Source organism: Coregonus clupeaformis, chromosome 19, assembly GCF_020615455.1.
Source record: "Coregonus clupeaformis isolate EN_2021a chromosome 19, ASM2061545v1, whole genome shotgun sequence".
Lineage (NCBI taxonomy): Eukaryota > Metazoa > Chordata > Actinopteri > Salmoniformes > Salmonidae > Coregonus > Coregonus clupeaformis.
Genome location: NC_059210.1, coordinates 46,940,268 through 47,012,356, shown reverse-complemented (window position 1 = coordinate 47,012,356; position 72,089 = coordinate 46,940,268). Strand labels below are relative to the sequence as shown.

At 42.7% G+C, this 72,089-nt stretch overlaps 1 protein-coding gene across 2 annotated transcripts; it reads left to right on the top strand.

The window, feature by feature from the left end:
• Positions 1-39,180: 39,180 nt before the first annotated feature.
• Positions 39,181-69,957, top strand: LOC121532178 (ubiquitin-conjugating enzyme E2 H). 2 transcript variants are annotated; one of them, XM_041837946.2, is made up of 7 exons: positions 39,183-39,456; positions 54,557-54,633; positions 55,027-55,101; positions 55,250-55,289; positions 55,473-55,525; positions 66,562-66,690; positions 66,764-69,957. In XM_041837946.2, the coding sequence occupies exons 1-7, from the start codon at positions 39,404-39,406 to the stop codon at positions 66,883-66,885; spliced, it is 549 nt and encodes a 182-aa protein (XP_041693880.1). In that variant the 5' UTR covers positions 39,183-39,403; the 3' UTR covers positions 66,886-69,957. The 2 variants fall into 2 exon arrangements, with proteins under 2 accessions (XP_041693879.1, XP_041693880.1); XM_041837945.2 differs by having other exon boundaries at positions 39,181-39,456; positions 66,562-69,957.
• Positions 69,958-72,089: the final 2,132 nt, after the last annotated feature.

Genomic DNA, 72,089 nt, shown 5'->3' with positions numbered 1-72,089 from the left:
AACAAATCTCTTCGCTAGCAAACGCGATGTCTTCTCCAAAACGGCAATGTGTCTCCAGCAATGTTTACTTTTTTGACGTTCTATGGCATCTCCACTTTCCAAGCATATATGACCACATGTAATATTTTGGTAAGTGATGCAAATAGTGAACTATGTAGGGCCAGGATGTAAAATATATGTAGCTGCAGCAATTTCTCTTATCTGATATGGTAAGTAATGGGGCTTAATTTATAGCTCCCTAAGAGTTTGACGAACGGGTCCGTGCACGCGATTCCAGATATCTTTACCTCTGAATAAACTGCCTTTATTATACCATATCCACCCTGTCCAAAGTCTCTACTTGGTCTCAGTTCTCCAGTAAACTTGTGATTATCAACACTAACCTCATCGTTGTGGCGGCGGACAGCTAGCCTGTATCCCTCATCAAGTTGAGTGGCAATGTTATTTTTCCGTTTCAGTACCAATTTTTGGAAAATCCTCGGGTGTAGGACTTTCCGCCTTTAGTAGAAACCTGTTGAATTATTAAATTTGGTCTGGGAGGTCCTAATTGTTTCATTGCCAATTTATCTTCATTTGTTCGCCGACAAAAAGGAACTTCTTTCAAAGACACAATCCGCTCTTTTCTCAGTTACGTTCATGGTTACGTTACGTTACGTATGACGACAGCGCGTAAGTGCAAGCCCTCAGACACCCATAGAGATTGTATTGAAGGCTCTGAAATTTGAAAAAATAGATTTTACATTAGAGGCTATGAGAGACTTCTGGGCGATTTTCAACCTGACTGAAATCGCCCCAAAAGGGGGGAGCCATTTGAAGCACGACTTTAGCCTGATTCGACATTTAGTGGCAGTGTGGCACTGTGGCAGATCAGACGTATAGATTACAACACTGATAACTACTGTTGCCGTGATATAATTGATTAGAAAAAAAATCCCTTCCTTTTCCCGTTTGGCAGTGCGTCGCCCATATCGCCCTATTGAACAGGTCGCCCCTGCTCAAGTCGCTCTGGATAAGAGCGTCTGCTAAATGACTAAAATGTCAAACGTAATGTTTCATCCAATCTGTTCAACAAAAAAAAAAGAAACAAAAAAAAGAAAGATGGACAGAAAAGTCCAATGGTAGAGTCGCATCACCAAGGATAAATGGCTCTCCTGATTTCAATCAAACCTTTAAACTTCTCCAACATTAGCCCAGCTGTTGGTAATACACACAAACATACATCAAATCAAATTGTATTTGTCACATACACGTGTTTAGCAGATGTTATTGTGTGTGTAGCGAAATGCTTGTGCTTCTAGCTCCAACAGTGCAGTAATATCTAACAAGTAATATCTAACAATTTCAAAACATATACCCAATACACACAAATCTAGTAAGGAATACAACAGGTGTAGACCTTACAGTAAAATGTTTATTTACAAGCCCTTAACCAACAATGCAGTTTTAAGAAAGAATACCCCCAAAAATCACACTAAAAATACAATATAAAATTATACGAAATAAAAGTAACAAATAATTAAAGAGCAGCAGTAAAATAACAATAGCGAGGCTATATACAGTGGTACCGGTACCGAGTCAATGTGCGGGGGCACCGGTTAGTCGAGGTAATTGAGGTAATATGTACATGTAGGTAGAGTTATTAAAGTGACTATGCATGGTTAATAAACAGAGAGTATCAGCAGCGGGGGGGGCAATGCAAATAGTCTGGATAGCCATTTGATTAGATGTTCAGGAGTCTTATGGCTTGGGGGTAGAAGCTGTTTAGAAGCCTCTTGGACCTAGACTTGGCGCTCCGGTACTGCTTGCCGTGCGGTAGCTGAGAGAACAGTCTATGACTAGGGTGGCTGGAGTCCTTGACAGTGTTTAGGGCCTTCCTCTGACACCGCCTGGTATAGAGGTCCTGGATGGCAGGAAGCTTGGCCCCAGTGATGTACTGGGCCGTACGCACTACCCTCTGTAGTGCCTTGCGGTCAGAGGCCGAGCAGTTGTCATACCAGGCAGTGATGCAACCAGTCAGGATGCTCTCGATGGTGCAGCTGTAGAACCTTTTGAGGATCTGAGGACCCATGCCAAGTCTCCTTAGGGGGAATAGGTTTTGTCGTGCCCTCTTCATGACTGTCTTGGTGTCCTTGGACCATGATAGTTTGTTGGTGATGTGGACACCAAGGAACTTGAAGCGCTCAACCTGCTCCACTACAGCCCCGTCGATGAGAATGGGGGCATGCTCAGTCCTCTTCTTTTTCCTGTAGTCCACAATCATCTCCTTTGTCTTGATCATGTTGAGGGAGAGGTTGTTGTCCTGGCACCACACGGCCAGGTCTCTGACCTCCTCCCTATAGGCTGTCTCGTCGTTGTCGGTGATCAGGCCTACCACTGTTGTGTCGTTGGCAAACTTAATGATGGTGTTGGAGTCATGCCTGGCTATGCAGTCATGAGTGTACAGGGAGTACAGGAGGGGAGTGAGCACGCACCCCTGAAGGGCCTCCGTGTTGATGATCAGCGTGGCGGATGTGTTATTACCTACCCTTACCACCTGGGGGCGGCCTATCAGGAAGTCCAGGATCCAGTTGCAGAGGGAGGTGTTTAGGCCCAGGGTCCTTAGCATAGTGATGAGATTTGAGGGCACTATGGTGTTGAACGCTGAGCTGTAGTCAATGAATAGCATTCTCACATAGGTGTTCCTTTTGTCCAGGTGTGAGCAGTGTGGAGCGCAATAGAGATTTCATCATCTGTGGATCTGTTGGGGCGGTATGCAAATTGGAGTGGGTCTAGGGTTTCGGGGATAATGGTGTTGATGTGAGCCATGACCAGCCTTTCAAAGCACTTCATGGCTACAGACGTGAGTGCTACGGGTCAGTAGTCATTTAGGCAGGTTCCCTTAGTGTTCTTGGGCACAGGGACTATGGTGGTCTGCTTGAAACATGTTGGTATTACAGACTCAGACAGGGAGAGGTTGAAAATGTCAGTGAAGACACTTGCCAGTTGGTCAGCGCATGCTCGGAGTACACGTCCGGGTAATCCGTCTGGCCCTGCGGCCTTGTGAATGTTGACCTGTTTATAGGTCTTGCTCACATCGGCTACGGAGAGCGTGATCACACAGTCGTCCGAAACAGCTGATGCTCTCATGCATGTTTCAGTGTTACTTGCCTCGAAGTGAGCATAGAAGTAATTTAGCTCATCTGGTAGGCTCGCTTCCCTTGGCAGCTCGCAGCTGTGCTTCCCTTTGTAGTCTGTAATAGCTTGCAAGCCCTGCCACATCCGACGAGCGTCGGAGCCGGTGTACTACGATTTGATCTTAGTCCTGTATTGACGCTTTGTCTGTTTGATGGTTCGTCGTAGGGCATAGCAGGATTTCTTATAAGCTTCCGGGTTAGTGTCCCGCTCCTTGAAAGCGGCAGCTCTACCCTTTAGCTCAGTGCGGATGTTGCCTGTAATCCATGGTTTCTGGTTGGGGTATGTACGTACAGTCATTATGGGGACGACGTCATCGATGCACTTATTGATGAAGCCAGTGACTGATGTGGTGTACTCCTCAATGCCATCTGAAGAATCCCGGAACATATTCCAGTCTGTGCTAGCAAAACAGTCCCGTAGCTTAGCATCTGCTTCCTCTGACCACTTTTTATTGACTGAGTCACTGGTGCTTCCTGCTTTAGTTTTTGCTTGTAAGCAGGAATCAGGAGGATATAATTATGGTCAGATTTGCCAAATGGTGGGCGAGGGAGAGCTTTGTACGCGTCTCTGTCTGTGGAGTAAAGGTGGTCTAGAGTTTCTTTCCCTACCACAGTTAACATGCTGGTAGAAATTAGGTAAAACGGATTTAAGTTTCCCTGCATTAAAGTCCCGGGCCACTAGGAGCGCCGCCTCTGGATGAGCGTTTGCTTATGGCCGTATACAGTTCATTGAGTGCGGTCTTAGTGCCAGGATCAGTTTGTGGTGGTAAATAGACAGCTTGTCAGAAGACAGTTGTACTGGCCGTGACAGTCATGGTCATCTTGTCTCCTCCACTCCTATCGTAGGCTCACCGGGACACATTGGATGAACTGCCCTGACTCAGACATACAGACAGACACAAAGTTGTTGTAGGAGAGACTACAGTAGCTGCAGATTTGAAACTACACTATCAGGGGGATATTTCATTGCACAAGTTGTTAGAAAACTCCAAATCAATTTTGTGCTTGGCATGAATGATTTTGCCACATTTACCTTACTGCTGCAGGGAACTGTAACTTTTAGAGAAACTGAACTGTATGTACATGATCAACATTTTTGACTGGGAAGCATTTATTTTTTTGCCAGATGTTGACAGGTGTGTTGACATAACATAAAATACATTACCTTCCATAACTCCAACTGGTGGACAATGTTGGGAGTGCTGTGTGTTCTCACAGCACAGATGGCACAGAAATATTTATCTGAGCCACTATCTCCACAGCGCCATAGCTCAGCCTCCTCCAAAACTCTACACACACTGCAGATGGCGTTGGGTGGAGGACATTCCAACTCCACTGCAGGCATGTGGAGTAGCTCCCTCAACCCCTTCCATCCACTGCCTTCCTTTTTTTTTATGCTGGTGGAGGAGGTGCATCACTGCAGCTGGGCACAACTTCTGCTGCACAGGGAACCGGCTCTGTTCTCCCAGTCCTCTCTACAGAGTAGTGACAATTGTTACTGAGTGGACTATCCTGGTTAAATTAAGTTAAACAGAACTGAACAGAGCAACTTTCTCACCAATCCAGGTTGATGGCAGGGGTGTACGTGCTATCACGCCTCTCGTCAGGTCTCTGTAAACCAGCGTGGCTCTTTTTCTTCTAAAAGATGGCATCTGTAAAGAAAAACAAGACAATGACATCTAAGTTTGATTTATTATAAATTAAGATATAATATTAATTACATTTAAATGATCTGATACAGAGGACACATAATTATCTACTGTATCATAATGTATGACTAGTGGAGTTACTTTGCTTTGACTAAATTATTTTCTTATAGGGAACCTACCAGTTATGGGTAGGATGTTGTGCTTCGCATGGACATTAAGTAGTCTGAAATGCCTCTAGGTGATGACACATCTTTGGGCTTCAACAAGCATGGGACAGGAATATTTTGGGCATCTTGGCTAATGGATGATTATTGTTGGAATTGTTATAATGTACCAACTAATACTTGCCTGGTCCAGTGGTTCTCAACCTTTTTTGGTCATTGTAGGTCCAATCACATCTTTCTCTACCCATAGTGCCCCCAAAGTACCCCCTCATATGCATTTTAAATGTGGGCATATCATATGAAAGGAGTCTTTCTAAGTACCCACTTTAGATATTGGTTCCTGGTTATATGAATGGTGTAAGCATTGGCTAGAGAGAGTTTACATCCATGCGAGAAAGTGTACTATTCCATACTTCAGGAAAAATATGGATATTTAAGACAGAGACAGGACACGCAGCCTAGCACCGAAAACAGGAAATGACAGCATGCCATGGTTCCCAGGACATTTAAGCCGAAAAGACTGCTAATGCAAAATTGCAAATCCTTTTAAATGGATTATATTCTAATCGAATTGCACTCAAGACATGCTCTTCCCTACTATGGGTGATATTAGCGGGCTATCCCTGGGTAAAAACACTTTTTAAAATCCATTACATTAGCTTTTTAAATCACAGTTTAAAAAATAATACGATGATGTACCTTTGACGAAAGTCAATTTGAAGGCATTACATTCCAGGCCAGAGAGATCAAGATATCCCAACTGGCGGATGACACCTCACTTCTTTTGAAAAATGTGTCACAAACTAGATTAGCATTGGATATTGTGAAGCAGTTCTCCAAAATCCCAGGTTTGGTATTAAATCTTTCCAAATGTGAGATGTTTGTTCTGAAAGGAGCTGTCAATCCATCAGATTGTAACATCTCTGAAAAAGATACTGTAACATACCTCGGTGTAAAGATCACCAAGAATCTTAAGGCTGTGAATGATCTTAATTTGAATCCTGTAACTGAATCTATCAAAAATAAATTATCATCATGGTTAGGGCGGGATTTAAGTCTTCAAGGGAGGGTGCTTTCATCCAAAGTTGAGGGGCTATCTCGTGCATCCTATCTTTTTTCATCTATTGACATACCCAAATCCACTTGCTGTACCTTAGATAGGCTATTGTACAACTTCATATGTACAACTTTCATTCCCACAGGGGGTATGAAAAAAATAAAAATAATGTGAAGAAAAATCCCCTTTTTTATTTTTTAAAATCAGATTTGGAAAACTATTTTGCATCATTAAAATGTATACAAAACAAAATGTCAAAAAAGCGAACAAGAGTTATCATTAGCAGTCACTTCTTCTAAACCTGAAAAGGGACAACTTCTACATGTTATGCAGCGAAAATAGCCAAATATATCCAAATCTGACTTTAAATCAATAAGGAATTTGACGAATATCCACTTTGTCAGATCAGATTTGTTGAATGTGCGCCAATCTGGTCAATGAAACGTCTGCGTTTAATTGACTCCTTTACAGCATCTATTGCGATAGTACCCATGCGTTTACCAGTGAAATTGCCAGGGTTTGAGGTTCCAAGCACATTCTATTCATTCTATTTCTGTGGGCTGCGCCCCCCTCCTGAAGTTGGAGAATTTTGCCTTTTTCAAACACCTGAAACAGCCCTTTCCTGCAATTTAGAGCCATAATCATGTGTCTAATTTTATGTAAAAAATATTTATTTTTTTACCTGCATAGGTTATCTAAGCATTCAGTGCCTTCAGAAAGTATTTACGCCCCTTGACTTTTCCCACAGTTGTTGTGTTACAGCCTGAATTTAAAATGGATTACATTTAGATTTTGTGTCACTAGCCTACAACACCCCATAATTTCAAAGTGCAATTATGTTTAAAAATTAATTAAAAATTAAAAGCTGAAATGTTTTGAGTCAATAAGTATTCAACGTCTTTGTAATGCCAAGCCTTAATAAGTTCAGGAGTAAAAATGTGTTTAACAAGTCACATAATAAGTTGCATGGACTCACTTTGTGTGCAATAATAGTGTTTAACATGATTTTTGAATGACTACCTCATCTCTATACCCCACCACACATACAAATACAGTGGGGAAAAAAAGTATTTAGTCAGCCACCAATTGTGCAAGTTCTCCCACTTAAAAAGATGAGAGAGGCCTGTAATTTTCATCATAGGTACATGTCAACTATGACAGACAAAATGAGAAAAAAAATCCAGAAAATCACATTGTAGGATTCTTTATGAATTTATTTGCAAATTGTGGTGGAAAATAAGTATTTGGTCAATAACAAAAGTTTCTCAATACTTTGTTATATACCCTTTGTTGGCAATGACACAGGTCAAACGTTTTCTGTAAGTCTTCACAAGGTTTTCACACACTGTTGCTGGTATTTTGGCCCATTCCTCCATGCAGATCTCCTCTAGAGCAGTGATGTTTTGGGGCTGTCGCTGGGCAACACGGCCTTTCAACTCCCTCCAGAGATTTTCTATGGGGTTGAGATCTGGAGACTGGCTAGGCCACTCCAGGACCTTGAAATGCTTCTTACGAAGCCACTCCTTCGTTGCCCAGGCGGTGTGTTTGGGATCATTGTCATGCTGAAAGACCCAGCCACGTTTCATCTTCAATGCCCTTGCTGATGGAAGGAGGTTTTCACTCAAAATCTCAAGATACATGGCCCCATTCATTCTTTCCTTTACACGGATCAGTCGTCCTGGTCCCTTTGCAGAAAAACAGCCCCAAAGCATGATGTTTCCACCCCCATGCTTCACAGTAGGTATGGTGTTCTTTGGATGCAACTCAGCATTCTTTGTCCTCCAAACACGACGAGTTGAGTTTTTACCAAAAAGTTCTATTTTGGTTTCATCTGACCATATGACATTCTCCCAATCCTCTTCTGGATCATCCAAATGCACTCTAGCAAACTTCAGACGGGCCTGGACATGTACTGGCTTAAGCAGGGGGACACGTCTGGCACTGCAGGATTTGAGTCCCTGGCAGCGTAGTGTGTTACTGATGGTAGGCTTTGTTACTTTGGTCCCAGCTCTCTGCAGGTCATTCACTAGGTCCCCCTGTGTGGTTCTGGGATTTTTGCTCACCGTTCTTGTGATCATTTTGACCCCACGGGGTGAGATCTTGCATGGAGCCCCAGATCGAGGGAGATTATCAGTGGTCTTGTATGTCTTCCATTTCCTAATAATTGCTCCCACAGTTGATTTCTTCAAACCAAGCTGCTTACCTATTGCAGATTCAGTCTTCCCAGCCTGGTGCAGGTCTACAATTTTGTTTCTGGTGTCCTTTGACAGCTCTTTGGTCTTGGCCATAGTGGAGTTTGGAGTGTGACTGTTTGAGGTTGTGGACAGGTGTCTTTTATACTGATAACAAGTTCAAACAGGTGCCATTAATACAGGTAACGAGTGGAGGACAGAGGAGCCTCTTAAAGAAGAAGTTACAGGTCTGTGAGAGCCAGAAATCTTGCTTGTTTGTAGGTGACCAAATACTTATTTTCCACCATAATTTGCAAATAAATTCATTAAAAATCCTACAATGTGATTTTCTGGAGAAAAAAATTCTCAATTTGTCTGTCATAGTTGACGTGTACCTATGATGAAAATTACAGGCCTCTCTCATCTTTTTAAGTGGGAGAACTTGCACAATTGGTGGCTGACTAAATACTTTTTTCCCCCACTGTATATGTAAGGTCCCTCAATCGAGCAGTGAATTTCAAACACAGATTCAACCACAAAGACCAGAGAAGTTTTCCAATGCCTCTCAAAAAAAGGGCACCTATTGGTAGATGGGTAAAAAAAGCAGACATTTAATATCCCTTTGAGCATGGTGAAGTTATTAATTACACTTTGGATGGTGTACACCCAATCACCACAAAGATACAGGCATCCTTCCTAACTCCGTTGCCAGAGAGGAAGGAAACCGCTCAGGGATTTCATCATGAGGCCAATGGCGACTTACAGTTACAGAGTTTAATGACTGTGATAGGAGAAAACTTAGGATGGATCAACAACATTGTAGTCACTCCACAATACTAACCTAAATGACAGAGTGAAAATAAGGAATTTGAACAGGATAAAAATATTCCAAAACAGGCACTAAAGTAAAACTGCAAAAAATGTGGCAAATAAATGAACTTTATGTCCTGAATACAAAGTGTTATGTTTGGAGCAAATCCAACACAACATATCACTGAGTACCACTCTTTATATGTTCAAGCATGGTGGTGGCTGCATCATGTTATGTAGTTGGAGGAGGTGTAGGACCACCACCTCTCTCCCATTGTTCCATGGTGTTCAACACGCGCTCCATAGCGGTACCGAGAGTCTGGATCATGGTCGCCTGCTGTTGGACACATTCCTCCATTGATCCGGACGAAATGAATGTACCTGCTGACTCCATATTTAGGTGCATGTTTCTGTCAGGATGTCAGTGTGATGCGGTAGGACAAAGTCAGGCGCAGTACACAGAGCTAATCGAAAACGTACTTTACTCGTAGGTAACGTAAAATAACATAACCTCCACGCAGGAAGGAAACAAACCCGCTCACCAGACGGCAACCAAACATGAACAAACATGCACAACATACAGTGGGAGCCAGAGGGTCAAATAGGGAAGTGATCAATACTAATGGGAACCAGGTGTGAACAATCAAGACAAGACAAGTAGAACACAGAACCATAGATCGGTAGTAGCTAGTACTCCGGTGACGACGAACACCGAAGCCTGCCCGAAACAAGGAGGAGGAGCAGCCTCGGCTGAATCCGTGACAGTACCCCCCCCCCCCCTTGATGCGCGGCTCCAGCCGTGCGCCGACACCGGCCTCGGGGACGTCCAGGAGGACGCGGCGCAGGGCGAGTCGGATGACGACGGTGGAAATCCCTCAACATGGAGGGATTGAGGATGTCCCTCCTAGGGACCCAGCACCGTTCCTCCGGACCGTACCCCTCCCACTCCACGAGATACTGCAGGCCCCCCACCCGACGCCTCGAATCCAGGATGGAACGGACCGAGTACGCCGGTGCCCCCTCGATGTCCAGTGGGGGCGGAGGAACCTCCCGTACCTCAGACTCCTGGAGTGGACAAGCTACCACCGGCCTGAGGAGAGACACATGGAACGAGGGGTTAATACGGTAATTCAGAGGAAGCTGTAACCTATAACAAACCTTGTTCAATCTCCTCAGGACTTTAAATGGCCCCACAAACCACCGACCCAGCTTCCGGCAGGGTAGGCGAAGGGGCAGGTTACGGGTCGAGAGCCAGACCCGGTCCATACACCGGAGCCTCACTGCGGTGGCAGTCGGCACTCGCCTTTTGTCGCCTGGTGGCCCGCTGCAGGCGTACATGGGCAGCGTTCCAGGTCTCTTCCGAGCGCCGAAACCACTCATCCACCGCAGGAGCCTCGATCTGGCTCTGATGCCAAGGTGCCAGGACCGGCTGATAACCTAACACACACTGAAAGGGAGAAAGGTTAGTGGAAGAGTGGCGGAGTGAGTTTTGGGCCATTTCTGCCCAGGGGATAAAACCTGACCACTCCCCCGACTGGTCCTGGCAATAGGACCGCAGAAACCTACCCACATCCTGGTTAACTCTCCAACTGCCCATTACTCCCGGGGTGAAAACCTGAGGTCAGGCTGATTGAGACCCCCAGACGTTCCTTGAACGCCCTCCAGACCCTTGAGGTGAACTGGGGACCTCGATCCGATACAATATCCTCAGGCACCCCGTAGTGCCGGAAGACGTGTGTAAATAGGGCCTCAGCAGTTTGTAGGGCCGTAGGGAGACCTGGCATAGAAATGAGACGGCAGGACTTAGAAAACCGATCCACAACGACCAGGATCGTGGTGTTCCCTTGTGAGGGGGGAAGGTCTGTAACAAAATCAACCGAAAGATGGGACCACGGCCGTTGTGGAACGGGTAGGGGTTGTAATTTCCCTCTGGGCAGGTGTCTAGGTGCCTTACACTGGGCGCACACCGAGCAGGAGGAAACGTAAACCCTCACGTCCTTGGCTAAAGTGGGCCACCAGTACTTCCCACTAAGACAGTGCACTGTCCGACCGATGCCAGGATGACCAGAGGAGAGTGACGTGTGAGCCCAATAGATTAATTGATTGCGAACCTCGAGCGGCACGTACACACGACCCTCTGGACACTGGGGGGGAGTGGGCTCGGTACGTAACGCCCGCTCGATGTCCGCGTCAACCTCCCATACCACCGGTGCCACCAGACACGACGCCAGAAGTATGGGAGTGGGCTCAATGGACCTCTCCTCTGTGTCATACAGTCGGGACAGGGCGTCTGCCTTAGCATTCTGGGAACCTGGTAAGCGTAAACACAAAACGAGTAAAGAACATGGCCCACCTTGCCTGGCGAGGGTTCAATCTCCTCGCCGCCCGGATGTACTCCAGATTGCGATGGTCAGTCAAAATGAGAAAAGGGTGTTTAGCACCCTCAAGCCAATGCCTCCACACTTTCAGGGCCTTAACCACAGCTAACAGCTCCCGGTCCCCCACATCATAGTTGCGCTCCGCAAATACGGCCCTACAAACTGCTGAGGCCCTATTTACACACGTCATCAACAAAGGATTGGAAGACTGATGGAGCATCCATCAACCCGTATGGCATGACGAGGTACTCATAGTGCCCAGAGGTGGTACTGAATGCTGTCTTCCACTCATCTCCCTCCCGGATACGCACCAGGTTGTACGCGCTCCTGAGATCCAATTTTATGAAGAAACTGTTAAGAGAATTGATTAACTAACTATTTCAGTGTCTCTGTGCGTCTCCCAAAAGGTTGTAATGCTTTTGGATCAAGAAACGGACAGAGCTCCCAGTTGCAATAGTCAGAGATCTTTATTCATTGAGAATTCTGCCACAAAATGGTCGTACAATATTTTTATACGCACACGTCAGAGGAAAAATCCCACCCCTCTGTAGGCGGGCTGTATATTTCCACTATACATGGGTTTCGCTCATGTTTTCCTTTGCACTCCTAACCATCAGGTCACACACACACACACTCACACACACACACACTGTTCTTATCATAGGCTGCATTCCTTAGTTATCGCCTCCTCACAATATCCTGCAAGCCTTTCACTCCCCTTTCCCTGTGTGTTTTGGGAACCAGTCTATACTCTGTTGCTGGGATATAAACATATTTGATTAATTCTCTAAGCTCTAGTCTACTAATTATTCATACATTATTAGTTTAACTGAGGGTGTGACATTTTAGTCATATTTCTTTATCAGAAGCGCGCCCCGTGCAATGACTCTGTCATACTAGCAATGAGCGGTAGTGGATAACTGTACTTGATAGTAATCTGATTGAGACCCCGGTAGTCAATGCACGGGCGTAAACCTCCATCCTTCTTCTTCACAAAAAAGAAACTCAAGGAGACAGGTGAAGTGGATGGCCGAATGTATCCCTGCCCCAGAGATTCGGAGACATATGTCTCCATAGCCGCCGTCTCTTCCTGTGACGGGTATACATGTGACTCCTGGGAAGTGCAGCGCCTACCTGGAGATTTATCGCACAATCCCCCTGTCGATGGGGTGGTAATTGAGTCGCCTTCTTTTTACAGAAGGCGAGAGACAGATCGGCATATTCGGGGGAATGTGCATGGTGGAGACCTGGTTTGGACTTTCCACCGTAGTTGTCCCTATGGAAACACCTACACATCTCCCCGAGCACTGACTTGACCATCCCTCTGTTGCCATGAAATAGTGGGGTCATGAGAAGCCCCAACACCACTGGAAACGCAGGAGAGTCAATCAGATAGAGACTAATTTTCTCCTCATGACCCCCCTGCGTCTTTTTTTATTTATTTAGCAGACGCTCTTATCCAGAGCGACATACAGTTAGTGAGTGCATACAGTACATCCAGCCTGATCGACCTGAAACAGAAAACCCTGGCACCCAGGCAGCTGTACCATCGTACGCCCTCGGGAGCGAAAGCCGAATCCCACTGGACCCAGGTGACGAAGGGGTGGACAGCGGTGTGGGTGGTTGTGTAGTTGGAGGAGGTGTAGGACCACCACCTCTCTCCCATCGTTCCATAGTGTTCAACACGCGCTCCATAGCGGTACCGAGAGTCTGGATCATGGTCGCCTGCTGTTGGACACGTTCCTCCATTGATCCGGACGAAATTAATGTACCTGCTGACTCCATATTTAGGTGCGTGTTTCTGTCAGGATGTCAGTGTGATGCGGTAGGACGAAGTCAGGCGCAGGGTTAAATAGGGAAGTGATCAATACTAATGGGAACCAGGTGTGAACAATCAAGACAAGACAAGTAGAACACAGAAACATAGATCGGTAGCAGCTAGTACTCTTGTGACGACGAACGCCGAAGCCTGCCCGAACAAGGAGGAGCAGCCTCGGCTGAATCCGTGACAGGCAAGGACTAGGGAGCTTTTTTGGGGATAAAAATAAACTGAATAGAGCTAAGCACAGGCAGAATCCTAGAGGAAAACCTGGTTAAGTTAGCTTTCTAACAGATACTGGGAGACAAATTCACCTTTCAGCAGGACAATAACCTAAAACACAAGGCCAAATATACATTGGAGTTGCTTACCAAGATGACATTGAATGTTCCTGAGTGGCCTAGTTACAGTTTTGACTGAAATCAGCTTGAAGATCTATGGCAAGACTTGAAAATGGCTGTTTAGCAATGATCAACAACCAACTTGACAGAGCATGAATAATTTAAAAAAGAATAATGTGCAAATACTGTACAATCCAGGTGTGCAAAGCTGTTAGAGATGTACCCTGAAAGACTCACAGCTGTAATCGCTCACAAAGGTGATTCTAACATGTATTGACTCAGGGGTGTGAATACTGATGTCAATGAGATATTTCAGTATTTCATTTTAAAACAAAATCTAAAATGTCTAAAAACATGTTTTCACTTTGTCATTATTGGGTAGGTATTGTGTGTAGATGGTTGAGAAAAAAATCAATTTCATCCATTTTGAATTCCGGCAACAAAATGTGGAATAAGTCTTTGGTATTAATACTTTCTGAAGGCACTGTACATCTTTACCTGTTCAATTGTCATTTTAATTCATGATGCACATTGATTATTTAAAGGCTAAGTGCAGTCATAAATGTGATGTCCCTGTGTTTTATATGTATTTCCACACTATGAGGTTGGAATAATATAGTGAAATTATGAAAATTATGATAATGACCTTTTAGTATAAGAGCTGTTTGAAAAGATCGCCTGAAATTGAAGCCTGTTTTGGTGGGATGGAGTTTTGGTCTGCCTGGTGATATCACCAGGCGATATATTTGTTAATAGACCAATAAGAAAGAGAGTTCCAAACCTCTCTGCTAATAATAATAATAAATAATATGCCATTTAGCAGACGCTTTTATCCAAAGCATGCATGCATGCATAATTTTTTTTTTTTTTGTGTATGGGTGATCCCGGGGATTGAACCCACTACCTTAAAGTGGTTATCCCACTGGCTATAGGGTGAATGCACCAATTTGTGAGTCGCTCTGGATAAGAGCGTCTGCTAAATGACGTAAATGTGCCCTTGAGCAAGGCACTTAACCCTAATTGCTCCTGTAAGTCGCTCTGGATAAGAGCGTCTGCTAAATGACTAAAATGTAAATGTAAATGTACCTTGGCGTTACAAGCACCATGCTCTACCAGCTGAGCTACAGCTAATTTTCAGTTGTTCATTCCCCACTCAGACCACTACCAGACAGTCCTAGCAAAATTCTTGCTTGAGAAATTGCTCTTTGCTAAGAAGCTATTTTTGCTTATTTTTGATAATTTCAATTAAAAACAATCACTCTATGGTACTTAATTGTTACCCAGAGATGATTTGATATTGAGACAAAAACAGATGCATTGGACCTTTAAGAACTTTTATGACTTAGGAGAGTTAAGCACAACTGCCACACTGGTATATATACTAAGCAAAAATGTAAATGCACATGTAAAGTGTTGGTCCCATTTTTCATGAGCTGAAATAAAAGATCGCAGAAATTTCCCATACGCACAAATCTGTTTACATCCCTGTTAGTGAGCATTTCTCATTTGCCAAGATAATCCATCCACCTGAAAAGTGTGGCATATCAAAAAGCTGATTAAACAGCAAGATCATTACATAGGTGCACCTTGTGCTGGGGACAATACAAGATCACTCTAAAATGTGCAGGTTTGTCACACAACACAATGGCACAGATATCTCAAGTTTTGAGGCCGCGTGCAATTGGCATGCTGGCTGCAGGAATGTCCACCAGAGCTGTTGCCAGATAATTTAATGTTCATTTCTCTACCATAAGCTGCCTCCAACGTCATTTTAGAGAATTTGGCATTACATCCAACAGGCCTCACAACCGCAGAACACGTGTATGGCTAGGTGTGGGCGAGCGGTTTGCTGATTTCAACGTTGTGAACAGAGTGCCCCATGGTGGCGGTGGGGTTATGGTATTGGCAGGCTTAAGCTACGGACAACGAACACAATTGCATTTTATCTATGGCAATTTGAATGCACAGAGATACCGTGACGAGATCCTGAGGCCCATTATCGTGCCATTCATCCGCCGCCATCACCTCATGTTTCAGTATGATAATGCACGGCCCCATGTCGCAAGGATTTGTACACAATTACTGGAAGCTGAAAATGTTCCAGTTCTTCCATGGCCTGAATACTCACCAGACATGTCACCCATTGAGCATGTTTGGGATGCTCTGAATCAATGTGTACGACAGTGTGTTCCAGTTCCTGCCAATATCCAGCAACTTCACACAGCCATTGAAGAGGAGTGGGACAACATTCCACAATCAACAGCCTGATCAACTCTAAGCAAATAAGATGTGTCACCCTGCATGAGGCAAATTGTGGTCACACCAGATATTGACTGGTTTTCTGATCCACACCCCTACCTTTTTTTGAAAGGAATCTGTATTCCCAGTCATGTGAAATCCATAGATTAGGGCCTAATTCATTTATTTAAATTGACTGATTTCCTTACATGAACTGTAGCTCCATAAAATCTTTGAAATTGTTGCAGGTTGTGTTAATATTTTTGTTCAGTGTAGTATCATAACCCAAGAATTAAAACAATTTTAGTACAAATGTGCTGTTAACATCTATTGTTATTGTCTGAAATCTTTTTTTTTTTTACATGGTAAAATAACAACTCAAGCATATATTGGTAACTTTTTTTCTAATTTGGCACACAGAAACTGGAGGCCATGAGTAACTTGGTCAAAAAGAATCGCAGTGATTGGCCTATAGGGGGTGCTGTTATAAATCTAACTTAAACCCACATATCTGTCGCCTCGTTTGACCTAGAGACTTGAAGTGTTGTTTGCAGGTGTCTTTCCTCATGTTGAACACATTTGCCTCAAGAACCCATAAGGTCTGTCAGGATAGATTTAAATAAGATAGGTATGTCAGGATAGATCCAAATAATACCAATTTGGTATGTAGGCCAATGGTAAATCTCTTAACTTAGTTTGAGAAAATCTAATGGATTGATTAAGAGACGACTGAGTTATTGATGAATCAGGATATCAGATTTTACGTGACCATTTAAATCCTTTGTAACTTCACTCCACAACAGCTTATCAACTTGAACGTTTTTAGGGTCATCGAACACACTACCATGATGAACCATGTTAAGTATGGCATTGATACAGTGCATTCGGAAAGTATTCAGACCCCTTGACTTTTTTCCACATTTTGTTACGTTACAGCCTTACTCTAAAATGTATTTAATTATTTTCCCCCCTCATCAATCTACACACAATACCCGATAATGACAAAGGGAAAACAGGTTTTTAGGATTTTTTGCACATTTATTAAAAATAAAAAACAGAAATACCTTATTTACATACGTTTTCAGACCCTTTGCTATGAGACTCGAAATTGAGCTCAGGTGCTTCCTGTTTCCATTGATCATCCTTGACATGTTTGATTGGAGTCCACCTGTGGTAAATTCAATTTATTGGACATGATTTGGAAAGGCACACACCTGTCTATATAAGGTCCCACAATTGATAGTGCATGTCAGAGCAAAAACCAAGACATGAGTTCGAAGGAATTGTCCGTAGAGCTCAGAGACAGGATTGTGTCAAGGCACAGATCTGGGGAAGGGTACCAAACATTTCTGCAGCATTGAAGGTCCCCAAGAACACAGTGGCCTCCATCATTCTTAAATGGAAGAAGTTTGGATCCACCAAGACTCTTCCTAGAGCTGGCCGCCAAGCCAAACTGAGCAATCGGAGGAGAAGGGCCTTGGTCAGGGAGGTGACCAAGAACCCAATGGTCACTCTGACAGAGCTCTAGAGTTCCACTGTGGAGATGGGAGAACCTTCCAGAAGGACAACCATCTCTGCAGCACTCCACCAATCATGCCTTTATGGTAGATTGGCCAAACGGAAGCCACTCCTCAGTAAAAGGCACATGACAGCCCGCTTGGAGTTGCCAAAAGGCACCTAAAGGACTCTCAGACCATGAGAAACAAAATTCTCTGGTTTGATGAAACCAAGATTGAACTCTTTGGCCTTCATGCCAAGTGTCACGTCTGGGGGAAACCTGGCACCATCCCTACGGTGAAGCATGGTGGTGGCAGCATCATCCTGTGGGGATGTTTTTCAGCAGCAGGGACTGGGAGACTAGTCAGGATCGAGGGAAAGATGAACGGAGCAAAGTACAGAGAGATCCTTGATGAAAACCTGCTCCAGAGCACTCAGGACCTCAGACTGGGGGCGAAGGTTCACCTTCCAACAGGACAACGACCCTAAGCACACAGCCAAGACAACACAGGAGTGGCTTCAGGACAAGTCTCTGAATGTCCTTGAGTGGCCCAGCCAGAGCCCGGACTTGAACCCAATCGAACATCTCTGGAGAGACCTGAAAATAGCTGTGCAGTGACGCTCCCCATCCAACCTGACAGAGGTTGAGTGGATCTGCAGAGAAGAATGAGAGAAACTCCCCAAATACAGGTGTGCCAAGCTTGTAGCGTCATACCCAAGAAGACTCGAGCCTGTAATCGCTGCCAAAGGTGCTTCACCTAAGTACTGAGAAAGGGTCTGAATACTTATGTAAATGTGATATTTGCTTTTTTAATTTTGATTACATTTGCAAACATTTCTAGAAATCTGTTTTTGCTTTGTCATTATGGGGTATTGTGTGTAGACTGATGAGGAAAAAAAGCAATTTAATCCACTTTAGAATAAGGCTGTCACATAACAAAATGTGGAAGGAGTCTGAATACTTTCCGAATGCACAGTATCTTACAAAATGAGGACATTATTAACAATTGACGATTTTAATTATTACGCTAATGCTTAAAAGAATCATAAAAAAATCTTCTTCTCATGGACTAAAAGCAGGGCCTAAAATTAACACCTGCCACCCACCAAATGTGGGTAGATTTTGGCATTGGCGGGCAAGATGTCTATTTCACCCGCACGTTGGTGGGAGGTCAGGACTCCACAGTGCGAGTATTTTATTTGCATTTGTGAATAGAAATAGTAAAGTATGATCACATTTAGGGCAAAACAAAAGCTGCAGTGGCTGTTTTCAGTGGCCATTTTGTTTCAAAGCCGGTAAATTAATTGCACAAAGTCAAAGAACTATGAATCCTATAGCCTATCCCACCTCACGCAGCAACACTGTCTGTCTGGGGGCTGTGCACGTGAAGTGCTGAGTGAAATTTTCATTTTTAGAAGCGCTGCGCAAAGGCATAAAAGTTGGTCTAATTTACTTGAAACTAAAGTCTACTGAAGTGAGACTTCGTCCTTGCATTTCTTGGCTATTTACATTGTTTTGTTCACAAGCTAGGTTGTTTTTCAATGTATGAGTTTCAACTGCTAGGGAAGAGAAGACGAAGTGGCTACTTGTCAGACTATCTCAATCTCACAGGCACAAACATGCACAAACATGACCTGTGAGGGGAATGTGAATATTTTTGCCTTATCTGTGATATTTTGATAAAATTAAACAATATACCACATGGCTTCTTACTAGTAATACATGTATTGTTTTAGAAACATTACAAAGCATGCTCATCTGTTTTTGTGTGTTTTGTTAGTGTAATCTTAGTGGCAAAAAATATTCACTCCAAATTTGGACTTTGGACTCATCACAATAGTCCCTAAAGAAGTTGAGAAAATAACGTTGATGCATTCAAAGATGGCCACACTATACCAGTAGATTCATATTAGCACATATGATAATATGCTACAATATACAAAATAATACTTAAAAAATCGTATTCTCATTAACCGTAGGACCAAATTACACCAAATGTGGAATGTAGTTCCATGGTACATGTCTTAACTTAGTTTGAGAAAAGCTAAGGGATTGGTAAAAAATGATTGATTTACATGTCTGTTTAAACCACTGTTTAGTGGCCTATCAAATTGAAACTGGTAGGCTATATAAACTCAATACAAGTGATGACTTTAAAGAATGATTACCTGATGATTACCTGCTGCACAGTGGCGAACAGCTAACTTCCTGCAATTCTACACATTTTACCATGTGCAGTTTTATAGCTAATCTCATCCCACTGGGCAATAACTGGTTGAATCAAAATTGATTCCATGCAATTACAACAACAACAAATAAATGTGATGAAATTGAATCAATGCGTGAACCTGGCGCCGACGAAGATGGCGGCCTCACGACTAGCTCTTAGGAAACTTTGCAGTATTTTGTTTTTTTATGTATTATTTTTTACATTATTAGCTCAGAAAGTGTTTTGCATCATTACATACAGCCAGGAAAAACTATTGGATATCAGAGTAACTCACCAGCATTACGACCAGGAATACGACTTTCCCGAAGCAGATCCTTTGTTTGCTCTCCCCAGGGCAACTGAACTGATTCCAGCGGCTGACCCAAAACATCGCCGGCGGAGGAGAGGCACTCGGAGCGGCCTGCTGGTCCGACTTAGGAGGCGCGCACACCACCCACCGCTTCCAAGTATTCTACTCGCTAATGTTCAATCTTTAGTTAACAAAGTCGACGAACTACGGGCAAGGATTTCTTCCCAGAGAGACATCAAGGCCTGTAACATACTCTGTTTCACGGAAACATGGCTCTCTTGGGATATTCTGTCGGAATCGGTCCAGCCAGATGGGTTCTCAGTTCATCACGCAGACAGGAATAAATATCTCTCCGGGAAGTAGAAGGGCGGAGGTGTGTGTTTCATGATTAACGACTCGTGGTGTAATTGTAGTAACATAGAGGAACTCTAGTCCTTCTGTTCACCCGACCTAGAATATCTCACAATCAAATGCCGACCGTATTATCTCCCAAGATAATTTTCTTCGGTTATAGTCACGGCCCTCAAAGAACTTCACTGGACCTTATGCAAACTGGAAACCACATATCCTGAGGCTGCATTTATTGTAGCCGGGGATTTTAACAAAGCAAATTTGAGGACTAGGCTGCCGAAGTTCTATCAACATATCAACTGTTGTACTCACGCTGCTAAAATCCTCGACCATTGCTATTCAAACTTCCGGGATGGTTATAAGGCCCTCCCCCACCCTCCTTTCGGCAAATCTGACCACGACTCCATTTTGCTTCTCCCTTCCTATAGGCAGAAACTCAAACAGGAAGTACCCGTGCTAAGGACTATTCAACGCTGGTCTGACCAATCGGAATCCACGCTTCAAGATTGTTTTGATCACGCGGACTGGGATATGTTCTGGGTAGCTTCCGAAAATAATTTAGACATATACACTGAAACAGTGACTGAGTTTATCAGGAAGTGTATAGGTGATGTTGTGCCCACTGTACCTATTATAACCTACCCTAACCAGAAACCGTGGATAGACGGCAGCATTCGCACAAATCTGAAAGCGCGAACCACCGCATTCAACCATGGCAAGGTGACTGAGAATATGGCAGAATACAAACAGTGTAGCTACTCACTCCACAAGGCAATTAAACTGGCAAAACATCAGTATAGAGACAAAGTGGAGTCGCAATTCAACGGCTCAGACACGAGACGTATGTGGCAGGGTCTACAGACAACCATGGACTACAAGAAGAAAACCAGCCACGTCGCCGACGTCTCGCTTACAGACAAGCTAAACACCTTCTTCGCCCGCTTTGAGGATAACACAGTGCCACTGACGAGACCCACTACCAAGGACTGTGGCCTCTCCTTCTCCATGGCCGACGTGATTAAGACATTTAAGCATGTTAACCCCCGCAAGGCTGCCGGCCCAGACGGCATCCCTAGCAGCGTGCTCAGAGCATGCGCAGACCAGCTGGCTGGTGTGTTCGTTACATTTTTACATTTTAGTCATTTAGCAGACACTCTTATCCAGAGCAACTTACAGTTAGTGAGTGCATACATTTCTTCATACTGGCCCCCCATGGGAAATGAACCCACAACCCTGGCGTTGCAAGCGCCATGCTCTACCAACTGAGCTACACGGGGCCACATGGACATATTCAATCTCTCCCTTTCCCAGTCTGCTGTTCCCACATGCTTCAAGAGGGCCACCATTGTTCCTGTACCCAAGAAAGCAAAGGTAACTGAACTAAATGACTATCGCCCTGTAACACTCACCTCTGTCATCATGAAGTGCTTTGAGAGACTAGTCAAGGATCATATCACCTCTACCTTACCTGTCACCCTAGACCCACTTCAATTTGCTTACCGCCCCAATAGATCCACAGACGATGCAATTGCCATCACACTGCACACTGCCCTATCCCATCTGGACAAGAGGAATACCTATGTAAGAATGCTGTTCATTGACTGTAGCTCAGCATTCAACACCATAGTACCCTCCAAGATCATCATTAAGCTCGAGGCCCTGGGTCTGAACCACGCCCTGTGCAACTGGGTCCTGGACTTCCTGACGGGCCGCCCCCAGGTGGTGAAGGTTGGAAACAACATCTCCACTTCGCTGATCCTCAACACTGGGGCCCCACAAGGGTGCGTGCTCAGCCCCCTCCTGTACTCCCTGTTCACCCATGACTGCGTGGCCAAGCACACCTCCAACTCAATCATCAAGTTTGCAGACGACACAACAGTAGTAGGCTTGATTACCAACAATGACGAGACCACCTACAGGGAGGAGGTGAGGGCTCTGGGAGTGTGGTGCCAGGAAAATAACCTCTCACTCAACATCAACAAAACAAAGGAGATGATCGTGGACTTCAGGAAACAGCAGAGGGTGCACCCCCCTATCCACATCGACGGGACCGCAGCGGAGAAGGTGGAAAGTTTAAATTCCTTGGCGTACACATCAACGACAAACTGAAATGGTCCACCCACGCAGACAGTGTGGTGAAGAAGGCGCAACAGAGCCTCTTCAACCTCAGGAGGCTGAAGAAATGTGGCTTATCACCTAAAACCCTCACAAACTTTTACAGATGCACAATTGAGAGCATCCTGTCGGGCTGTATCACCGCCTGGTACGGCAACTGCACCGCCCACAACCGCAGGGCTCTCCAGAGGGTGGTGCGGTCTGCCGGGGGGAAAACTACCCGCCCTCCAAGACACATACAGCACCCGATGTCACAGGAAGGCCAAAAAGATCATCAAGGACATCAACCACCCGAGCCACTGCCTGTTCACCCCGCTATCATCTAGAAGGCGAGGTCAGTACAGGTGCATCAAAGCTGGGACCGAGAGAATGAAAAACAGCTTCTATCTCAAGGCCATCAGACTGTGAAATAGCCATCACTAGCACATTAGAGGCTGCTGCTGCCTATTGAAATCACTGGCCACTTTAAGAAATGGAACACTAGTCACTTTAATAATGTTTACATATCTTGCACTACTCATCTCATATGTATATACTGCATTCTATTCTATAATATTATTCTGTATCTTAGTCCATGCTGCTCTGTCATTGCTTGTCCATATATGCATATATTCTTAAATCCCATTCCTTACTTTTTTGTGTGTATTGGGTATATGTTGTGAAATTGTTAGATATTACTGCACTGTCGGAGCTAGAAGCACAAGCATTTTGCTACACCCGCTATAACATCTGCTAAACACGTGTATGTGACAAATAAAATTTTATTTTATTTTATTTGAATACTGATTGGATTAACAAAAAGTCATCAACGTAAGGGAATTTAGTCTTTTTTTCATCCAACTTTTAACCTAAATTCAAAGACATGGTGCCCTTTTTGTGTTGATTTGATGTTGAATTCACGTTAGTTGACAACTCATTTTGTCATGAGGCTGAGAGAAAATGTTGCTGTTACACATTTTAGTAAAAGGCATAAGCTGATGCACACTCCCCCCAACATTTTTTAGATGCTGACTAACGAAAAGTAAACTATAAAAAGAAAGAAAGAAAGTCGCACTCTAATTATGCTCCCAAACATTTAATTGGTATAGCAACCAATGTTTCGGCATGCAGTGCCTTCTTCAGGGTTATATGGTAAATGCTTGAACCAGGTTATGTAGACAAACATTATTTGTAATTGTATTTTTTATTTATTAGGGATCCCCATTAGCTGCCAAGGCAGCAGCTTTTCTTCCTGTGGTCCAAATACATTAAGGCACTTACATTACATATCAAACAAAAGATAAAACAGTACATCATATAACAATATTACACCACTACATATCTACAATACAAAATGTATAATACCACCATGCAACAATATTACAATGCACGTGTGTGTAGAGTGCGTGTGCTAGCGCTTGTATGCGTGTGTCTGTACCTGTGTGTGTGTCTCTTCACAGTCCCTGTTGTTCCATAACATGTATTTTTACCTGTTTTTAAATCTGATTCTACTGCTTGCATCAGTTACCTGATGTGGAATAGAGTTCCATGTAGCCATGGCTCTATGCAGTACTGTGCGCCTCCCTTAGTCTGATCTGGACTTGGGGATTGTGAAGATAACTCTGGTGGCATGCCTTGTTAGGAATGCATGGGTGTCTGAACTGTGTGCTAGTAGTTTAAACAAACAGCTCGGTATATTCAGCTTGTCAACACTTCTTACGAAAACAAGTAGTGATGAAGTCAATCTCTTTCCACTTGGAGCCATGAGAGATTGACATATCATTCATGTTAGCTGCCTGTGTACTTTTAAGGGCCAGCTGTGCTGCCCTGTTCTGAGCCAATTGTAATGTTCCTAAGTCCCTCTTTGTGGCACCTGACCACACCACTGAACAGTAGCCCAGGTGTGACAAAACTAGGGCCTGTAGGACCTGCCTTGTTGATAGTGTTGTTAAGAAGGCAGAGGAGCACTTTATTATGGACAGACTTCTCCCCATTTTAGCTACTGTTGTATCAATATGTTATGACCATGACAGTTTACAATCCAGGGTTACTCCAAGCTGTTTAATCACCTCAACTTGCTAAATTTCCACATGATTCATTACAAGATTTAGTTGAGGTTTAGGGTTTAGTGAATGATTTGTCCCAAATACAATGCTTTTAGTTTTTCAAATATTTAGGACTAACTTATTCCTTGCCACCCATTCTGAAACTAACTGCAGCTTTTTGTTAAGTGTTGCAGTCATTTCAGTCGCTGTAGTAACTGAAGTGTATAGTGTTGAGTCATCCACATACATAGACACACTGGCTTTACTCAAAGCCAGTGGCATGTCGTTAGTAAAGTTTGAAAAAAGTAGGGGCCTAAACAGCTGCCTTGGAGAATTCCTGATTCTACCTGGATTATGTTGGAGAGGATTCCATTAAAGAACACCCTCTGTGTTCTGTTAGACAGGTAACTCTTTATCCACAATATAGCAGGGGGTGTAAAGCCATAACACATACGTTTTTCCAACAGCAAACTATGATCGATAATGTCAAAAGCCGCACTGAAGTCTAACAAAACAGACCCCACAATATCATCAATTTCTGTCAGCCAATCATCCGTCATTTGTGTAAGTGCTGTGCTTGTTGAATGTCCTTCCCTATAAGCCTGCTGAAAGTCTGTTGTCAATTTGTTTACTGTAAAATAGCATTGGATCTGGTCAAAGACAATTTTTCCAAAAGTTTACTAAGGGCTGGTAACAGGCTGATTGGTCAGCTATTTGAGCCAGTAAAGGGGGCTTTACTATTCTTGGGTAGCGGAATGACTTTTGCTTCCCTCCCGGCCTGAGGGCACACACTTTCTAGTAGGTTTAGAAATGAAAATATGGCAAATAGGAGTGGCAATATCGTCCGCTATTATCCTCTGTAATTTTCCATCCAGGTTGTCAGACCCTGGTGGCTTGTCATTGTTGATAGACAATACTTTTTCACCTCTTCCACACTCACTTTACGGAATTCAAAATGACAATTCTTGTCTTTCATAATTTGGTCAGATATACTTGGATGTATAGTAGTGTCAGCGTTTGTTGCTGGCATGTCATGCCTAAGTTTGCTAATCTTGCCAATGAAAAATTATTAACGTAGTTGGCAATATCAGTGGGTTTTGTGATGAATGTGCCATCTGATTCAATGAATGATGGAGCCTTTTTTCCGAAAATGCCATTTAAGGTGCTCCAAAACTTTTTACTATAACTCTTTGTCATTTATCTTTGTTTCATAGCGTAGTTTCTTCTTCTTTCTATTCAGTTTAGTCACATTATTTCTCAATTTGCAATACTTTTGCCAATCGGTTGTGCAGCCAGACTTATTTGCCATTCCTTTAGCCTCATCCCTCTCAACCATACAATGTTTCAATTCCTCATCAATCCACAGGGATTTAACAGTTTTTACAGTCATTTTCTTAATGGGTGCATGCTTATTAGTAACTGGAATAAGCAATTTCATAAATGTGTCAAGTGCATTGTCTGGTTGCTCCTGATTACATACGACAGACCAGAAATATTCTTTACATCCTCAACATAGGAATCACTACAAAACGTATTGTATGACCTCTTATACACTATATTAGGCCCAGCCTTTGGAACTTTGGTTTTCCTAGATATGGCTACTATGTTGTTATCACTACATCCTATGGATTTGGATACTGCTTTGAAGCTAATTTCAGCAGCATTAATAAAGACGTGATCAATACATGTTGATGATTTCATTCCTGTGCTGTTTGTAACTAACCTGGTAGGTTGACTGATAGCCTGAACCAGGTTGCAGGCACTGGTTACAGTGTGAAGTTTTTTCTTGAGTGGGCAGCTTGATGAAAGCCAGTCAATATTTAAATCACCCAGAAAATATACCTCTCTGTTGATATCACATACATTATCAAGCATTTCACACATATTATCCAGATACTGACTGTTAGCACTTGGTGGTCTATAGCAGCTTCCCACAAGAATGGGCTTTAGGTGAGGCAGATGAACCTGTATTACTTCAACAGTATTTAACATGAGATCCTCTCTAAGCTTTACAGGAATGTGGTTCTGAATATAGACCGCAACACCACCCCGATTGGCATTTCTGTCATTTTCACCTGCCCCTTTAAGGGCGAAAGGTTACTTACCGTGGTAACGCGACTCCAGTCATGTTTGTGCTTGTGAGATTGAGTCTGACAGCCAAGATCCTTTCTGCTGAGATCCTTTTAATGTGTACATTTGGATAGCCATGCTTGCTTCGCTCTCATGTTGGTGCTAGTAAGTAGCCTAGGTATTGCTAGATATCAACAGCCAATCCAGTAGGGGCTGGAAACTATAGTGAGCTTCGATTGGTCAATCACGATGCGATGTCGCAGCGTATTTGAATAAAAAAGTTAAGTTTATTCAAAGATTATGGATATACTGACAAGATACTTGTAATGATGTCATGTCATAGTATTGTGTGGACCAGGGGAGAGTTAGTAGATACGTGGTTTGCTGCCACAGAGTCTACATTCCGTTATGTCAAAGGAGATTACTGATGTTGATCTTAGAAATGATTGATGGACAGGATATATGAATGGGAGTGCCCATGGAGGTTTACCAGATGTTCGTGGAGAGACTTGTAACAGAGTGTATATATAGAGAGAGTGGATCTTTGTTCTGGAGTTAGGAAGTTGGAAGAAGCAGGGATATGTCTGTTATAACTAACCATGGTACCATAGTAAATATCTTATATGAACTCACCATCAAAAGTGTCTAAGTATATCATTACATTCTTGATCACTTGATACCCTAGAAACTCATTATAACACAGTCCTTCTAAAAATGAACTCAGCACTTCACGTGCACACAGCCCCCAGCCAGACAGTGTTGCTGCGCCAGGTGGGATAGGCTAGTATTCGTAGTTCTTTGACTTTGTGCGATTAATTTACCAGCTATGAAACAAAACAGCAGAAACGTTGGAAACAGCTACTGCTGCATTTATTTTGGTATAAATGTGATCATACTAGACCATTTTGTATTCACAAATGAAAGTGAAATGCAGTGGGTGTATTCATGGATGCCAAAAAAAATTATCTTTCGTCAGAGGCTGAAAATATCTCAAGTATCTGGAGAAAGCATCCAAGCGAGCGAAACAGCACCCCTCTGTCTGTGTATGTTTAGGCCATCTATCTGATGATGTCTGGTCAAAAAGAGTATGACATTGTTGCCGCCCGTAGCATTGAATGCTGGCGTAACATTGAAAGCAATGGAAGCCAGCGAGCATGTGGACTCCCTTGATAGAAAAAGTAGAAAATAATAGTAAATCAGTGTTGAACTAAACTGAGCGAGCTCAACTGTGAATGGTCCTGGCACACCCCAAAAAAGTGTCAGGGGAAGCCTCACTTCAATCACATCGAGAGCTATACATCATAGAGCCCCACAGTGGAGGTGTCATAATACCCATAAAACCTAGCTGTCAAAAAGGGAAATGGTTCCAAACACTTAAAATAAGGGCTGTGTTCACTAGCGGTGCGTGGATAAAATCACTGGGGAAGTGCATGGGTAAAATAACTGGGGAACATGACCTACAGCATGGTCAAGCAAGTTAATGTTTCCAACACTATCGGACCACTAAACAACTATTGATTTAGAACCATAGTTACCGCAAGTCGCAAAGAAAACAGGAGCTGCCTCCACTATTCCAGCACCGTTTCAACTTCAACATTTCAACATCATCAAATCACCTCTGCTTAGTCTAATACAGTGACAACTAAAAGATACCAAAAACAATTTAGTCCAATCAACGTAAGCTAAATATGATGGGGCTGTCCATGGTTCTGATTTCTGTATGCTTTGTGTGTGTGTGTGTGTGTGTGTGTGTGTGTGTGTGTGTGTGTGTGTGTGTGCATGTGCGTTCATAACAAGTAGAAAAACATGTTGACTCACCCTACTTGTAGAGAAACGCCAATGCTGTCCTCCTCTCTTTCATGTTGACGAAACGGTCTATCACTCTGTCATGCAGTACACACTTGCATTTTTTGTTGTCCTAGGCTACCTGGCTAAAATGCTTGCTCGCGAGCCTAACTTCCATTCATGGGCAACGTTAGCTAGTTAACATTAGACTGCTACATCTAGCTACATATTGAACTTCCATCCTCTCAGGCCAGGCATACAACAATGTATGATGTAATGTTTGGATCAGAATCGCCGTTTTAATCATTGGCCAGTACGGAGAATTAAGTAAAACCATAAGTCCAAATCCCTGTCTCCATCTATGGATAATTTAGGAAAGGGACAATTTTAGCTAGCTAGCTAGCCACCGGAGGACAACAACACAATGAGATGCAACAATTCAAGTTTTTCTGTCAATGACATACAGTGGCTTGCGAAAGTATTCACCCCCCTTGGCATTTTTCCTATTTTATTGCCTTACAACCTGGAATCAAAATGGATTTTTGGGGGGGTTGTATAATTTGATTTACACAACACTTTGAAGATGCAAAATATTTTTTATTGTGAAACAAACCAGAAATAAGACAAAAAAACTGAAAACTTGAGCGTGCATAACTATTCACCCCCCCCAAAGTCAATACTTTGTAGAGCCACCTTTTGCAGCAATTACAGCTGCAAGTATCTTGGGGTATGTCTCTATAAGCTTGGCACATCTAGCCACTGGGTTTTTTGCCAATTCTTCAAGGCAAAAATGCTCCAGCTCCTTCAAGTTGGATGGGTTCCGCTGGTGTACAGCAATCTTTAAGTCATACCACAGATTCTCAATTGGATTGAGGTCTGGGCTTTGACTAGGCCATTCCAAGACATTTAAATGTTTCCCCTTAAACCACTCAAGTGTTGCTTTAGCAGTATGCTTAGGGTTATTGTCCTGCTGGAAGGTGAACCTCCATCCCAGTCTCAAATCTCTGGAAGACTGAAACAGGTTTCCCTCAAGAATTTCCCTGTATTTAGCGCCATCCATCATTCCTTCAATTCTGACCAGTTTCCCAGTCCCTGCTGATGAAAAACATCCCCACAGCATGATGCTGCCACCACCATGCTTTACTGTGGGGATGGTGTTCTCGGGGTGATGAGAAGTGTTGGGTTTGTGCCAGACATAGCGTTTTCCAAAATTGGCCAAAAAGCTAAATTTTAGTCTCTGACCAGAGTACCTTCTTCCATATGTTTGGGGAGTCTCCCACATGCCTTTTGGCAAACACCAAACGTGTTTGCTTATTTTTTTCTTTAAGCAATGGCTTTTTTCTGGGCACTCTTCCATAAAGCCCAGCTCTGTGGAGTGTACGGCTTAAAGTGGTCCTATGGACAGATACTCCAATCTCCGCTGTGGAGCTTTGCAGCTCCTTCATGGTTATCTTTGGTCTCTTTGTTGCCTCTCTGATTAATGCCCTCCTTGCCTGGTCCGTGAGTTTTGGTGGGCGGCCCTCTCTTGGCAGGTTTGTTGTGGTGCCATATTCTTTCCATTTTTTAATAATGGATTTAATGGTGCTCCGTGGGATGTTCAAAGTTTCTGACATTTTTATATAACCCAACCCTGATCTGTACTTCAATCAATTTTCAATTTTATTTTATATAGCCCTTCTTACATCAGCTAATATCTCGAAGTGCTGTACAGAAACCCAGCCTAAAACCCCAAACAGCTAGTAATGCAGGTGTAGAAGCACGGTGGCTAGGAAAAACTCCCTAGAAAGGCAAAACCTAGGAAGAAACCTAGAGAGGAACCAGGCTATGAGGGGTGGCCAGTCCTCTTCTGGCTGTGCCGGGTGGAGATTATAACAGAACCATGCCAAGATGTTCAAAAATGTTCATAAGTGACAAGCATGGTCAAATAATAATCAGGAATAAATCTCAGTTGGCTTTTCATAGCCGATCATTTAGAGTTGAAAACAGCAGGTCTGGGACAGGTAGGGGTTTCGTAGCCGCAGGCAGAACAGTTGAAACTGGAATAGCAGCAAGGCCAGGCGGACTGGGGACAGCAAGGTGTCATCATGCCCGGTAGTCCTGACGTATGGTCCTAGGGCTCAGGTTCTCAGAGAGAAAGAGAGAACGAGAGAATTAGAGAGAGCATACTGAAATTCACACAGGACACTGGATAAGACAGGAGAAGTACTCAAGGTATAACCAACTAACCCCAGCCCCCGACACATAAACTACTGCAGCATAAATACTGGAGGCTGAGACAGGAGCGGTCCGGAGACACTGTGGCCCCATCCGAAGAAACCCCGGACAGGGCCAAACAGGAAGGATATAACCCCACCCACTCCGCCAAAGCACAGCCCCCGCACCACTAGAGGGATATCCCCAACCACCAACTTACAATCCTGAGACAAGGCCGAGTATAGCCCACAGAGGTCTCCACCACAGCACAAACCAAGGGGGCGCCAACCCAGACAGGAAGATCACGTCAGTAACTCAACCCACTCAAGTGAGCCCCCCAGGGACGGCATGAAAGAGCACCAGCAAGCCAGTGACTCAGCCTCTGCAACAGGGTTAGAGGCAGAGAACCCCAGTGGAGAGGGGAACCGGCGAAGAGACAGCAAGGGCTTTTCGTTTGCTCCAGCCTTTCCTTACCTTCACACTCCTGGGCCAGACTAATAATGACCTTGACCATTCTCCACAACTTTGTCCCTGACCTGTTTGGAGAGCTCCTTGGTCTTCATGGTGCCGCTTGCTTGGTGGTGCCCCTTGCTTAGTGGTGTTGCAGACTCTGGGGCCTTTCAGAACAGGGGTATATATACTTAGATCATGTGACAGATCATGTGACACTTAGATTGGACACAGGTGGACTTTATTTAACTAATTATGTGACTTCTGAAGGTAATTGGTTGCACCAGTTCTTATTTAGGGGCTTCATAGCAAAGGGGGGGAATACATATGCACGCACCACTTTTCCATGATTTATTTTTTTGAATTTTTTGAAACAAGTTATTTTTTTCATTTCACTTCACCAATTGGGACTATTTTGTGTATGTCCATTACTTGAAATCCAAATAAAAATCAATTTAAATTATAGGTTGTAATGCAACAAAATAGGAAAAACGCCAAGGGGGATGAATACTTTTGCAAGGCACTGTATGCTCTCAATGGGATTTGATAGGAGTGACGCCAAAATCCAAGCTGGCTTCCCTTGACATTTTTTTTAGTGCGCCAGGACAATTCACAGTTGAGCTCTCTCAGTTTAACACAACGCTGATAGGCTAATTTTCTATACTTTTTTTAATCAAGGGAGGCCAAATGCTCGCTGGCTTCCCTTGCCTTCAATGCTATGGGCGGCAACAATGTCATACTTATTTGGACAAGACAGCATCAGATAGATGGCCTACATGTAGAGAGACAGAGGAGCGCTGTTTCACTCGCTCGGATGCTTTTCATGTGAGATACATTCAGCCTCTTGCGAATTGAAGGAAAATTATGAAATACAGAGAGACGAAATATAAATAATCGTATGTTTTATTTATTCCTTAATTAATTTTGTCCATTTTTGGGGGGAAGCCTGGCTTCCCTTGGCATCCATGAATACACACCACTGGCTGTGTTTCGTGTAGGCTTACCCTGGCATGACGTTTTGATAACCATGTAAATCTCTCTCGGACAAGGTGACGTCAATATATTCGGCTCTATTTATTCTCAGATTCGACAATTCTAATTAGCATAAAAATAGACATTGTGCAAGACTACAAATTCCTGCAAGCTCCTGCATGTCATCTCTAGCTGGCACCTTTGCTAACAGGTACATTTAAAGAAATGTAACCAACTCACTCATCACTAGGGCTGTGGCAGTCACGAAATGTCTGCCGGTGATTGTCAAGCAAATAACTGCCGGTCTCACAGTAATTGACCGTTAATTAACATAAACACATGTAGCATCTCCTGGCTTCCACACATAGCCTACAAGCCACTGATGCAGACCTTTGGAACATCTACATTTTAAAAAGTCTAATAAATCCATGTAATATAGCCTACACCTTCACAATGAATCCATTATTTATTTTAGTCTAAAGAAACATGATATGAAGAAAATGTAGTCTATTTCAGAAGAACAGAATAGCATACTCTGAGTTGTCCTTATGTTAGGCCCTGATCTGGCTATGCCAAATGGCTGTGGGCTACACTAGTTCATTTAGCAGACGAGATTTTCTTAGAATTCCGTGGCATTATTTTATATTATTTTATAGTATGAAGAATACAATTGAACAAAGCTGAATAAAATAGAAAGGATATTTTCTCCAAACGATTTGAGGGAGTGCGCACATGCGGCTATTCTACAGTGGGGAAAAAAAGTATTTAGTCAGCCACCAATTGTGCAAGTTCTCCCACTTAAAAAGATCAGAGAGGCCTGTAATTTTCATCATAGGTACACGTCAACTATGACAGACAAAATTTGAGAGAAAAAAATCCAGAAAATCACATTGTAGGATTTTTTATGAATTTATTTGCAAATTATGGTGGAAAATAAGTATTTGGTCAATAACAAAAGTTTCTCAATACTTTGTTATATACCCTTTGTTGGCAATGACACAGGTCAAACGTTTTCTGTAAGTCTTCACAAGGTTTTCACACACTGTTGCTGGTATTTTGGCCCATTCCTCCATGCAGATCTCCTCTAGAGCAGTGATGTTTTGGGGCTGTCGCTGGGCAACACGGACTTTCAACTCCCTCCAAAGATTTTCTATGGGGTTGAGATCTGGAGACTGGCTAGGCCACTCCAGGACCTTGAAATGCTTCTTACGAAGCCACTCCTTCGTTGCCCGGGCGGTGTGTTTGGGATCATTGTCATGCTGAAAGACCCAGCCACGTTTCATCTTCAATGCCCTTGCTGATGGAAGGAGGTTTTCACTCAAAATCTCACGATACATGGCCCCATTCATTCTTTCCTTTACACGGATCAGTCGTCCTGGTCCCTTTGCAGAAAAACAGCCCCAAAGCATGATGTTTCCACCCCCATGCTTCACAGTAGGTATGGTGTTCTTTGGATGCAACTCAGCATTCTTTGTCCTCCAAACACGACGAGTTTAGTTTTTACCAAAAAGTTATATTTTGGTTTCATCTGACCATATGACATTCTCCCAATCCTCTTCTGGATCATCCAAATGCACTCTAGCAAACTTCAGATGGGCCTGGACATGTACTGGCTTAAGCAGGGGGACACGTCTGGCACTGCAGGATTTGAGTCCCTGGCGGCGTAGTGTGTTACTGATGGTAGGCTTTGTTACTTTGGTCCCAGCTCTCTGCAGGTCATTCACTAGGTCCCCCGTGTGGTTCTGGGATTTTTGCTCACCGTTCTTGTGATCATTTTGACCCCACGGGGTGAGATCTTGCGTGGAGCCCCAGATCGAGGGAGATTATCAGTGGTCTTGTATGTCTTCCATTTCCTAATAATTGCTCCCACAGTTGATTTCTTCAAACCAAGCTGCTTACCTATTGCAGATTCAGTCTTCCCAGCCTGGTGCAGGTCTACAATTTTGTTTCTGGTGTCCTTTGACAGCTCTTTGGTCTTGGCCATAGTGGAGTTTGGAGTGTGACTGTTTGAGGTTGTGGACAGGTGTCTTTTATATTGATAACAAGTTCAAACAGGTGCCATTAATACAGGTAACGAGTGGAGGACAGAGTAGCCTCTTAAAGAAGAAGTTACAGGTTCTGTGAGAGCCAGAAATCTTGCTTGTTTGTAGGTGACCAAATACTTATTTTCCACCATAATTTGCAAATAAATTCATTAAAAATCCTACAATGTGATTTTCTGGATTTTTTCTCCTCAATTTGTCTGTCATAGTTGACGTGTACCTATGATGAAAATTACAGGCCTCTCTCATCTTTTTAAGTGGGAGAACTTGCACAATTGGTGGCTGACTAAATACTTTTTTCCCCATTGTATGTTGAGCGGTTAACAAAGAAATAGGTACTCCTATATGCTTAATTTAGAGTTATTAAATTAACTTTAATTGTTTTACAATTTTTGGGCTATATGTTTTGATTTTCAATACATTTTAAGGTTGCATGACTCTAATGATGATTTGAAAAAAGTTGCTTGAAAGGCATGTGCTCTGCTTTGTTTTTTTTACAGGCTGTACACACTTCATCAGTATCTCATTCACAATTTGACAAGCACTTGATAATGCCTTGAATTTCCCGGCGGCATCCGCTTTGTGTGGCCGCAATGCCCCCTAAAGAAATCCATGCCTTTTGCGGCCAGTGGCCGTTGTGACCTTGGGCTAAATATAATAATTATAATTCCCTTTTCCATGAGTGCTGCATTCTCCGAAGCACCTCTCACTCACATGGCTCTCCATCACGTGATCGGGTCTTTCTCACAGGCTACAAGTGAAGACAGACACATCAGGGACGCAATTGCGCGCGTCCTTATCCAATTCCGAGGTGCATATTGAAGATATTGGAAGAACTGTCCACATTTACTTTTCGTCGGCCAACAAGATGAGTAGGCCTAACGAACAGCAAAAGCACTAGCCTGTGTCAATCTACTATCCCCCATAGTACAAAAGTTGACCTATTCTATTCTCTGCAATAAATAAATATCGCAAACATTGTCTGGGACAGTTGTGGGATGCGATAGATCCCAAATTAATACAACCACTTTTTTACGCAATGAGGCTGACGCAACAGATCAGAACGTTTAGCTTAAAATTTTGATAAACTATTAGGCTATTTCTTCACATTATAAGCACAGCAATGCGCACACGGCAGTAGGCTATAAGCGCGAGTGTTCCATTAGCGGAAAACATCATTATCAAATGTGACCGCAAATGCGATTATGCATGTAATGCTTTTATTATGAAGGTGCATTTTTATGGTGAAAATTATCTTCCCCAAACTTGAAACTCGCGCGCTGCTTATGTATTCCAGTTAGGCTCTACACCTAATTTTAGGAAAGTTGAGAAATAAATATAGTAGGCCTAGCCTATAGAAAACTGATGGGATCATCTTCTTTTTAAGAGGCCATCACTCTGTTTTCTCATGCAATTGCATGGCCTATAGAAATGTTGCGCAACATGAGCTCATGGGCTATCATGAAGTGTTTGATTAGATTTCCGATTACGTTTGCATTGATATCAGAGTGATTAGAGGGACAATATAGTGCTGAGTACTAGGCAGTTATCATGTTTTGTAGGCTACTAATGACCATCAGCAGCATCAGAGCTTGGAGAAGCCTAATTACCGTGACTAAACGGTCACGTGGAATTTGACTGCCTTCATGACTCGTGACCGCCGGTGTGGCAGTAATGTGGTCACTGTAACAGCCCTACTCATCACACATTTAGCTAACATTAGATAGTTAATCCAGAGATTCTTACCTTTGCCTCAATTCGGCAGTCTCGTCCAGATCATCATGGCATTTGTTTTTCTTTATGATATCATGAACAGCTAATTAGCATTTCATTTGTTGGGGGTAAATACAGACGAATATAATAATTTATTTATCTTTGTTTTATTATCTTCTTGTGGTTCAGACATAATGCATAATGAACATCATCAACATGGGAAACATGATATGCAGTTTAATCTAATAAACTGTGGGCAAAATATGTCCATTGGGTTGAAATGTTTATAGAAACATTTTCTAGGTAGGAGCTCCAGCTGTTACACATTTTGCCATGGGGCAGAGAGAAAAATGTGCAGTTTTACAGCTAATCTCATGCTATTCTATACATTTTGCCACAAAACTAAGAGAAAATGTTGCATTTTTAAAGCAAATTTCCTGCTATTCTACACATTTTGCCATAAGGGTGAGAGAAAATGTTGCAGTTTTAAAGCTAATTTCCTGTAATTCTAAACATTTTTGACATGGCTTCTGACGTGTTCATATGCTATCTGAGGCTGAGGGAGTGTTTGGTATGCCAGTGCTGCTGCATTCAAATATAACCAACCTACAGCACTAGACTACATTTCACTTGCGTCATCCTTGTGGTATTGAGCGATAAACATGATAATGTTTTCACTGATTGCACATAAACTTTGAAACACTTTGAAAGGCTGTGACCAATGATGGTTTAGACTTGACAAGAGTGATCTGCTTGAACATGCCCAGGAAGTTGGTGAAGAGCAACCACAGAAACTTGCAGTGGATTGCAGCAAACATTGGGCATGTTCGAGTGGATCAATTTTGTCAAGTCGAGACCATCCATGGTCACCGCTTTTCAAAGTGTGTTGCATTATGGCGATAAAAAATGTCCGACTTGCGCCTACATGTTCACTGCATGAACTTTACAAAAGTAATTTGATCAAAGGTCATGAAGTTTTTGCTGCTGTCGACTGCAAGTTTCTGCAGTTGCTCTTCACTAACTTCATCCTGCAGCCATAACCTGCATTGTGGGAGGCTCTATTGTCAACTAATCATTAGGGTGTTTTTGTTTGACCCATGTGAACGTGACCAAGGATATGACTGAAACAGGAAACAACTTTGCCGCAATTCATTTATAAAGTGGATATGTACAGTGCATTCGGAAAGTATTCAGACCCCTTCACTTTTTCCACATTTTGTTACAGCCTTATTCTAAAATTTATTAAATTATTTTTTCCCCCCTCATCAATCTACACACAATACCCATAACGAAATAGCAAAAACCGGTTTTTAGAAAATTTTGCAAATGTATTACAAATAAAACACTGAAATATCACATTTACATAAGTACTCAGAGCCTTTACTCAGTACTTTGTAGAAGCACCTTTGGCAGCGATTAGAGCCTTGAGTCTTCTTGGATATGACGCTACAGGTTTGGCACACCTGTATTTGGGGAGTTTCTCCAATTCTTCTCTGCAGATCCTCTCAAGCTCTGTCAGGTTGGATGGGGAGTGTCGCTGCACAGCTATTTTCAGGTCTCTCCAGAGATGTTTGATCGGGTTCAAGTCCGGGCTCTGGCTGGGCCACTCAAGAGACTTGTCCCGATGCCACTCCTGCGTTGTCTTGGCTGTGTGTTTAGGGTCGTTGTCCTGTTGGAAGGTGAATCTTCACCCCAGTCTGAGGTCCTGAGTGCTCTGGAGCAGGTTTTCATCAAGGATCTCTCAGTACTTTGCTCCGTTCATCTTTCCCTCGATCCTGACTAGTCTCCCAGTCCCTGCCGCTGAAAAACATCCCCACAGCATGATGCTGCCACCGCTCTACCATAAAGGCATGATTGGTCGAGTGCTGCAGAGATGGTTGTCCTTCTGTAAGGGTCTCCCATCTCCACAGAGGAACTCTGAAGCTCTGTCAGAGTGACCATCAGGTTCTTGGTCACCTCCCTGACCAAGGCCCTTCTCCCCCGATTGCTCAGTTTGGCTGGGAAGCCAGCTCTAGGAAGATTATTGTTGGTTCCAAACTTCTTCCATTTAAAAATGATGGAGGCCACTGTGTTCTTGGGGACCTTCAATGCTGCAGACATTTTTTGGTACCCTTCCCCAGATCTGTGCCTTGACAGAATCCTATGGACAATTCCTTCGACCTCATGGCTTGGTTTTTGCTCTGACATGTACTGTCAACTGTGGGACCTTATATAGACAGGTGTGTGCCTTTCCAAATCATGTCCAATCAATTGAATTTAGCACAGGTGGACTCCAATCAAGTTGTAGAAACATCAAGCATAATCAATGGGAACAGGATGCTTGTATGAAAAAAAATGTATGCACTCACTAACTGTGAGTCGCTCTGGATAAGAGCGTCTGCTAAATGACTAAAATGTAAATGTAAAATGATGCAACTGAGCTCAATTTCGAGTCTCATAGCAAAGGGTCTGAATACTTATGTAAAATGTGATATTTACATTTTTTATTATTAATCAATTTGGAAAAATGTCTAAAAATCTGTTTTTACGTTGTCATTATGGGTTATTTTGTGTAGATTGATGGGGGGGGGGGGGCAATTTAATCCATTGTTGAATAAGGCTGTAACGTAACAAAATGTTAAAAAGGGGAAGGGGTCTGAATACTTTCCGAATGCACTGTACAAATGAATGTGTTATTTGAGTCTCTCTCTCTCTCTCGCTCACCAATTGATTGTACAATGTACACACATATTTTAATAATAATAATATGCCATTTAGCAGACGCTTTTATCCAAAGCGACTTACAGTCATGTGTGCATACATTTTTACGTATGGGTGGTCCCGGGGATCGAACCCACTACCCTGGCATTACAAGCGCCATGCTCTACCAATTGAGCTACAGAGGACCACATTTTCAGTTTGAGTGTGTGATATGGGGGTTGGAGACATGTTTATTTCATTATAAAGAACAACTTTTATAAACAATGGCAACACTGCCATGTTGCACTGATCCTTGCTGTTGGAAAACCACATCAGTGTTTGACTTTCGGCTTTTCTCAGATCACTTCCCAGACTTCACTCCTTGACTTTTGTCTACAGTCGGTTGCTTTCGCCTTACCACTCAAACGAGCCCATTACGTATTATATTGACAAGATGGTCAAGTGACCACTCCAAGAATGTAAATACATGTCCTCAAATGTGGAAGGCATGCGAGAGGAGGCGAGATCAGGTGGGACCATTCTAGCCAATGAGAGGGCAGATACACTCGTGACCAACAGGCACAGCTCTGATATAAATTAGTTTTTTTCAAGGTTGCCGAAATACCAGGTATGTCCACGTTTATCAGTGCATTTGAAACAACCTAACCATTATGAAACTATGATTGAATCAAATCATTCTCACATAGCAATTCAGTTTATTTATTTTTATTCAACTATCTCTTATTGACCTCCATACAAAAATTCCTCACTTCCTGGTTTTATTTTCATGGACACATTTTGGGCAGAGTAAACACTATTTTTGCCTCTTCCTCTTTGACTGCATTCAAAACTTAGTGTCCAGACCTGTGATCACATGATTTCTGTAAAGTTCACGCAGTCCACATATAGACAAAAATCGGATAATTTGTAACCGCGTAATGGAACACATTTTTGCAACACATTTTGAATGGCTTGACAAAAGTCTTCCGCTCGAACGCGCCCAAAGCTTCAGGACAGGACAGACCGAACTAGGCAGAAGGAGAGAGAGAGACATACATTTGCTACTGTTGAGAGAAAGTGCAGATTTCGTTCGATGGACAAACTTGAAAGGCATACGATATATTTGAAGTATTGAGCTAGTTAGCATCAGATTTAACGTTATTACGTTGACACTTCTCAAAGGAATACAAAAATGTCGTCGCCAAGTCCAGGCAAGAGGCGAATGGATACCGACGTGGTGAAACTGTATCCTTTTCTGAACATAAACAACAGACAGGCGAAAAATCTTTGTCGTATTTTAGTTAACGTTAGCTAGTGACAGGTCTTTAGCTACAGCTATTGTAATGACATTGATTGTTTATTGTTGAAAGACAACTGACATAAGACAACTGACATGTTGTGTAAACGAACAATAACTGCTGATGGTTGTTAGATTTTTTGACAAAAGCAGATATATATTTTTTGGGGATCAGGCATCACACGATTCGTTTCAGTTAAGTAAGGTTAACGTTAAGCTGTTGCCAGATATAGGCTGAATATTTTACCCAACTGTAATATTTGCTAGATTTGTGTGAGAATTTTATTTTTTTTGCATGTTTGCTCAGATCAAAAAACTACAGGTGCCAGTAGGCCTATTGGATGACATTTGGGCAGTTATCAAGCAATGTTATTTTGGCTTTCTTAATAGTGATGCTCTCATGAAAACAGCCCTTGATTGTTTTCTACAATCCCAGATTTATTTTATGCAAAATGAACAGCTTGATCCTTCAAACGACGATGACTAGAAAAGCTAAACAATGACACTGGCCTTGTTGAGCACCATTTTCTGCGAGCTGTGATCCGTCATCCGTCCAACTACCTACTGGCCTTTCTTTACAATCTAAGCATATTTCCTTGGCTTTAGGTCCGGGTATTTAGCTAAGATATCTCTATTTTGTAAAGTCATTTTGGTTGACAGTCCCGTTATTGTAAAGTTAGCTGATCGGTATTGACATTGCACGCTTAGCTATGTCTTGTTTACATGTCCCCTGTCAAGTTTGCCAGTTAGCTACAGACAGGCCTACTTCTGTTTTCCACCCGTGAGTCATTGGGAAATTATATTATATAATGGGAAAATGTTTGTGGTAAAAAAAAGTATCCCATCCTAAAGTAGTAAATATTGTAGTTCCTAGCTAGTTATTAGTCCTATTTTTGCGTTTGTGTTTTCCTCCCTAACAAAACTATGCTGTAGTGGTAATTGATTTCCTAATATAATCAAAGCTCTCATTGACACTAGTTCTTAAAAACATGTATTGTAACCTTTTACACCGAGGTATCAGAATGTAGATGGACATTATATTTTATCTCACGTCTAGTTATTTAAGTTTGCCTGAAAGGTTCAGACGGCGTGAATTGAATTGTTTTGTTTTTGTGCTCCTGCAGCGTGAGCTAGCTCCCCGATTGGTCAACCTGTTACCATCCGGAAACTGGTAGGGGGCGGAATTAGATAAGCAGCTGATCGAGTGACAACAAACCCTGCTTGCACAGGATGGGGGGCTGGGAATAGACCGAATGTACTAGTTAGTAGCTAGGTCTATTGGGCCTTAAGCTGCGGCCCACCTGCCATATGAAATCAATCCATTGGAGATGATTGATTGTGCATGTCAAGTGTTTATCTGTCTTTGTATAGAATCTGCAGAATGTCCCTATCTAATTGTAAAATATGTTTTAATATGGCGTAAAATGAATACTGTTGAATATTTGATTAATATTTGACACTATAGGCCATTTTTGAAGAAACCATTAGATTTTGTTGTTGCAGACTGTAATTGTCTTGTGGATAATAGGACTGTAGGGTTTAAAAATATATAGTATTCTAATCTCTCATAACGGTGTGTGTGTGTGTGTGTTAGTTTTCTGATTCATACTCACTCTATAGGTTAGAATTGGGGCATTTCCATGTAAAAGGATTCATGAGCACAAACATGTGAAGTTCATAGAAGCATGTCAAATCAAAGCTAAGAGTCTATATTTTCCATCCCAAACATTAGGAATAAGCAAAGGCTTTGATTTCTGGTCAAACAGATGGAAAAGGGGTCTAAGAAAACATATATCAGAAAAAGTCTTAGAAGGTATTAAGAATACATCAAAACACAATAATGTTGAAGTAAAACATGTATATTTAGTTTAGTAAAAGTGATTTGCCTTCTGTAAGTTTAAGAAATATTGCCTAGTGTCTTGTCATTCTGTTACCAAAACCCCACATATATTTAAGATATTTTCAAATGTCTCTCCCTTATGAGGAGGGAAGATAAGGAAAGTTCAGAGGTAACAAGTAAAGGTAGACCTACCAATTAGTTGTGTTTTTAGTGATAACAATTTTGTTTATTAATTATTAAGTGATTAAAACTCATAATTCTGTTACCAAATTGGTAACAGAATGACAGAAAAATCAGTAACAGAATGGCTGCAATTGAATTGGCTACAATGGGAAATCATAGTAGTCACAAACCACAGCTACCTGCTACTGTCCTCCCTTCCACTTAGGTGGTTGGCCAAAGCCGAAAAGAGTGAAGTTGATGAACCCCCGTCGAGGTAGGAGCAGATTGTTTTGTATATGACAGTAAAACATTCTTATGATGACTATAGAATTTGTTGGCACCTTCAATTCTTGCACATTTTCTCATAAAAAGTATATTTCAACACTGTCTGCTCAGGCAAATTTGCAAAACTTGGAACCAATCAGAACTCCCGTACATACCCCTTGTGATGAAGGCAGCCAATGGCCTGCTTCTACCTACGATGTAAACACAGCCTCTTTGGAAAACGCAAGCTTCTGTCTGATGAAGAGGAACAGATATAGCTAGCTCCCAAAGACTGAAATAAGATACATTTCTGTTTGAGTGCACTTGAAATATGCAGCATGCAATATGAACTGTCTTGATTGCATGAAGAGGTAACTCCATTGACCATTTAGCCCATTTATTGAAAGCTAGTCAATGTTTGATTAGCCGAGCCAGCTACTGTAAATGTCAATTTGTGTTTCATTAGCTAGCTATCTCTCTGTCAGTAAATTACATTTTTGAATCATGTTTTGGCATTATTATATGTCTCATTTCAAGTAACTAGCTGCAGGCTTAATGGCACATTCAATCATATAATTAGCATATAAACCCAAATAAAAGCATGTAGATAGAAATATGTGTGTCATATGCTATAATGGAGGTTTAAAACGACAGCTGCACATATGGCATAGCCTACACATGTAGCATACCTTACAATACAATCTTCTCTAAAAACAGTTGTGCAGTGTGCTCTGCAATAAGATAACCAGAGTTTGATTTCTAAACCCGATGAGTTCTCAAATAGCAGCTGCCCAATACCATGGTGGGCATGCATAATGTTGGATGCATTGGAATATAAGATATGGAGAATGATAAAGAGCCTGTAGAATTAGAGAAAAAGCAGTTGGGAAATGAATGTTTGAGTTTCAAATACTAAATGTTCAGTAAATGTGAGTATATTTAGGTGGTTTACATGATTACATTTCCTACTAACCTTCTAAAAGTTTTTGATAAAGTATGACTGGAATTTATATATAAATGCCTGGACTATTTTAATTTTGGAGAATCTATTATACAATGGGTTAAAGTTATGTACAGTGCATTCGGAAAGTATTCAGACCCATTCACTTTTCCACATTGTTACAGTACAGCCTTACTCTAAAATTGATTAAGTATGTTTTTTTTCTCATGAATCTACAAACAATGTCCCATAATGGCAAAGCGAAAACAGGTTTTTTGAAATGTTTGCAGATGTATTAAAATAAAATACAAAAAGTACCTTATTTACATAAGTATTCAGACCCTTTGCTATGAAACTCAAAATTTAGCTCAGGTGCATCCTGTTTCCATTGATCATCCTTGAGATGTTTCTACAATTTGATTGGAGTCCACCTGTGGTAACTTCAATTGATTGGACATGATTTGGAAAGGCACACACATTTCTATATAAGGTCCCACAGTTGACAGTGCATTTCAGAGCAAAAACTAAGCCATGAGGTCGAAGGAATTTCCATAGAGCTCCAAGACAGGATTGTGTCGAAGCACAGATCTGGGGAAGGGTACCAAAAAATGTCTGCAGCATTGAAGGTCCCCAAGAACACAGTGGCCTCCATCATTCTGAAATGGAAGAAGTTTGGAACCACCAAGACTCTTCCTAGAGCTGGCCGCCTGGCCAAACTGAGCAATAGGGGGAGAAGGGCATTGGTCAGGGAGGTGACCAAGAACCTGATGATCACACTGACAGAGCTCCAGAGTTCCTCTGTGGAGATGGGAGAACCTTCCAGAAGGACAACCATCTCTGCAGCACTCCACCAATCAGGCCTTTATGGTAGAGTGGCCAGACGGAAGCCACTCCTCAGTAAAAGGCACATGACAGCCCGCTTGGAGTTTGCCAAAAGGCACCTAAAGGACTCTCAGACCATGAGAAACAAGATTCTCTGGCCTGATGAAACCAAGATTGAACTCTTTGGCCTGAATGCCAAGCGTCACATCTGGAGGAAACCAGACACCGCTCATCACCTGGTCAATACCATCCCTACGGTGAAGCATGGTGGTGGCAGCATCATGCTGTGGGGATGTTTTTTCAGGGGCAGGGACTGGGAGACTAGTCAGGATCGAGGGAAAGATGAACGGATGAAAAACTGCTCCAACGCGCTGAGAACCTCAGACTGTGGCGAAGGTTCACCTTTCAACAGGACAACGACCCTAAGCACACAGCCAAGACAGCGCAGGAGTGGCTTCGGGACAACATTTAACATTTAAGTCATTTAGCAGACGCTTTTATCCAGAGCGACTTACAAATTGGTGCATTCAGTGGACAACCACCACTGGGGGAGGGGGGGTGTAGAAGGATTACTGTTAGACTATTCCAGGTATTCCTTAAAGAGGTAGGTTTTCAAGTGTCTCCGGAAGGTAGTCAGTGACTCCGCTGTCCTGGCGTCGTGGGGGAGCTTGTTCCACCATTGGCGTGCCAGAGCAGCGAATAGCTTTGACTGGGCTGAGCGGGAACTGTGCTACCGTAGAGGTAGGGGGGCTAGCAGGCCAGAGGTGGATGAACGTAGTGCCCTCGTTTGGGTGCAGGGTCTGATCAGAGCCTGAAGGTAAGGAGGTGTCGTTCCCCTCACAGCTCCGTAGGCAAGCACCATGATTTTGTAGTAGATGCGAGCTTCAACTGGAAGCCAGTGGAGTGTGCGGAGGAGCGTGGTGACATGAGAGAACTTGGGAAGGTTGAACACCAGACTGGCTGCAGCGCTCTGGATAAGTTGTATGGATTTAATGGCACAGGCAGGGAGCCCAGCCAACAGCAAGTTGCAGTAATCCAGACGGGAGATGACAAGTGCCTGGATTAGGACCTGTGCCGCTTTCTGTGTAAGGTAGGGTCGTACCCTGCGAATGTTGTAGAGCATGAACCTGCAGGATCGGGTCACCGCTTTGATGTTAGCGGAGAACGACAGGGTGTTGTCCAGGGTCACGCCAAGGTTCTTTGCACTCTGGGAGGAGGACACAATGGAGTTGTCAACCGTGATGGCGAGATCATGGAGCGGGCAGTCTTTCCCCGGAAGGAAGAGCAGCTCCGTCTTGCCGAGGTTCAGCTTGAGGTGGTGAACCGACATCCACACTGATATGTCTGCCAGACATGCAGAGATGCGATTTGCCACCTGGTTATCAGAAGGGGGAAAGGAGAAAATTAATTGTGTGTCGTCTGCGTAGCAATGATAGGAGAGACCATGTGAGGATATGACAGAGCCAAGTGACTTGGTGTATAGAGATAATAGGAGAGGGCCTAGAACTGAGCCCTGGGGGACACCAGTGGTGAGAGCACGTGGTGCGGAGACAGATACTCGCCACGCCACCTGGTAGGTGCGACCTGTCAGGTAGGACGCAATCCAAGAGTGAGCAGTGCCGGAGATGCCCAACTCGGAGAATGTGGAGAGGAGGATCTGATGGTTCACAGTATCAAATGCAGCATATACAGTGAGGGAAAAAAAGTATTTGATCCCCTGCTGATTTTGTACGTTTGCCCACTGACGAAGACATGATCAGTCTATAATTTTAATGGTAGGTTTATTTGAACAGTGAGAGACAGAATAACAACAAAAAAATCCAGAAAAACGCATGTCAAAAATGTTATAAATATATTTGCATTTTAATGAGGGAAATACGTATTTGACCCCTCTGCAAAACATGATTTATTACTTGGTGGCAAAACCCTTGTTGGCAATCACAGAGGTCAGACGTTTCTTGTAGTTGGCCACCAGGTTTGCACACATCTCAGGAGGGATTTTGTCCCACTCCTCTTTGCAGATCTTCTCCAAGTCATTAAGGTTTCGAGGCTGACGTTTGGCAACTCAAACCTTCAGCTCCCTCCACAGATTTTCTATGGGATTAAGGTCTGGAGACTGGCTAGGCCTCTCCAGGACCTTAATGTGCTTCTTCTTGAGCCACTCCTTTGTTGCCTTGGCCGTGTGTTTTGGGTCATTGTCATGCTGGAATACCCATCCACGAGCCATTTTGAATGCCCTGGCTGAGGGAAGGAGGTTCTCACCCAAGATTTGACGGTACATGGCCCCGTCCATCGTCCCTTTGATGCGGTGAAGTTGTCCTGTCCCCTTAGCAGAAAAACACCCCCAAAGCATAATGTTTCCACCTCCATGTTTGACGGTGGGGATGGTGTTCTTGGGGTCATAGGCAGCATTCCTCCTCCTCCAAACACGTTGAGTTGATGCCAAAGAGCTCGATTTTGGTCTCATCTGACCACAACACTTTCACCCAGTTCTCCTCTGAATCATTCAGATGTTCATTGGCAAACTTCAGACGGGCATTTATATGTGCTTTCTTGAGCAGGGGGACCTTGTGGGCGCTGCAGGATTTCAGTCCTTCACGGCGTAGTGTGTTACCAATTGTTTTATTGGTGACTATGGTCCCAGCTGCCTTCAGATCATTGACAAGATCATCCCGTGTAGTTCTGGGCTGATTCCTCACCGTTCTCATGATCATTGCAACTCCACGAGGTGAGATCTTGCATGGAGCCCCAGTCCGAGGGAGATTGACAGTTTTTTTGTGTTTCTTCCATTTGCGAATAATCGCACCAACTGTTGTCACCTTCTCACCAAGCTGCTTGGCGATGGTCTTGTAGCCCATTCCAGCCTTGTGTAGGTCTACAAACTTGTCCCTGACATCCTTGGAGAGCTCTTTGGTCTTGGCCATGGTGGAGAGTTTGGAATCTGATTGATTGATTGCTTCTGTGGACAGGTGTCTTTTTACAGGTAACAAGCTGAGATTAGGAGCACTCCCTTTAAGAGTGTGCTCCTAATCTAAGCTCGTTACCTGTATAAAAGACACCTGGGAGCCAGAAATCTTTCTGATTGAGAGGGGGTCAAATACTTATTTCCCTCATTAAAATGCAAATCAATTTATAACATTTTTGACATGCGTTTTTCTGGATTTTTTTGTTGTTATTCTGTCTCTCACTGTTCAAATAAACCTACCATTAAAATTATAGACTGATCATTTCTTTGTCAGTGGGCAAACGTACAAAATCAGCAGGGGATCAAATATTTTTTTCCCTCACTATATATATATATATATATACACTGCTCAAAAAAATAAAGCGAACACTTAAACAACACATCCTAGATTTGAATGAATGAAATAATCTTATTAAATACTTTTTTCTTTACATAGTTGAATGTGCTGACAACAAAATCACACAAAAATTATCAATGGAAATCAAATGTATCAACCCATGGAGGTCTGGATTTGCAGTCACCCTCAAAATTGATCCAACTTTGATGTAATGTCCTTAAAACAAGTCAAAATGAGGCTCAGTAGTGTGTGTGGCCTCCACGTGCCTGTATGACCTCCCTACAACGCCTGGGCATGCTCCTGATGAGATGGCGGATGGTCTCCTGAGGAATCTCCTCCCAGACCTGGACTAAAGCATCCGCCAACTCCTGGACAGTCTGTGGTGCAACGTGGCGTTGGTGGATGGAGCGAGGCATGTTGTCCCAGATGTGCTAAATTGGATTCAGGTCTGGGGAACGGGCGGGCCAGTCCATAGCATCAATGCCTTCCTCTTGCAGGAACAGCTGACACACTCCAGCCACATGAGGTCTAGCATTGTCTTGCATTAGGAGGAACCCAGGGCCAACCGCACCAGCATATGGTCTCACAAGGGGTCTGAGGATCTCATCTCGGTACCTAATGGCAGTCAGGCTACCTCTGGCGAGCACATCGAGGGCTGTGTGGCCCCCCAAAGAAATGCCACCCCACACCATGACTGACCCACCGCCAAACCGGTCATGCTGGAGGATGTTGCAGGCAGCAGAACGTTCTCCACGGCGTCTCCAGACTCTGTCACATCTGTCACGTGCTCAGTGTGAACCTGCTTTCATCTGTGAAGAGCACAGGGCGCCAGTGGCGAATTTGCCAATCTTGGTGTTCTCTGGCAAATGCCAAACGTCCTGCACGGTGTTGGGCTGTAAGCACAACCCCCACCTGTGGACGTCGGGCCCTCATACCACCCTCATGGAGTCTGTTTCTGACCGTTTGAGCAGACACATGCACATTTGTGGCCTGCTGGAGGTCATTTTGCAGGGCTCTGGCAGTGCTCCTCCTGCTCCTCCTTGCACAAAGGCGGAGGTAGCAGTCCTGCTGCTGGGTTGTTGCCCTCCTACGGCCTCCTCCACGTCTCCTGATGTACTGGCCTGTCTCCTGGTAGCGCCTCCATGCTCTGGACACTACGCTGACAGACACAGCAAACCTTCTTGCCACAGCTCGCATTGATGTGCCATCCTGGATGAGCTGCACTACCTGAGCCACATGTGTGGGTTGTAGACTCCGTCTCATGCTACCACTAGAGTGAAAGCACCGCCAGCATTCAAAAGTGACCAAAACATCAGCCAGGAAGCATAGGAACTGAGAAGTGGTCTGTGGTCACCACCTGCAAAACCAGTCCTTTATTGGGGGTGTCTTGCTAATTGCCTATAATTTCCACCTGTTGTCTATTCCATTTGCGCAACAGCATGTGAAATGTATTGTCAATCAGTGTTGCTTCCTAAGTGGACAGTTTGATTTCACAGAAGTGTGATTGACTTGGAGTTACATTGTGTTGTTTAAGTGTTCCCTTAATTTTTTTGAGCAGTGTATATATAACTGAGAAACTTGAAATAAGTTGAAACTTGATACACAGACAATGAATGCAATATTTACCATATTGAAACTGAATGGATAAATATTGAATTTAAATATTAAATTGAATTTGTAAACTGAAAGCAATATTCATTCAATTCAGTTTCGAGTCATGAAATACAAGTTCAATTTATGAATTCAATGATTCAATTTGTGCATTACAGATGAAAACATATTACATTCAAATTCAGTTTCTGTTGGCACTGAAATAGCTCTATATGTTAATCCACTTCACTTACTGTATTTCAATAACCAAAATCATTTTTTTTTAAACAGAAGCTGACACCCTATTCTTTTTGCAGACATCTTTGAATCTTAATTTGTAGTAGATAGTCTTTGAAAAGATTTTACCCTCATTTGCATCTGTGTTTTTGTAACATTTTCAGTGGAGATTGTTAAAAGTAGTCCTGGTGCATAGAGTTGTATGGTTTGTTTAATGTTGCAATCAATGTTTTTTGGTTGGCATAGGCCTACAAAGGAGAAGCGTCCAACTGCAAACTTCAAAGCGCATGCGCGTGAGTCTCAGATGGTATTTTTGGGTCTCAAATGGTATGTGCGGGCGCGCAACCTGTAGATGTTTGTTGGTCTTGTGTATTGAGTGAGTCCAGTAGCTTTGTTCCAGTGCGTCACTGTGCTACCCACATACCAGTCTGTGCACTAGCTCTGGTCCAGGTCATTATGTTGACCAGTGTTGCTTGTGCAGCGAGCAAGTACACACTAGCTAGCTAGTACACACACACACTAGCTAGCTAGTACACACTAGCTACACTAGCTAGCTAGTACACACACACACACACACACACACACACACACACACACACACATACACACTAGCTAGCTAGTACACACTAGCTACACTAGTTAGCTAGTACACACTAGCTACACTAGCTAGCTAGTACACAATAATTATAAACTGGGTGGTTCGAGCCCTGAATGCTGATTGGCTGAAACATTTTGTTGTTACAGCCTGTAATTAAAATGGATTAACTTGAGATTTTTTGTCAGTGTAATTATGTGTTTAGACATTTTTTCAAATTAATTTCAAATTAAAAGCTGAAATGTCCTGAGTCAAATATTCAATAATAATATAATATAATATGCCATTTAGCAGACGCTTTTATCCAAAGCGACTTACAGTCATGCGTGCATACATTTTTGTGTATGGGTGGTCCCGGGGATCGAACCCACTACCTTGGCGTTACAAGCGCCGTGCTCTACCAGCTGAGCTACAGAGGACCATTCAACCCCTTTGTTATGACAAGCCTAAATAAGGTCAGGAGTAAAAATGTGCTTCACAAGTTGCATGTATTTACAATAATAATGTTTAACATGATTTTTGAATGACTACCTCATCTATGTACCCCACACATACAATTATCTGTAAGGTCCCTCAGTCGAGCAATTAAACACAGATTTAACCACAAAGACCAGGGATGTTTTCCAATGCCTCGCAGAGAAGGGCACCTGTTGGTAGATAATAAAAAAAATCAGCAGACATTGAATATCCCTTTGAGAATGGTGAAGTTATTAATTACACTTTAAATGGTGTATCAATACACCCAGTCACTACAAAGATTCAGGCGTCCTTCTTCACTCAGTTGCCAGAGTGGAAGGAAACTGCTCAGGGATTTCATCATGAGGCCAATGGTGACTTACAGTTACAGAGTTTAATGACTGTAATAGGAAAAAACTGAGGATGGATCAACAACATTGTAGTTACTCCACAATACTAACCTAATTGACAGAGTGAAAAGAAGGAAGCCTGTACAGAATAAAAACATGCATCCTGTTTGCAACAAGACACTAAAGTAATATTGCAAAAAAAATTGGGCAATACATTTCTGTCCTGACTGGGGAGTTTTTCAGGATAAAAAAGAAACAGAATGCTATTGGAAAAGCTGGTTCAGTCTGCTTTCCACCAGACACTGGGAGATGAATTCACCTTTCACACAAGGCCAAATATACACTGGAGTTGCTTGCCAAGAAGACTGTGAATGTTCCTGAGTGGCTAATTTACAGTTGTCACTTAAATCTACTTTAAAATATATGGCAAGACCTGAAAATGGTTGTCTAACAATGATCAACCACCAATTTGACAGAGCTTGAAGAATTTAGAAAAGACAAATGGGCAAAAGTTGCACAATCCAGGTGTGGAAAGCTCTCAGAGATTCACAGAGAAAGACTCACAGCAGTATTTGCTGCCAAAGGTGCTTCTACAAAGTATTGACTCAGGGGTGTGAATACTTATGTAAATGAGATATTTCTGTATTTAACTTTCAATAAATTAGCAAACTTTTCTAAAAACATGTTTTCACTTTGTTATTATGGGGTATTGGTTGTAGATGGGTGAGGCCAAAAAATATTTAATGCATTTTTTATTTGGTCTGTTACACAACAAAATGTGGAATAAGTCAAGGGGTATGAATACTTTCTGAAGACACTGTACATATACTTTCTGGTTTTAAATCAATGCATGGATATCATGAGTAATTAGCCGCCTTCCCGGGCAGTTCTTTCAAGACATTAATCTCAGTTGGATCACCTGGATAAATAAAGGATGAACAAAACAGTAGGCTATAACATTTGGGCTGTATCAAATAAATGAGCAGTGGCCTAGTGAGTGTGCCAGGGGTCTGTCTGAGGGGTCTATCTGTAGATTCAGGATGCTGGTTGATCTAACAGGCAGCTGGGGTTCCCTGAGCTGAGCTGCTGCCATCGCTGTGATGCCTGGGAGCAGGTTCACACGCACAGCACTTTTGAGTGTTGGAAAGGGAGAGATACTCTCATCTTGATATTTGAGCATGTTTGTTTTTTGTCTTTGGATATTTCTTGTTTTTTGTGTTTTTGCGTGTGTGTGTGCATGCGTGTTTATGCACTTGTGGGTGTTCCTGAAGCTTAGCAGCAGGTGGGGTCTGGGTATTGCGGTAAATCTTTCCTTTCTTTTTGCCAAACCAGCATTGTCTGTTGCCTTGTCTCAGTCTGGTTGGCTGGTGTGTACTCCAGGCAGCAGAGGACCTGTGAATGTAGAGCATGCTCAATGTAGAACACAACACATGACTGTTTGTCAGGCCCTAGTCCCTTCCCTTTGCACCTTCTGGTTCTTTCAGTGTTTGGTCGTGTCTGTGTGTGCACCACTGGTGGCTGGTGGCACCTTAATTGGGGAGGATGGGCTCATGGTAATGGCTGGAGCGGAAGTAGTGGAATGGTATCAAACACATTGTTTCCGGGTGTTTGATGCCATTCCATTTGCTCCGTTCCGGCTATTATTATGAGCCATCCTCTCAGCAGCCTCCTGTGGTGTGTGCGTCTCTTAGGGCAACCCCCTGGGGAAAGACAAGAACGAAATGCACCATTCCAAACTGCATCATTGTAACCAGGTTTATTTATAGGTCCTGTCTGTTGTAGGTCAGTCACCGCTGCCTGCCCTGCCCCCGGCCTTTATTCTAGGCCATTGTTCTTCAATCCGGCTTCTAGGGACCCACAGGGTGTGCAGGCTTTTGTTTCAACACAACACACCACCTGATTCAACTAATCAGTGGCATCTGCCCTGTCCTCTATGTTAGTAGTTCCTAAACCCAATAAAATACACATTTTCTTGAGACAGACACACAACCACAACCCAAGCTTTAGCCTTGCTGCAACTCAAGACAGACAACCCAACTGTGGGTCCTCCTGACTGACACATGAAAAGACACCATTTTGGTAAACCTATTTCACCAGGCCCTCTGGGTGTTGGTGGACTCTGTGTTTAACAGATATGTTATTCCAGGTCTGAGTGTGGCTCAGGGTTCATGTTTGCATCTGATTACCATAACAGTGAGGTCAATAGAAGGTCTGTGGCAGTTAGCTAGCAGGTTTATATATGGAAGTACAGGTGTGAGCGGCAGGTTTCAGATCCTAGGGGCAAGCCGGCAGCCGAGGTGAATGTTGGATGAATCCTTTCCTGCTTCAACTTGCTTTTCAGCCTGTTTGAGCTGTCAGAACGAAGAGGGTAAGACTTGAGGTCACCTCTGGGAGTGTAAGACGCATGAGGTAAAACGCATCAACCCATATACACAACAAGCTAGCATTGTTGCCTTCTAGTGAGCTGGGATAGGCTCTATGACTGCCTTATTGAGAAGGGAAGTTTAGGAGATCATGTGTCATGTTTTTAATTGGGAAGGAAGTGACAGGATGATGAAACACGGAGTAACTGTTGCTACTGGTGTGTGTGTGTGTGTGTGTGTCAGGTGAGAGTAACAGACACACTAACGTCTGGGTTCATGTCACACACTCAACATGTCCCTGGATTGTCCTGCTGGTCACCACCACACCCTGTAATCATGACACATCCTCCCTTCCACCCACCACCTGTGGCCAATGGAAGATCCCTCTCATGTTGTTTCCAGTCCCCTTGGTTTGAATGACAGATTTCTGCACATGGAATATCTGGATCATACTGTAGTCACACTGGACAACAGTGGATGCTACACAACTGCCCAACACGCACACACACACACACACGCAGCCATGTCTCTGATGCCTCAGATAAACCTTTCTACCCTGATCTTCTCTCTCTCTCTCTCTGAGGCTCAGCTCCTGCTGTATGTCACAAACTCTATTCCCCCTCTCCTCCTCCTCTTTCAAATTCTCTGTTTTCCTGTTTCTCTCTGTCTTTCTTTTCTTCTTTCCCATTTTTTCCCCTCCCTGAGCCTTCTCATTACCCTAGTGAACTAGAACATTGGCCAACTGAACTGTAAAAATGCATTGGTCAAAACAATACCAGGACACAGGTGTCAGAATGTGGAAGGTCATTCCATCCATAAGGCTGGAGAGGCTAACTCAAGCCCAGCATGTAGCACCAGGGCGGGGCTCCTCATCAGTCCAGAGCCTGGTCTCCCAGAGGCCTAGTTGATGGGACACTGGTCCTTTCCTATTGTTTTGTTCTGATACCCACAGTTAGTTCTGAGTAGAGTCTGAGGTTGTCGTGGGTGTTTGTTAGTTCTGGTTAGGTTATATTTACATGGGTGTTTCATGTGGCAGCAGGTCACACATTTTGCTGCTGGGATTGCACACTGCAGTATTTCGCCTAACAGATACAGGAGTTTGTCAAAATGTGATTTGTGTTTGAATTCTTTGGGGTTTGTGTAATTTGAGGGATATGTCTCTTAAATGGTCGTAGGTTAAAGGAGGTTAAAAAGTGCAGCTCTGTTTCCACCTCATTTTGTGGGCAGTGGCCACATATCTTGTCTACTCTTGAGAGCCAGGTCTGCCTATGGCAACCTCTCTCAATAGCAAGGCTATGCTTCAGGTATTCTGCCACTGTGTACTCTCTGTTTAGGACCAGATAGCATTCCAGTTTGCTCTGTTTTTTGGCTGATTCTTTCCAATGTGTCAAGTAGTTATTTATTTATTTATTATAATTTGGTTGGGTCTAATTGTGTTGCTGTCCTGGGGCATGTTTGTATTTGTGAAAAGAGCCCCAGAACCAGCTGGCTGAGGGGACTTTTCTCTAGGTTCATCTTGCAGGTTAGGGCTTTTTAATGGAAGGTTTGGGCATCGCTTTCCTTTAGGTGGTTGTGGAATTTAACGTCTCTTTTCTGGATTTTGATCATTAGTGGATATAGTCCTAATTCTGCTCTGCATGCATTATTTTGGGTTTTGCATTGTACTCTGAGAATATTTTTGAATAATTCTACATGTAGAGTCTCAATTGGGTGTTTGTCCCATTTTGTCACTTCTTGGTTGGTGAGTGAACCCCAGACCTCACAGCCCTAGAGGGCAATGGGTTCTATAACTGATTGGAGTATATTTTTAGCCAGATCTTAATTGGGATGTCAAATGTTATATTCCTTTTGATGGTGTAGAAGGCCCTTCTCTCTCTCTCTTTCTCACTCAGTCACTCACTCACTCAATCACACAGACCACTGGTAATACTGACCTCAGACTGAGTCCCCAATGTCACTCTATTTAGTGCAATACTTTGGACCAGTACCATTTCACCCAACTATTTGTATCTTATTTGTAGCTCATTTAAATTAGCTTGTTTACAGACATTTACAAATGTGTTTGGACTGTTGCCCTCTCCTCGTTAGTTCATTTTCAGTCGTGTCTTTTCCTTAACGAGTGCTCAGCATCGAGAGCAAGCATGAGGTCACCATCCTCAGTGGACTCAACGAATTTGTGGTCAAGTTCTACGGCCCACAAGGAAGTAAGTAGCCTTGAGCCAGAACGGCTCATAGGGCAGGAGCCTATCTCCTGTTTTTGTAGCGGGAGGCAGCTTGATGTACATGTACACCCCCTGGACAGGACGCTAGTCTATCGCAGGGCCATGCCCCCTTAATGCTGAGTGCCAAGCAGAGATGCATCAGGTCCCATTTTTTGTGTTTGGTATGACTCGGCCAAGGATTGAACTCTAACCACAAGGCCACTGAGTTAGTAAGGAAGTAAGTGTTTTCATAAACATCCTCACTGGCTAATTGTGTCTATGCAAAGATCTGTATGGCATTGTCTGCTATGGTGTGGAGGCAATCTTCCTCCCAGTGTGTGAACATGCGGTTGTGTGTGCAGGTGTGTGTGTTTCAAATCAAATGTTGTTTTTTAGCACCGTATGAAGGAGGTGTATGGAAGGTACGAGTAGACCTACCGGACAAATACCCCTTCAAGTCTCCATCGATAGGTACAGTATGACAATGCATCTGTCACAACACTCTCTATGTAATATACAAGTATAACAATTTGGTGAAAGCATTGTGGAAATGACAGTAACACCTTTTCAAGCCACAGGTTTTCTATGAAGACTAACTGTGTTATTGTTCTCCTCACAGGATTCATGAATAAAATCTTTCATCCCAACATTGATGAAGCGTAAGTTCATTATGATGATTATCGTTTTAGTAGTTAGCAACTAATGTATGTTGATGTATAGGCCTGGACAAGCTTATCAATTATCCGTGATGTTTGTTTGATGTTAGCCTATATCACAAAATGATGCTCACAATTTGTTTATTTTATTCTTTCTCTCTCTCTCTCTCATTTCCCCTCCTTCAGGTCAGGGACGGTGTGTCTAGATGTCATCAACCAGACGTGGACAGCCCTGTACGGTGAGTAACAGTTCCAAAATGTCTAATTGGATACATAATGGACATGGTACCACCTCAGTTTAACAATGTTTGAAACCTACTGAATGGTTCGTTCCATGCCATGGTTACATACCTTTTCTCTGGTCAAATCTGGGCTGTTGGCTGTAAGGAGCAGCTGCGAGAAGCTGATATAAGAGGGACAGACTGGAAAAACAGGTCTAGAATATCTGTATAAACTTAAGTAGCTCCCAACCGAGCATGATTGCCATTAGGTCTGTCCCCAACTAAAAACAATCTTGGTTGACCGAAAGCCATCTGTTCTTTCGACCAATTGAAGGGTCTACATTTTTAAACGTGTATCTTGCCATGTATAGACACGCCCTATGTGTTTGAATAAAATCAACTATATGCATTTAGCTTGTCTGATGCTTTAAGTGCACGGTTTGACGAAATAAGACACAAATGACTCAAGGGAGCCAGAGTTCAAGATAACCAGAAAATAAAAAACACCTGACCCGACCATCCTCTGCTGGCTTTCGCACATTCTGCCGTTACTCTCCTGAAGTTGCTGGTAATAGGCTACACGAGGAGTCTGCAACCTTTCTCATGTAGAAATCCAATTTATCTCACAATTTCTACCGATCTGCGTGCCAGTTATGGTTTTCATATGCACATGTTCGTTTCATTTAATTTATAATAACGTCTTCGTATTTCAAAAGTATTGTAATGTGGTTCATCAAAATTCTATCCAAATCTAAATGAAAATGATACAACCCTAAAAAGTAACTTATATTGCCATTGCCAACTATGTAGAAATAGCCTACATAAAGCCAACAAATAAAAACATTGTAGCCTGCAGGTAGAAAATATCCTGATAAAAATAGATATCCTATAAATCACATTGGCTACTCATGCCTGTCTGCAATTAATTTGAAAACATTGAATCAACTATTAACTTGGGTCCAGCCTGAAGCTTGTGCTAGCAAACTTGTAACATTGTATAAACAATTCTGGGCCCTAATAGTTTTCTGCACCAGTGCGCTCGGGACAGACACAGCTGTAGGCTATTTGCCCAAGGGATAAGAAGTAATCAGGTAGGCCTATTTTATGACGTTTCCACTGGATCAGAGCATGACATTTTCCCTTTCACACTGAGTGGTTATCGAAAGGGAGAGGGCTGGAAAGATTTTTCAAATACATTGAGGAACTACTGTCATTCTCAATAGATGTAAAAACAGTCTTTGTTTGCTTGCTGTTTGAGGTGAAGAAAACATTACTTTGAGAAGCTCACAGCTCATTAGTGGTGGTGCGTTAAGCCAATCAGAAATACTATCAGATCCCCAAATGGGCACATTTATATGCCTACATTTGTGTGCAGGCCGGATAGCCTATAGGCCTACTTCAATGCATAATCAGGTGCACGTCCTTACTCAACATTGACAGGAGCGCTCCAAACAAAAGACAATGACTAAATTGACAAAACTCGTAAATGGAATGAAATAAACCTAAACATGTTTCTCACACGTGTAGCATAGGTTGTGCGCTCTGAAAACAACAGGTCCACTCCGACAATCAGAACGGTAAAAGACTGGAATAGTAATATATTGGATGCATTAAGAGAAATTACCATAACCAAACAAACATTGTAGATGATAAATTATAGGAATTAACAGTACATTACTGGTGATGTACACTATATGACCAAAAGTAAGTGGACACCTGCTCGTCGAACATCTCATTCAAAAATCATGGGGAACATCTCATTCCAAAATCATGGGCATTAATATGGAGTTGGTCCCCCCTTTGCTGCTATAACAGCCTCCACTCTTCTGGGAAGGCTTTCCACTAGATGTTGGAACATTGCTGCGGGGACTTGCTCCCATTTAGCCACGAGCATTAGTGAGGTCGGGCACTGATATACGCTACCGTTCAAAAGTTTGGGGTCACTTAGAAATGTCCTTGTTTTCGAAAGAAAAGCAAATTTTTTGTCTTTAAAATAACATCAAATTGATTAGAAATACAGTGTAGACATTGTTAATGTTGTAAATGGCTATTGTAGCTGGAAACAACTGATTTTTAATGGAATATCTACATAGTCGTACAGAGGCCCATTATCAGCAACCATCAGTCCTGTGTTCCAATGGCACGTTGTGTTTGCTAATCCAAGTTTATCATTTTAAAAGGCTAATTGATCATTAGAAAACCCTTTTGCAATTATGTTAGCACAGCTGAAAACTGTTGTGCTGATTAAAGAAGCAATAAAACTGCCCTTCTTGAGACTAGTTGAGTATCTGGAGCATCAGCAATTGTGGGTTCGATTACAGGATCAAAATGTCCAGAAACAAATAACTTTCTTCTGAAACTCGTCAGTCTATTCTTGTTCTGAGAAATGAAGGCTATTCCATGCGAGAAATTGCCAAGAAACTGAAGATCTCGTACAACGCTGTGTACCCCCCTACCTTGTCACAACACAACTGATTGGCTCAAACGCATTAAGGAAAGAAATTCCACAAATTAACTTACAGTGGGGAGAACAAGTATTTGATACACTGCCGATTTTGCAGGTTTTCCTACTTACAAAGCATGTAGAGGTCTGTAATTTTTATCATAGGTACACTTCAACTGTGAGAGACGGAATCTAAAACAAAAATCCAGAAAATCACATTGTATGATTTTTAAGTAATTAATTTGCATTTTATTGCATGACGTAAGTATTTGATACATCAGAAAAGCAGAACTTAATATTTGGTACAGAAACCTTTGTTTGCAATTACAGAGATCATACGTTTCCTGTAGGTCTTGACCAGGTTTGCACACACTGCAGCAGGGATTTTGGCCCACTCCTCCATACAGACCTTCTCCAGATCCTTCAGGTTTCGGGGCTGTCGCTGGGCAATACGGACTTTCATCTCCCTCCAAAGATTTTCTATTGGGTTCAGGTCTTGAGACTGGCTAGGCCACTCCAGGACCTTGAGATGCTTCTTACGGAGCCACTCCTTAGTTGCCCTGGCTGTGTGTTTCAGGTCGTTGTCATGCTGGAAGACCCAGCCACGACCCATCTTCAATGCTCTTACTGAGGGAAGGAGGTTGTTGGCCAAGATCTCGTGATACATGGCCCCATCCATCCTCCCCTCAATACGGTGCAGTCGTCCTGTCCCCTTTGCAGAAAAGCATCCCCAAAGAATGATGTTTCCACCTCCATGCTTCACGGTTGGGATGGTGTTCTTGGGGTTGTACTCATCCTTCTTCTTCCTCCAAACACGGCGAGTGGAGTGTAGACCAAAATGCTCTATTTTTGTCTCATCAGACCACATGACCTTCTCCCATTCCTCCTCTGGATCATCCAGATGGTCATTGGCAAACTTCAGACGGGCCTGGACATGCGCTGGCTTGAGCAGGGTGACCTTGCGTGCGCTGCAGGATTTTAATCCATGACGGCGTAGTGTGTTACTAATGGTTTTCTTTGAGACTTTGGTCCCAGCTCTCTTCAGGTCATTGACCAGGTCCTGCTGTGTAGTTCTGGGCTGATCCCTCACCTTCCTCATGATCATTGATACCCCACGAGGTGAGATCTTGCATGGAGCCCCAGACCGAGGGTGATTGACCGTCATCTTGAACTTCTTCCATTTTCTAATAATTGCGGCAACAGTTGTTGCCTTCTCACCAAGCTGCTTGCCTATTGTCCTGTAGCCCATCCCAGCCTTGTGCAGGTCTACAATTTTATCCCTGATGTCCTTACACAGCTATCTGGTCTTGGCCATTGTGGAGAGGTTGGAGTCTGTTTGATTGAGTGTGTGGACAGGTGTCTTTTATACAGGTAACGAGTTCAAACAGGTGCAGTTAATACAGGTAATGAGTGGAGAACAGGAGGGCTTCTTAAAGAAAAACTAACAGGTCTGTGAGAGCCGGAATTCTTACTGGTTGGTAGGTGATCAAATACTTATGTCATGCAATAAAATGCAAATTAATAACTTTAAAATCATACAATGTGATTTTCTGGATTTTTGTTTTAGATTCCGTCTATCACAGTTGAAGTGTACCTATGATAAAAATTACAGACCTCTACATGCTTTGTAAGTAGGAAAACCTGCAAAATCGGCAGTGTATCAAATACTTGTTCTCCCCACTGTTAATTGAAATGCATTCCAGGTGACTACCTCATGAAGCTGGTTGAGAGAATGCAAAGCTGTCATCAAGGCAAAGGGTGGCTATTTGAAGAATCTCAAATATATAATATATTTTGATTTAACACTTTTGTGATTACTACATGATTCCATATTTGTTATTTCATAGTTTTGATGTCTTTACTATTATTCTACAATGTAGAAAACAGTAAAAATAAAGACAAACCCTGGAATGAGTAGGTGTGTCCAAACTTTTGACTGGTACTGTGTGTGTATGTATGTGTATAATATATATATATATATATATATATATATATATACAGTTGAAGTCGGAAGTTTACAAACACCTTAGCCAAATACATTTAAAAACTCTGTTTTTCACAATTCCTGACATTTAATCCAAGTAGAAATTCCCTGTCTTAGGTCAGTTAGGATCACCACTTTATTTTAAGAATGTGAAATGTCAGAATAATAGTAGAGAGAATGATTTATTTCAGCTTTTATTTCTTTCGTCACATTCCCAGTGGGTCAGAAGTTTACATACACTCAATTAGTATTTGGTAGCATTGCCTTTAAATTGTTTAAATTGGGTCAAATGTTTTGGGTAGCCTTCCACAAGCTTCCCACAATAAATTGTGTGAATTTTGGCCCATTCCTCCTGACAGAGCTGGTGTAACTGAGTCAGGTTTGTAGGCCTCCTTGCTCGCACACGCTTTTTTCAGTTCTACCCACAAATGTTCTATAGGATTGAGGTCAGGTCTTTGTGATGGCCACTCCAATACCTTGACTTGGTTGTCCTTAAGCCATTTTGCCACAACTTTGGAAGTATGCTTGGGGTCATTGTCATTTTGGAAGACCCATTTGCGACCAAGCTTTAACTTCCTGACTGATTTCTTGATTTTCCTTCCTCATGATGCCATCTATTTTGTGAAGTGCACCAGTCCCTCCTGCAGAAAAGCACCCCCACAGCATAATGCTGCCACCCCCGTTCTTCACAGTTGGGATGGTGTTCTTCGGCTTGCAAGGCACCCCCTTTTTCCTCCAAACATAACGATGGTCATTATGGCCGAACAGTTCTATTTTTGTTTCATCAGACCAGAGGACATTTCTCCAAAAAGTACGATCTTTGTCCCCATGTGCAGTTGCAAAGCGTAGTCTGGCCTTTTTATTGTGGTTTTGGAGCAGTGGCTTCTTCCTTGCTGAGCGGCCTTTCAGGTTATGTCGATATAGGACTCGTTTTACTGTGGATATAGATACTTTTGTACCTGTTTCCTCCAGCATCTTCACAAGGTCCTTTACTGTTGTTCTGGGATTGATTTGCACTTTTCGCGCCAAAGTACGTTCATCTCTAGGAGACAGAACGCGTCTCCTTCCTGAGCGGTATGAATGGCTGCGTGGTCCCATGGTGTTTATACTTGCGTACTATTGTTTGTACAAATGAACATGGTACCTTCAGGCGTTTGGAAATTGCTGATTTATTTTGATTTTCCCATGATGTCAAGCAAAGAGGCACTGAGTTTGAAGGTAGGCCTTGAAATACATCCACAGGTACATCTCCAATTGACTCAAATGATGTCAATTAGCCTATCAGAAGCTTCTAAAGCCATGACATTATTTTCTGGAATTTCCCAAGCTGTTTAAAGGCACAGTCAACTTAGTGTATGTAAACTTCTGACCCACTGGAATTGTGATACAGTGAATTATAAGTGAAATACTGTGTCCGTAAACAATTGTTGGAAAAATTACTTGTGTCATGCACAAAGTACAGTGGGGAAAAAAAGTATTTAGTCAGGCACCAATTGTGCAAGTTCTCCCACTTAAAAGATGAGAGAGGCCTGTAATTTTCATCATAGGTACACGTCAACTATGACAGACAAATTGAGAAATACTTATTTCCCTCATTAAAATGCAAATCAATTTATAACATTTTTGACATGCGTTTTTCTGGATTTTTTTGTTGTTATTCTGTCTGTCACTGTTCAAATAAACCTACCATTAAAATTATAGACTGATCATTTCTTTGTCAGTGGGCAAACTTATAAAATCAGCAGGGGATCAAATACTTTTTTCCCTCACTGTATATGATATATATATATATATATATATATATATATATATATATATATATATATATATATATTTTGTGTGTATATCTATATATTTTTTTACATTATGCTACTGCTCAACTAAAACAAATCTTGATCGACCAAACAATCAACTAATTGGGGTCAGCCCTAATTGCCATAGAGAAGTTCCTATCATTAAAACCTGTACTAGAAATTGACCTTTCTGCTGTGATTTGTACTCTGTTTTGACAATTATGAACACTGTCAGTGGGACATACCAGACATGGCATAATATGGGTTTTTTAAGCAGGGTCAATGGGTTTCAACGTGATGGGAACAGGGCACCCTTTCTGGTTTGAGTTGTTGGCCAATTCACTGCTTCAGATAGATAGGCTGTTGTATTGAAGGTGATAGCAGAACAGAGACCTCTAGTGGTCGTTTATCATCATGGCAGAACTGGATATGAAATGCAAACCTGCAAGACCTACTAACCTCCAATGAAATACTTGTGATGTGGCGTTTTTTTATTGTAGTTCCTGTGTGACCACTGGTGTGGCGGTCATGAGTCATGACCGCAGTCAAATTCCATGTGACCTTTAGTCACAGTAACGAGGCTTCTCCAAAACTGTGCTCTGATGCCGCTGATGGTCTTTAGTAGCCTACCAGACTTGCTAATGGCCTAGTACTCAGCCTAGTACTCAGCACTCTATTGTCCCTATAATCACTCTGACATCAATGCAAATGCAATCCAAAATCTAATTATACACGTCATGAGAGCCCATGGGCTCACGTTGCACAATATTTCTATAGGCTATGCAATTGCATGAGAAAATTGAGTTTTGATGGCCTTTTAAAAAGGAGGATTGCATCAGCTTTATATACACTGCCGGTCAAAAGTTTTAGAACACCAACTCATTCAAGGGTTTTTCTTTATTTTTTACTAGTTTCTACATTGTAGGATAATAGTGAAGACATCAAAACTATGAAATAACATATATGGAATCATGTAGTAACCAAAAAAGTGTTAAACAAATCAAAATATATTTTATAGTTGAGATTCTTCAAATAGCCACCCTTTGCCTTGATGACAACTTTGCACACTCTTGGCATTCTCTCAACCAGCTTCACCTGGAATGCTTTTCCAACAGTCTTGAAGGAGTTCCCACATATGCTGAGCACTTGTTGGCTGCTTTTCCTTCACTCTGCAGTCCGACTCATCCCAAACCATCTCAATTTGGTTGAGGTCGGGGGATTGTGGAGGCCAGGTCATCTGATGCAGCACACAATCACTCTCCTTCTTGGTATAATAGTCCTTACACAGCCTGGAGGTGTGTTGGGTCATTGTCCTGTTGAAAAATAAATGATAGTCCCACTAAGTCCAAACCAGATGGGATGGCGTATCGCTGCAGAATGCTGTGGTAGCCATGCTGGTTAAGTGTGCCTTGAATTCTAAATAAATCACAGACAGTCTCACCAGCAAAGCACCCCCCCACCATAACACCTCCTCCTCCATGCTTTACGGTGGGAAATAGACATGCGGAGATCATCCGTTCACCCACACCGCATCTCACAAAGACACGGCAGTTGGAATCAAAAATCTCCAATTTGTACTCCAGACCAAAGGACACATTTCCACCGGTCTAATGTCCATTGCTCGTGTTTGTTGGACCAAGCAAGTCTCTTCTTCTTATTGGTGTCCTTAAGTAGTGGTTTCTTTGCAGCAATTCGACCATGAAGGCCTGATTCACACAGTCTCGTCTGAACAGTTGATGTTGAGATTTGTCTGTTACTTGAACTTTGTGAAGCATTTATTTTGGCTGCAATTTCTGAGGCTGGTAACTCTAATGAACTTATCCTCTGCAGCAGAGGTAACTCTGGGTCTTCCTTTCCTGTGTTGGTCCTCATGAGAGCCAGTTTCATCATAGCTCTTGATGGTTTTTGCAACTGCACTTGAAGAAGCTTTCAAAGTTCTTGACATTTTCCATATTTACTGACCTTCATGTCTTAAAGTAATGATGGACTGTCATTTCTCTTTGCTTATTTGAGCTGTTCTTGCCATAATATGGACTTGGTCTTTTACCAAATAGGGCTACCTTGTCACAACACAACTGATTGGCTCAAACGCATTAAGAAGGAAAGAAATTACACAAATTAACTTTTAAGAATGTACACCTGTTAATTGAAATGCATTCCAGGTGACTACCTCATGAAGCTGGTTGAGAGAATGCCAAGAGTGTGCAAAGCTGTCATCAAGGCAAAGAGTGGCTATTTGAAGGATCTGAAATATAAAATATTTTTTGATTTGTTTAACAGTTTTTTGGTTACTACATGTGTTATTTCATAGTTTTGATGTCTTCACTATTATTCTACAATGTAGAAAATAGTAAAAATCTAGAAAAACCCTTGAATGTGTAGGTATTCTAAAACTTTTCACCGGTAGTGTAGGCTAGGCATACTATATTTATTTCTTAACTTTCCTAATATTAAGCACATTGCTTAGCTTTACAACAGGAGTAGCCTACCTGGCTGGCAAGAAAAAGAACTGCAGGAAAAGCGTCCTCCATTCGCTATTTAAGTGCATACAGATGACACGTATTTTTTCCCCCTTCCCCTGTTCCAACAGGTGCATGATAATGGTCCATTTTAAATCAAAACTAATTTCACACATATTATTTAGTATATGTAAAGATGAGATTAAATTGAGAATAGTCTGATGGGTGACAATATTATCACTTGTGAATGATGCCCAGCATGTGCAGTCTTAAGGCAATAAACAGCGCATGCCTTTTTTTGATGTTGCAACTTTTCAAATCATAGTCGCACACATCATGAATAGCCTGTAGGCCTTTATGTTTTGTTAAGGTTTGTGTCACAACTAAATTGGCCAAAAAACTCAAAACGTAGCCTATAGCCTAGGACCCCTGGAACAGGGTTGGATAGCCTACAGACAGCCTAGTGAAACATGTTCTTATAAGCCCAGTCATTGCACAATCGTGTGTGAAAACAGAGTTTTGACTGGCCACTATTTAAAAGAGGATCCCAGCTTTCTCGTGCTGCTATATTTATTGCTCAATTCTTAAAATTAAGCACATTACAACCAATGTAGCCTACCTGGCATACATAGGCTGCGCGTGAGTTTCAAGTTTGGGGAAGCAAATATTTACCATAAAAATGCACCTTTATAATAAAGCATTCCATGCATCATTGCATTTGCAGACTAAGATAAGATAGCCTACTCTTTAATGTGATGAGCAGATTGGATAGTCATCATTTAGGCTAGTAATATAAATTAATCAGTTTGCAAAGAAATACTGTTCAATGCATGGCTGAACGTATATAGCGTAGAGCATGCCTAGGCTATAGACTATATCAGAAGTTTTTTATTTTTATTTCTTTGCATGGGAAAAATGTGGCCTTTTATAAAAACACATTTCATGCAATTCTACTACACTTTATATGACTGTAGACATGAGCAGAATCACAGGGTAGCCTACTCTGCTGACACTGACAAACAGATCAATAAAAACGACCTTGTCCATATAATAGACCTACAAGAAGTGGACACAAATAGAATATGATGTTCATCTAAACTGGAGGAGGAAATGATTGTCCAAAAACAAACTTTTAAGTAGCACTCAATGATAACTAGTGAATATGCGCAGTGCGCACTCACGGGGGATATTGGAGATATTGCTGATGCTGTCCGCTGGCGCCAATAAGATAGACTATACTGTTGTTCGCTTAATTAAGTTGAGAATTTCGATAACTAAAAGACAGATTTGTCTTTTCATTGTCTTCTCTTTACAGCAATAATAATTTCCTTTCCAAACTATGTTTTCCCGTGATTGTATTTTGACATATTGCAATATGCCTGGCTTGGCCTCTACTTTTCACAGACAGTCACAACTCAACAATAATCTGTCCAAATTGTGCATGCTGCCTTTCCTTCCGACTGTAGGCAAAGTGATTTAAAACAATCCACAAATAAAAAACAATTCCACACATACAGTATATTAGTAGGCTCTATGTAAAGACCAGATTAAATTAAGAATAGTCTGATGGGTGAGAATATTATCAAGTGCTTGTTAAATTGTGAATGTAGTGTGTGCAGCCTGTACAAGCAACAAATCAGAGCTCATGCCTTTCATGCGACCTTTTTCAAATGATCATTAGTCGCATCATGCAGCCTTAGAATGTATAAAAATCTAAACATATAGCCTAACATTTGTATCACAACTAAAGTTGCATAAATAACTCTAAATTAAGCATATAGGAGGACCTGTTTCTTTGTTAACCGCTCAACACAGAATAGCCGCATGTGCGCACTCCCTCAGAAAATGATTGGGGAAAATATCCTTTCTATTTTATTCAGCAGTTGTATTCTTCATACTAGAAAATAATGCCATGGAATTCTAAGCAAATCTTGTTAAATGAACTAGTGTAGCCCACAGCCATATGGCATAGCCAGATTAGGACCTAACATAAGGACAACTCAGAATATGCTATTCTGTTCTGCTGAAATAGTATACATTTTCTTTAGACCTGTCTAAAATAAATAATGTATTTATTGTGATGGTGTAGGCTATATTAAATGGATTTATTAGACTTTTTTAAATGTAGATGTTCCAAAGGTCTGCATCAGTGGCTTGTAGGCTATGCATGGAAGCCAGGAGATGCTAAACGTGTTTGTTAATTAACGGTAAATTACAGTGAGACCGGTAGTTATTTGCATGAACCGGCTGACAAAATCTCATGACTGCCACAGCCCTAGTACAGCTCATTGAGTGTTTGCCTTGAGTAGGTTGCACATTATCATCTCTCTACCCCCCATAATGTAAAACACTGGTCGTCCCTCCTCCCCTTGCAGACCTGACCAACATCTTTGAGGCGTTCCTGCCCCAGCTGCTGGCCTACCCCAACCCCATCGATCCTCTCAACGGAGACGCTGCCGCCATGTACCTGCACCGGCCAGAGGACTACAAACACAAGATCAAAGGTGAGACACACACACACACACACACACCAGATTGCCTGTCTGACTCCCTCTCTTTTCCTTCTCTCTGTTCCAGAGTATCTCCAGAAGTATGCGACAGAGGAGGCTCTAAAGGAGCAGGAGGAGGGAGGCGACTCCTCGTCTGAGAGTTCAATGTCAGACTTCTCTGAGGATGAGGCTCAGGACATGGAGTTGTAGTGAAGGGGAGACAACCCCCCTCCCCTCACCCACATAGACTATCATGTCCTAAAGAGCAGAAACAGACTATTATATACATATTTAAACAAGGCCATTTTTTTTATTACTAAACAAACGTGGATTTGTATGGATTATATGAATGAGAAGCGGCGGTGTGAAATGTCAAAATGTCACCCTCGTCTAGATATTATTTATTACTCAGTCATAGCCCCCTCCACCAACACCTCCACACCCACATTATTCTCCCCTCTTACCCAGAAAGGAGTGCAGCATTCTCAGGATCCTAGATTCCCTCTCCTGTGGTCTGGGTCGTATTCTGATTGACCGTTGACCCACTATCTGCAGGGTAGGCAGAATGTGGATGTTTCCGGTTTTCAGCGATACAGTAGTTTCAACCTAACTTCCGTTTCCCCTTAAAAACAGATGTGGGGACTCAGCTCAGGCATCTTTTTACGCCTGCTACATTAGGTTACCTTTGAGAGCAGTACACCATTGGAAGACAAGACTGTCAGACAGTCATTGTCATGACAGAGACAGGGATGGAATGTTTACACTCAGTAACCCCAGCCACTCCCCGCACTAGTTTTGATTTTTAATTCTCAGAATTGTTCTATATTTGATTTCGTGTGTGAAACACTTTTTACAGGCACATCTTTTTCCACTCCCCTTGCTCTCAGAGAAGCTCTCTGGCTCTAGTGCACGGCCCACTGTTTCTAGAGTCATTACCACAGTAAGGAATCGCACTTTGAGATCCAATTTCACTTGTTGACTTTCTCAATTTTGGGGGTTGGAAGCTGCCATCAGGACCACCACATGATCACTCCTTCCCAAGGATCAGTTAGTGGGTTTCATCCAGACCTATCCAATATGGCTGCCGTTGACCTCTCTGTCAGGCCTCACCCCAGAGGCCAGTATATCCTATCCACCCACCACACCCTGGTTGTCATAGAACCTGTTTTGTAAACAAGACTTTTACCCTGTAGTCAGGAGCACCAGCGCACCAACCAAGAGACAACTTACCACACCACTTAACACCAGAGGTGAAGCGGGTGTTGAAGGTGGACTGAACATCCTTTATTTTCTGTATTTTTTCTCCTCTCTGCTCAGTGACTCATTGAGGCTTGCTACTTGTTGTTTTCACAAAGGGAGAGAGTGGGGGGGGGGGGCTCTGATCAGTGTGCATGTGTGAGAGAGAACCCATCTTATGTTTTCAGACCCCACTGACCCAAATGGAAGCGAACCAGACTACTAGAGCTATAGTAGTTTGTCGTCCTCAGTGACAACCCTAACGCAACATGAAACAACATACTGTTGTTGCTCTAGAGGAGAGAACCACAGAGATTAACTACTGTCATACCAGGAGCTGTCTGTCACTAAACAAACTCACATCATCATGCACCAGAGTGCACCAAGACACTCCTTTAGCCCTCCTCCTCTTCCTCTTCGTCCTCTTTCTCCTCCTCTTCCTCCTCTCCGTTTTAGGAAAGTGTTTGTGATTCTCCAAGCATCCTTTGGTACCTTGTGGCATGATACAGAAGTGAAGTTGTGTAGGGCTTTGTTGAGCTTATATGCTGTAGAAATAGAGAAAAGACACCTCTTGTTTGATGGATGGTTTTCTATCTAGATGTCAGCAGTGTCCAGTCGTATCCACACTGAGGGTCAGTGTGTGGCCAGGCTTCATTCCTTCCAAGCACTGTTTGGACTTCTCTCAGTCTTGATGGAAGACTATTATTAGTTGAATCAGGTGTGTTACTGCTTGGTTGAAACAGAAGCCTGGAGCCACACGACTCGACAGCCCTGATCTAGGGGTTGGGTTGGATTGGGTAGTTGTGAGGGGCTGGGTTGGGAGGTTTGAAGGCTACCTGGGGACTTGTTGGATGGAATGGGGAATGGCGGGTGGGGTGGTAACTAACCAGGTCGTTGTTGACCTTAACTTTGCCTATTGCTTATGTTCAACTATAATACGTGTTTTATAAATGGCCCCGTCTCTATTCTCAGTTCAGTGTGCAGGTGGACTCATCTAGCCTGGGTGTCTGGCTGTTTCTGCTATAGCCAACTCCTTTGTCGTTGTTCTTAGGTAATATTGGTCTAAAGCAGAAACGCACTGTCTGATACACATGCTCGAGGAGTACGCTGGCACCCAGGCTAGATGAGTACACCTACATACTCAGACTGGCTAGCAGAAAGTGTTTTTGGTTTTCAACCTTTGTGATCACTAACTCAGGAGCACCACATTGGGAGTGCTCCAGGATTCTTCTCTCTTACTATTGTGATCATTGAGAGGTTGGCCAAGGCTCAACCTACACAGGGTGTCCCATTCCTGCCACAGCAAACAATATGTGCACAATCCTATCCCCATGTGCCCAATCCTATATACTATCCTCATCTGTGTGCTTAATTCTATAATATCCTATAGGTCACATTATATCTGATTGTTTCAGATAGAAATGTAATGATTGAAAGTGGTCATTGGTGTCTATTCCACACAGTAGAGGATCTTGTCCATTATGTACATGACAGATCTACCTATGATATTCTAAACATTGTGCATCGTTTCAATAAGGTACTAGTGAAGTGTAACTGAAAGGTCTAGGTCCTAGACTCAAGGAGCTGGTTGCATATTACTGGTATAATAATGGGGACTCTTTGCTCAAAGCAGATGTCATAACATGTCGTAAGACTGACAAGCCTGTTACAGAAGTGTACTGGCCACTTGTCCTGGGTCAGATGAGAAGAGATGTATCATCCGTATTTTTTAAAGAAAACTCATCTTTCATAGGGGACATCCTAGTCGTAAACATTAGAATTGAATCATAATTGAATTAATCCATTTGTTTTTCTTTTCACAGAATGCAACAACTGTATAATGTATAAAGTTGACAATAACAGTTAACGTATTAGGGTTCAGGATTAACGTTAGAGATGTACAGATAACATACCGGACCCCCCACCTCATCCCCACATTATGATGCTATTGTTGATATGTCTGTAATTTGTCTTTTGCCTCCATTACACTGAGTCAATGAGACAGGAGAAGGACATTGCTTTGAAATAATATTGCATTGAAAAACATACTGTCTGTACTGACGGGGGAACTGCCTCAGTGTTGAGATGGTTGGAGTTAGCATTAGAATTCTCATACATTATGATTGTAGGTTTATCATTATGTTAACTGTCTCAATAACATGGGCACCAGACCTACACTGTGGTGTATTGTAATGGTTACCACAAGACTAGAGAACAGCCATAGTGTGTAACTACACTACATGATCAAAAGTATGTGGACACCTGCTCGTCGAACATCTCATTCCAAATTCATGGGCATTAATATGGAGTTGGTCCCCCCTTTGCTGCTATAACAGCCTCTACACTTCTGGGAAGGCTTTCCACTAGATGTTGGAACATTGCTGGGGGACTTGCTTCCATTCAGCCACAAGCATTAGTGAGGTCGGGCACTGATGTTTGGTGATTAGGCCTGGCTCGCAATCAGCGTTCCAATTCATCCCAAAGGTGTTCGATGGGGTTGAGGTCAGGACTCTGTGCAGGCCAGTCAAGTTCTTCCACACAGCTCTCGACAAACCATTTCTGTATGGACCTCGCTTTGTGCACGGGGGCATTGTCATGCTGAAACAGGAAAGGCCCTTCCCCAAACTGTTGCCACAAAGTTGGAAGCACAGAATTGTCTAGAATGTCATTGTATGCTGTAGCATTAAGATTTCCCTTCACTTGAACTAAGGGGCCTAGCCCAAACCATGAAAAACAGCCCCAGACCATTATTCCTCCTCCACCAAAATGTACAGTTGGCACTATGCATTCGGGCAGGTAGCGTTCTCCTGGCATCCGCCAAACTCAGATCTGTCCGTCGGACTGCCAGATGGTGAAGCGTGATTCATCACTCCAAAGAACAAGTTTCCACTGCTCCAGAGTCCAATGGCGGTGAGCTTTACACCACTCCAGCCGACGCTTGGCATTGCACATGGTAAACTTAGGCTTGTGTGCGGCTGCTCGGCCATGGAAACCCATTTCATGAAGCTTTCGACAAACAGTTATTCGTTGCTTCCAGGGGCAGTTTGGAATGTTGCAACCGAGGACAGGATTTTTACGTGCTATGCGCTTCAGCAGTCCCGTTCTGTGAGCTTGTGTGGCCTACCACTTCGCGGCTGAGCTGTTGTAACTCCTAAATGTTTCCACTTCACAATAACAGCACTTACAGTTGACCGGGGCAGCTCTAGCAATGCAGAAATTGACGAACTGACTTGTTGGAAAGGTGGCATCCTATGACAGTGCCACATTGAAAGTCACTGAGCTCTTCAGTAAGGCCATTCTACTGCCAATGTGCTCGATTTTATACACCTGTCAGCAACAGGGGTGTGCCTGAAATAGCCAAATCCACTAATTTGAAGGGGTGTCCACATACTTTTGTATATATAGTGTATGTTGTCTATTAGCAAATGTAGCATCATTTGAACCAGTATTGCCAACTTAGCGACTTTGTCGCTATATTTAGCGAGTTTTCAGACCCCTCTAGTGACACATTTTCAAAAAAGCGACTAGCGACAAATCTAGCGACTTTTTCTGGTGTTATTGGAGACTTTTGGAGACTCTGACGTGAAAGCACGTATCGTTCTTACTCTTCTCAATGAGCAGCGGGTGCTGCCTTGGGCCCCACCCCGTCCCAAACCACTCACAGGCGGCCCAGTCCTCATGCTGCAGTCAGAGCAGGAGATGTTCACCCCTCTGCGTCCAGACTGCAAATGAATCGCGCATGCGGGAAGCCGCCGCTGGCTGATCCCGCCCTGGCTTACATTCAGGGCGGGATGTAAATGTAGGGTGTTTTTTACTCACTTTTTGTCTCTCCCAATACGTTATTCCTCTCTCCTACAGCATCCATCACAATTACATGCACATGGCCAATTATGCAAATTAGGTGAGCCAATAGCTACTTTCCTTACTGAGGAGTTGGCAACACTGATTTGAACACACACATTCAACTTCGCACAGAAGCAGACCAAAGCAACATCTGTAGAAAAAAGGTAATGTCTACTCTTACTGTTTACTGAGTTGCAAGCTTGTTGAAAGCAGCACTCAGTGACGAGAAACACGGATAAGATGCTGGGATATGCTGATTTTAGACGGAATACTGTGGCATGTAAACATGTTGTTTTTCGCAGTATGCGCAGGCTTAGTTAAGCATATCATTGGTA

What these genes read in the sequence shown, in the direction of transcription:
- LOC121532178 (XM_041837945.2), top strand. Translation starts at nt 39,404, where the DNA reads ATGTCGTCGCCAAGTCCAGGCAAGAGGCGAATGGATACCGACGTGGTG. An exon ending in GTTCTACGGCCCACAAGGAA is followed by an intron (nt 54,634 to 55,026) that starts GTAAGTAGCCTT and finishes GTTGTTTTTTAG; the next exon opens with CACCGTATGAAGGAGGTGTA. An exon ending in CTTCAAGTCTCCATCGATAG is followed by an intron (nt 55,102 to 55,249) that starts GTACAGTATGAC and finishes TTCTCCTCACAG; the next exon opens with GATTCATGAATAAAATCTTT.